This window comes from Camelus bactrianus, chromosome 20 (genome assembly GCF_048773025.1).
Source record: "Camelus bactrianus isolate YW-2024 breed Bactrian camel chromosome 20, ASM4877302v1, whole genome shotgun sequence".
NCBI classification, from domain to species: Eukaryota; Metazoa; Chordata; class Mammalia; order Artiodactyla; family Camelidae; genus Camelus; species Camelus bactrianus.
Window position 1 is genome coordinate 33,355,771 of NC_133558.1, and position 72,089 is coordinate 33,427,859.

The 72,089-nt window shown below is 41.8% G+C and overlaps 1 protein-coding gene across 1 annotated transcript; it reads left to right on the plus strand.

Moving 5' to 3' along the window:
- The first annotated feature begins 2,842 nt into the window (after positions 1-2,842).
- On the plus strand, positions 2,843-52,010 carry TFAP2D (transcription factor AP-2 delta). The gene is made up of 8 exons (XM_010973874.3): positions 2,843-2,881; positions 3,926-4,423; positions 7,937-7,997; positions 17,075-17,240; positions 17,387-17,505; positions 28,692-28,833; positions 34,027-34,140; positions 51,791-52,010. Exons 1-8 carry the CDS (start codon positions 2,843-2,845, stop codon positions 52,008-52,010), a joined length of 1,359 nt encoding a protein of 452 aa, XP_010972176.1.
- The last annotated feature ends 20,079 nt before the right edge of the window (positions 52,011-72,089 follow it).

A 72,089-nucleotide genomic window follows, 5' to 3' on the forward strand; every position in this document is an offset into this window, starting at 1 on the left:
GCTGACCAGTATGTGCATATGGCGCGGATGATTTCCCAAACTTCTCTTTCAGGGACAAACAGCTTTTTTTTTTTTTTTTTTTTTTTTTTTTTTTTTTATGTTGGGATGAGGCGAGAGGGAGCAGTTGGCCAAATGGGGGTTTCCCTACAGTTTAGACGCTGGTGTGGGAAGCTGGGCACTGGGGTGGGAGGAACACTTTCCAAAGGAGACCCCTAAGCTGAAAGAGATACACTTTACCCTTCCCGCTTCATCTCCTTTGAACACAAGTTTTTGCTCATCTTGCGTGATCTTCAGTTTCCTTTAGCACCACGGGGGCGGGGCAGCGGCGGCCAAGAAGCTCAGTAGATGAAGCTCTGGACGCCTTTTGTCTGGGTACCTCGAAGTCACTCGGGAAAACCGGGTGGGGTTAGGGAGCGGAAAGAAGGAGTCCATCTGCCAGTTCTTCAGTGCTGTCCTGAAGGATTCAGAAGGCCGAGACAACCAGAGGTCATTCTGTGGATGCACTCAGCTCGAGGCCAGAGCTCACTACCGAGAGCGTCAGAAGTGCAGGGGCTGCGTGTGGCCCTTCTCCCCAAAAGGGCCACACACAGGGGCCAAACGAGCGGGGACAGCAGGCAGAGCAGGCGGCCACGACGTCCTGAGCCTCCTGGTTGTTCCCGAGGGAGAGGGTTTTGTGTCTGCTGCCTGGACCTAAGCCGGGGGACGAAGGTCCCTTCGCCTTCAATGAAGATGTATCTGACAGTAGGGGAGTTGGGGGAGGGGTTTGCAGCCTGTCTGAGGATGGACCGTGCTTCCTCTTTTGAGTTGGGACTTACTGGGAAACACACATCAGCCACCAGGAAAAGAGGGTCTGGCCATTCCCCAGATAACCATTCTTCTAGGGGGAGGTTTGCACCTTTGCAGGAGTTGGGGGCCCTTGGGGTAAGGTCGTGGGGGCAGGCCCCCGCTCCCACGGACGCATGTTTCATCTGTGGGTGGAATATAGAAGCCTCTCTGAGTTCTGGCAAACAAAAGACCCCACTGCGAGCATTTGGGGAGTCAGCCCCTCAGTGTCAAAGGCACTCATCTTACCCCTCCTACTTTAAGATCAGTTTGGGCGTTCTTCCTTTTCATCTCCTTTGGGCTCTCAGACTACTGACTTCATTAGACCAACATAGGGAATTTCAAGAAGCGGTGGGGGGGGGGACGGGACCCTTGCGCACCTTGAAAAGGGGAGCAAGTGTTGGCTGCTGACCCTCGTGCAGGACTGAAGCATCATGGAGCTCCATTTCAGACAGTGCATTTCAATTCTGGTCGTGTGCCTTTGTCCATTTATATAAAGCAAAGAGCGCTGAGTGACAGCCCCAGTTAGACTGCATGAGCAGATCCTAATAAACCCTCCTAAACCCCGACCTAAAAAAAAAAAAAAGCCACATGCCTGTTTGCCTGCGGCTTATTATTAAGACACCTTCTCAGCTTAAACCCTTAAAAGCTAACCAAATGAAATGGCAATTAAGACTAAATTACCCTTTCTATCTCTGAGATGAGTCTATGGGACCAGTCAGTTGTTAGGAGATGGGCAGGGCTGGAGAGCGGACCTGGCTGAGCCTCAGTATTGCGAGCCCATAGCCACAGCTACCCGCTCCAGGCGCTAGACAGCTTGGTGTGGGAAGCCTAGGTTCCAGCGAAGTACAGCTCAAACACTGCAAGTCAAGAAACCCACCGAAGAGGCAGACATCGGTGTGCACTGCCTCCTTCCTGCCCTCTCTTTGTGAAATGTTACTTTCAAACATTTAAGGGTTATTCCGAGGTAATGGTGTTCAAATACCTGGTGCCACTGCTAAATGGTCCCCACCTCCCACCCCCCATTCAGCACTGTTTCCGAAAAGGAAGAAGGAAAACACAAAAGAGGGGAAAAATGGGTTGGCTTGAGGAGTGGAAGACAACATTTTACCTAAATGTAGAATCTTGCCACATGTCTTTATTTTCTTGTATTTTTCTTAAATATATTGCCAGTTACTCCATTTCTTTATGATGGAAACTTGGGGCTGTCCATCATGGTTATTTGTTTTAAAAGCTGCTGAAAGTGTAAGCGACTGCCGGGTGTTGCCTTTCAAAAAGGGGGAAAGAACCCAAATTCATGTAAATATGGAGAGAGGAGTATTGTTCCCACTTGGGCAAAGGCAGACACCCCAATCTGGGTGAAATTGATTTGGGTGCTCGTTGGAAAAAGCAGCTTTCAGCATCCAAGGAGTGGAACCAATAGGAATGAACACTTGTGTAAAAGGAAGCTTTAATTAATATATATTTCTATCTCTAATACACACTCATCGGGGCTAGAGCTTTATCTTCACAATAAAAATGTGTGCAAATGCTCTCTGCAGAGATGAGTCCTCACCTCAGTCGGTATAGAAAAGCATGATAAAGGTTGGAAAAAATGGATAAAAATGTTGAAAGAACCTCCAGTTCCTTATTAGGCGAAGATACAATATTTATTCCTTGTCTCCTGGGATAAATCTCTTCTGCCTATTGTCCTCCCAGTTCTCAGTGCTGATGCTTAATTTTCAAAACTTCTATATTACCAAGGGACCTACGACATCAGCCAAAGAAATACTCAGCAAGTACAAAATCTGTTCCAGGGAGCTGCTTTTGTGCAGAGGGAAAATTTTGTTCCTACAGGTTTTTAAGTGGGTACGAGGCAAGGAGCTATCTGATCCGGGCAAAGCCATTACAATTTAGATCTCTATCTATAGAACATTTTTTTTCCTTAAAAAAAATTGGAAAATACAAGAAGTTTGGATTTTTTTCCCGATTCTTTTTTTGGAGGGGGAAATTGCATCGTAAGCTTTCGGAGAAACCCAACATGTCAACTACCTTTCCGGGACTAGTCCACGATGCCGAGGTATTCCTTTTTTTTTTTTTTTTTTTTGAGCGCGCGCGTGTGTGTGTGTGGCGGCGGCGGCGGCGGTGGCGGCGGCGTGGCAGCTTCCTCCGTCTCTAATCTATATTGGACCGTTACGTTTAATTATAATCTGGCTTTCGGGGGAAGTTAAGGAAGGAAAGGGGAGAAAGTTCGTTATGACATCTGTCGCCAGGAAGGGCAACTCTCTGCCACGTTAAGAAACATTTGCCATAATGAGGGGGAAAACATAATCCTAATAATAAAGAAAGGGAGGAGGGGGTGAGGAGAAAGAGATTGAGATGGAAAAAAGATACTCGGAAAGGCAAAGTAAAGAGATTGATAGTGGGGGAGCGGTAGGTGGACAAGGGGGGGGGGCGGGTTGGGAACATGCACCCCTTTTGAAATGGGCTTATTCTAGGAAATTGAAGGAGAAAAGGGCGGGGGGGGGATTCTTTGCCCCAAATGGTTAAGAAAATGAGCGAGTTGGACTATTTGCACAGACTGGATTTTTTTTTTTTAATATTTGGATGATAATTTTGAGCAGCTCTGGCGGAGCATCCCGGCGTGGACTGCCGCGGCATCTCGGTGTCGGCAGCGGGTTGGAGTGGCCAGCAGCGGGCCCGCGCGCTGCGCGTGTGGACTGTCTGCTTCTGCTCCCCGCAGCCCCGGAGTCAGTGGCAAACCTGGCTCCCGGCGCCCGGCTCCCTGCGCAAGTTGGGCAGGGGCTGTGTGTGCGTGTGTGTGTGTGTGCGCGCGCGTGTATGTGTGTATGTGTGTGTGTGTGTCACCCGCACCTATATAGGGTGGGGGATTTTTTTTCCGCGCTCTCGACTGTGAGGACGAGGCCGCCCACCCCCCGCCTGCCTGCTCGCAGAGGCTCCCCGGCGAAGGCGCGGAGCCCGGCTGCGGCTCGGCCCGAGCCCTGCGCCCTCGCGCCCCTTGGAGAGCCGGAGGACGCTCCTGGCTCCGCGAGAGCCGCGCCTCGGTGGCAAAATGACAAACCTCAAGTTTTTCTGCTCTCCCTTTTCCCCCTCTTCCTTCCAGATACGTCACGACGGATCAAACAGCTACCGTTTGATGCAGCTTGGCTGTCTGGAGTCCGTAGCCAATTCCACTGTCGCCTATTCCTCCTCCTCCCCTTTAACTTACTCCACCACCGGCACCGAGTTTGCATCCCCCTACTTCTCCACTAACCACCAGTACACCCCGCTCCACCACCAGTCCTTCCATTACGAGTTTCAGCACAGCCACCCGGCCGTCACTCCCGACGCCTACTCTCTGAACTCGCTCCACCACTCGCAACAGTACTACCAGCAGATCCACCACGGGGAGCCCACCGACTTTATTAACCTGCACAATGCGCGGGCGCTCAAGTCGTCCTGCCTGGACGAGCAGAGGCGGGAGCTGGGCTGCCTCGATGCCTACCGCCGCCACGACCTGTCCCTCATGAGCCATGGCTCTCAGTATGGAATGCACCCAGATCAAAGACTCCTGCCAGGGCCCAGCCTGGGGCTGGCCGCCGCGGGAGCCGACGACTTGCAGGTAAATAAGCATGCAGCGAATTTGTCTGCGCCCTCCCCCCTTCGCCCTCCCCCTCCCGCGCCGTTACTACTCCGACTGCTAGCCGTCTCCTCTTTCTCCCTCTCTCTCCTTCTCTCTCTCTCTCTCTCTCACACACACACACACACACACACACACACACACACACACACCCCACTTATGGAAAGTTATCAAAACAATTAGAGGAGGCGTGTGCCACGCTGTCCCTCTCATTGGATAGGGCCTTTCACCTGGACGCTCAGGGGTCCGGCTAGCTGCGGGTCCTCTACTTTCGGCTGGTTTGTACTGAGGTCTTTTGTGAACCCAGGTTTCTGTCCCTGAGGGGATGCAGTGAGGGAGATCAAGGGGGCTGGAGTTGAGCCAACTGGACTCAGAGTAAGACCCGATAAGTTGATGACCAATCGCACCCTCAGTCTACGCGCTTTGCTGAGTCTACCCGCGTGTCCCAGGCGTTTGTCCCGGACTGAGCTTGTGGGGAACTTACTGTGATTTGGCGGCGGGGTTGTTTGTTCTCGGAACACTTAGGGGACCCTGAGCTCTTGCAAAAGTTTCACCGAATATCCTAGATTGCAGTGGAAAGTAAAGAATCGCAAAAAAAAAAAAAAGTCTCATAAATTTACCCCAAGAAAAGGATCCACACAATGCACTTGGCCAGGGTGTGGGTTTGTGCTTAACTGTCACTGCCTGAGGAGTGCCCAGTCCTGTCACCCAGCTGGACGATTCACAACTTTAGTTTTTCTCTCCAAGCCAGTAACGTCATATGCAACTCTTTAAAAAGAAGGAAATTTTTAAAAAGAAGGAAATGAAGAAATAAAGAAAGGGAGGGGGGAGAGAAAAGAAATAGGGAGGAAGAAAGGAGAAAGGGGGGAGAGGGAGAGAGAAAAATAAAGGGAGAAGGAGAGAAATGGAAGGATGGAAGGAAGAAGGAAGGAATTCACATACTGTGAAGGCCATCATTCAATCAGACAGATATCTCTCTCCCACTCTCTCTCTTCATGTATTTTTGTACATTGTTTGCCAACAATAGAATTTAAAATCATGCAGACATACTGTCATAGCCACATTTCAAACACATAAGTCCACAGATGTCCCAAACTGAGCCCAGAAGACATGAATTTGTGTCTTCCTTCAGCTGAAAGTGCGGCTCTCCCTGCGAGTCCCCACAAAGCTGGCCATCTCCTCCACCGGCTCCAAAACCAAAGGGGAGTTGCTGGAAGAACACAAGTTGGAGACATACGAGGTCCCTTGTTGCGCACAGAAAATCTTTCCCCCTCATTTACCTCTGAGCAAGGGATTATTTTAAAATTAAAGTGAGAGCCCTCACAGTGCCAACAAAGAGCCACAGCCACACGATCGGCTCACAAGAAAAAAGATTTGGCTCTCTAAACCTTGACTTTCTACATTCATATGCACGAAATGATTTTATACGCTCAAGGCAAGTTTTACATTTTTCACAAGGATCCCCTTGTGTCTCAAGAGGAAAAAAAATCTGACATTCAATGCTTAGCTCAACTAAAACCTATTTACTCCTTTTAATAGCCACGTCTGCTGCTGATTTTTTTGTATCTGTACAAATTTTTTTTCTGTGCTAGGCACAAAGCCGGGTATTTTTCAAAAGAGGGGATTAGAACATTTGCAAGCACCAGACAAAGAGCGAATCCCGTGCAAAAGAACACCGTAGTTTATCCAATTTTCGACTTAGTGCCATTCAACTGGTCATTTATGCAATGTCATCCGACCAAACAACATGTTTTACTTAGGAGGGGGAGAAGTTTGTTAAGTGAAGAGACCAAGATTCGTTTCTTCCAAGAAAATAAACATCTTAAACGGTGCGCCAGAGGCTGGGAGGGAAAGTGGTTCCCTCCCTTGGAGAGCTTCCGGGCCTTTTACCTTCTCCATTTCAGATATTTTGAAGCCTTTATTTTCACCCTCTGTCTTTTCGATAGTCTTAATCTCCTTTCCCCGTTTATTACTCATACTGAGAGAATGTTCATACTGGGAGCAACACTCCAAGAAACTAGGAGAAACAGAGGAGAATGGTGTATGATATATTCATGTATCTATGTCTAGAGATGTGTGTGAGTATATACATGTACCCACAGATATAGATAAATGAAGCAAGTTGGAAGTCTGGCAAGTTATTTTCTTCCACTCCTCCTGGACTTAGTTGTCAGAAGGGAAAAGAAAAAGAAAAAAAGTCATAGAGACTTTTAAAAAGAGAAATGGGGAGGGGATGTGTGGGAGCAACCCGTCTCTCTCCTTTTATTTCTTCCTTTTTAAAACATTCATCAGCATCTGCCTCATTTCAAATGCAACAAATGTAAATATACTTTTCCCTGCACAGAATTTTAAGTGAAAGTCCAATGGTTTGGAGGGCGGTCTAAGTCTGCCTAACAGATGCAAACAGTCTTGTGGCTTCAGTTCCATCTTTGAGTCCCCTAAAAAGATTTGCTATGGCCAACAAAGGAAACTGTCACACCTTTTCCCATCACTGCTTTAATTTATGCCCAGTCTCCAAGTTTTTTTTTTTTCATATTGATTTGATAATCACTTTAAGGCAGAACATTTAAAATAAGAAAGAGCCCGTGAGTAGGTTGAAAAGCGGGGTCTTACAGGCCTGCCTCAATATGGTGAAAATGGGGAAGCGAAAGGAAGCCTGGGCTGTAAAGGTTGTTTTGTAAAGTGGGTTTTTATTATGCACCGACTCTCTCCGCATTTACTTAACTCTTCACGGGCTGTTGGATAGGTTAACACCCTTCAAGGCCTCTTTCATGTCCAATACCTCGTTTGTTTGTAAAGGAAAATGAGCCTTTAACACATTTCGACTCAGGGAAAAAAAAAAAGACACAGAGAGAGAAATTTTTATTTTTTCTTAATCAAAAATCAGTAGACCTTTTCCTCCTTCCCAGCTCAAATGATCCCTCCAGCCATTAAGAGCCTGAAGATCTACTGTGAGTGATGCTGAAGGTGCTGCCTCTATAAGACACATTTTGGAGAGCATTATAGGATGCACCTACATCTGGGGTAAAACAGAACCCTCATAAGATATCTTGAATTCTGCACTTGAAATAGCTCCTCTGAGCTCCCAAGAAACCCACAGTGCCAGACTTGACACTTCTGGTGTAATTTGCTCCACGCAGAAAGTGCCGTGGAAACTGTCTATATATATGCTATGTGCCTTGATGGGGACTCAAAGGGCTTCTCATTCTCTTATGCCAAGATAAAAGGCACTCAGGCTCTTTGAAGTGTAATATTGTATGGTGCTGTAAAATGCATACCTTAAGATTTATACAACTTTTAGATTGTGGTTTTTCTGGCAATTTTTTTCCCCTTAAAATTGTGCGTGCTACCAAACTAGCTCCAGCTCAATGGTTGCATTTAAATGTCTACTGTGGGGTTATGAGGATATAGGGTTCAGGGTTGGGGCAGGTTAAGACTGTTGTCACACCTGTTAGTATCTATATGAGTGATTTTATTTCTTTCTCTTTTCTTAAGGGCTCAGTGGAAGCCCAGTGTGGGCTTGTTCTCAATGGCCAAGGTGGAGTGATAAGAAGAGGTAAGTAAAACATGTTAAAGCTAAACGTTCTTCTCTCACCTGTTACCTTGTTTTGAAGGTCTGGTGATGTTTTTAAACATCACATTCCCCCATCTGATGATAAAGAAAACAATTTCTTGATCAATTACTCTTGTCCCACACAGGCATACCCACATTAAAAACCTCCCTTCTTCCACTGAGGCTTGAACACAGATTGTGTCCAAAAGACTGTGACAGAAAAGATTTGCTGTTCCTCAATAGAACAGTGACACAATCAAAGTTAGAGGCAAAAAAGAAAAGGAAAAAGATAAAAAACCAAACCAAACCAAAACAAAAAAACCCTTCTCACACCCCCTTCCCCCATCACCACATCCTCGAGCAGAATTTCTAGTTTCTTTTAGCCCTAAATGTGCCAGCCACAGCCTGGGTGTTTGAGGTGATGGTGTTAGCTTGAGGCTTTGAAGGATTCTGTGAAAGGCTAAATTCACTGGGCTTCAGGGAAAGCTAATGAAACACCAATACCGCAGCGGCCCTTATATTTCCAAGTGTCCAGAACATTTCTTTCTTTAAGGGATGTTGGGAGGAGGAGGCGGTGTTAACTGTACTGGATAAAGCTTTCTTGTTCCCATCTGTTGAGGAAAACATCTGAATCCAGAGCTACCCATGGAACTGGAAGGTGGGGGGAAGGCCAGAATGGCGAGCTGTTGATTTCAGCTCAGACACTGAAGGGGGCTGCATCTCAAATGCTCCATTTTTGACAAAAGGTTTTGAACTATGACATTTTCAGGGCCTCAAGGCAGTGCCGATTTTGCTGGCCTCCCCATTTAACTGTACCCAGAGCCTCTGAAGCTTATTTTCCTAGCAAGCTGAGTAACCCGAGGAGCACACAAGGCAAGGGGGACCAGCTGTTATCCCAACTTCATACGAATTAATAAGATGTGGCCTATTCACCAGGACTAATTCCAGCTCCAGGGCCGCAGTTGTCTCTAGTAACTGAACCACTGAAACTGAGTCACTTCGTATGGCACCAAATAAAGGTCCTTCAGTTTCTCCTCATCCCTTTCAAGGTTTGTTGATAGATTTCAATGCTTTTCCAAAGAAAGAAATGCATCGATAGAAAGCAGTGGATTCTTTCATGTTTAAACTGCAGGCTTTACAACCTGATGTCCAATTTAAACTCCGTTTGAATTGAGACGGGAGGAAAACAGAATGTTCTCCTTTGGGAAACCATATATTGTCTAAGTCAATATTTGGAAACTCCATTAAATATAGAATGACTATTCAGCCCTGTAGTTTCAACCCATGATGATTTGAAAAAACAATTTTTTTTAACTGTTACTGTTGCTCGACAAAAAATTTTTACAATGAGCCGTATTAAGCTTGTCAGCCAGGCCAATGCACAGCCATAATGAAATGACATGAAATGGGCCCGACACTAGTGAAAACTGAAATAAAATATACATTTTGTTGGGGAGAGGGTTTAAAATACACAGTGAAAGAGGGACCAGGTGAGATTTGCTGATCCCAGTCTACTGGGGCGGTCACACCTAAGGTGAGGCCATGCGCTCAGGGCGCACGGAGATGTCGGTGGTGCTGAAGGACAGCGCCACTAAGTAGCGCCCGGAGCCGGCTGCTTCCAGAGCCCGGCTTGCGCTACTGCGCTCTTTGCGTTCAGTTCCGCACTTGCCCCAAGACCACCTTCTCAAATGCTTGGAAATTGCATCATATCGTACAATAGCTGCCGGGGGCGGAGGTGAGAATTATTCGAGGCCGAGCGCGGGAGCTGGAAGGGAGGCTGCTGTGCAAATCAGCTGAATTTCCGAAAAGAGATTTAGGGGACAGCCTCCGGAGAAAGGCCAAAACTCTCCGGTAACTACAAGATGGGAACTGCGTTTCTATGCTCTCCGAGTCACGGAAATGGTCTTCCTTAGGTGGTGTTTGATTGCTCAGGGAATTCGGTGCCACTTCCTTTCACCTAAAAATCGAGCCGAATTTATTTTAAACTAAATATTGATCTTTTAGAAGAACGGCGAGGCTCCAAGGAGAGAGGGAAGGTAACTTGAGATTTACGTTTGTGTTGTTTGACTAAACCCTAATCCTTCCCCTCTCCTCTGCGAAGGAATTCAGAGTTTAGCTGCTGAGGTTATTTCATTTCCACGTGTCTTAGAGAAAGGCCAATTAACTTGGTTGAGCCCCAGAGACCAGGGTGTGTGTCTGTTTACTCTGAAACGATCAATGTTCATGACAATTTCCAAATGGATAGCAAGGAAGTCTTGCCTTAAAAGGTGGTCTATATCCTAGCAGCCCACCCTGCTCCCTCGCCTCAGGACTCCTCGTTTTCGAAGAAACGCTAAGGAAGCCCCCTCTCTCTATTGTCGCGGTAGCTCACAGGACTTTCAGTCATATCAATAGCTCAAGTCACCTTTGTTCATCAAAAATTGAGAGGACTTTAACTCAAGCTCTCTTCCATACCACCGAATTGTGTTCAGACGGGGAGGTCTGTTTCTCTTCTCATTCAGGCTTTACAAGTGACTCTCCATATGAAATGTGATTTCTTGAAAGGCAAAACCTTTCGCCATTTTTCTCTCCTGCTGAGCTCTCAGATAAACTTACATTTCTAATGATTTCCAGAATTGACTGTGGGAGGGAAACAATAGATTTCACTTCCAAAGACTGCTGAATGCTTTTCTAGAAGGAAGACAGACCCCTAAGTGCCCTACCCGAGTTCACTAGGGAGAGGCTATCCTATTTGTAGTGGTGTTTGTGGGTTGGGGCTGGGGCGGGGTGGGTGCTGGGGGGAGGCCTCAGTTCATTAAATTTGGGCATTTCTGTTTGCAAAGAACAAAATACCATTTCCCTGACTCAATTTGGTAAGTGGCAGTTACATTGTTTTTGCCTATAATGAAGCCCGGTAGCCAAAGACAGAGGAAGAGGGGCAGAGGCGAGGTAATTACCACCTAGATAAAATATTTGCCACCGCCTCGGAGGTGCAGCTCCCCGCGCGCTCACTCCCGGTTAATGGTGTGCGCGATTTTGCCCGCAGCTCCGCCACTCCAACCATCAGAACCAATAATCTTTACTTTACCCTGTGCTTGCGTATCGATAGCTTCTCTCGCCTCCGGCATCGGCTTTGATATGTTAATATTTCTGAGTAGCAAATTCTGCAGAGATCATATTAATGTTGTACGTACAGAGTGGAGCTTTGCCTTCGTTGAATATTCAGATACTGGGTTTCAAAAGGCATCTCTTGAAGAAATGAGGCTTCTATTTACAGGAGTCGTCTGTGTTTTTAATCATTAAAAAAAAAAAAAAAGAAAGAAAGAAAGGAAAACTCACTCTTCTTTTCCCCATGAATCTTCTGAGGCTCCCTCATGGCCCCCTCCCCTTTGTCAGATGCTGGTCCCTTTCATTTCTTGCTCTGAGAATTTAGTAGTAGGAGAACAATGTTGATGACGATGACGATAATGAAGCTAATAATGGGTGAATCCAGATTGGAACCGCAGGGGTAGGGGTTCAATTGGGTAGGGGCCCGTGGCCTTCAGAAGAGGGTGGAGATGACATGAGAAGACCCAGCTCTTCCATATTTGGGTGGAAAGTGACATTTTGGCCCTGGTCTTTTTTTTTTTTTTTTTTTTCTTTGTGAAATCGGGATGGCAAACTCAAAAAAAAAAAAAAAAAAAGGAAGAAAGAAAAAAATGTAAAAAGTGAAGAGGGGAAGCTCCCTAGTTTCGCTTTGTGATCACTCTGCCTTGCAGCCCCAGGCTAATTTCAGAAGCTTAAATACCGCCATAGCCTCTGGGCCACGCGGAGAGGGAGCGGACCCGGCCACGGGCAGGCAGGAGTACTTACCGGATTGCCCGTGGCTACACAAAATACAAACTACTTTGAATCAAAACATTTTTGGGGAATTAATATGATCTGAACTCTGCACGTTTTAAGCGAGCTGGAGTTTGTCAGATCGCTTAGAGGTGACTGGCACGCCAGCGAAGGCATTTATGCTGCGGTACAAACATTGTCAGATCTGATTTAATTTCAAAAAAAAAAAAAAAAAAAGCTCCCGTGAAATGAAGCTTAGCATCAGTCGCCCGGTCTGCCAATAACAGGGTGGACGGACCTCTTCCTCTGCAGCCCTCACGGCTGCCCACAGGCAGCTCGGGCAGGAGGGTGAGCTCTCCTGTGCTTTTTTTGGGTTTCGCGAGAGCCGAGAGCTTTGGAACCGGAGTTAGAGAGAGCATTTGGCTCTTTCAGCAGCTCCTGGAAGGAGTAAGACTGAAGCGCGGTGAGAAGCCTTGTTCCTCTTTCCTTCAACCGCCAAGACGCGTCTCGGTGGCTCATGCATTGCGAAAATACTGTCAGAAATACACCTGGAGCGTCGCCTGCCTCGTTAGTCCCCCAATACAGATGCTGCAGATCCAGAATTCAGTCTCCTTTATATGAAGTTTAAAATTCACGTGCCCAAGGATCTAGAGGCACGGCTGGTTAGAAATCTTTTTTTTTCGGGGGAGGGGGAGCTACTTTTCCATAGCCTACTGCCTGCTCTCTACTTCTTAATTGCTTTAAACATCGCCAAAAGCCAAAGCACACTCTGCACCGGGAAATGGGGATTCACTTCAACCCCCATACACTATTACATATCCACAGCCAGCTTAAACCAGGAGGTCTCCCTGTGCAGACCTCCCTTTCTTTCGTAGTGCTTGGAATCTGCACCCAGAGAAGCGCATTCGGACCTGATAAGCCAGTCATACCTGTAACGACATATCCCCCAAACGGAGCAACTCGCTGCGGCTATAGCATCTGAGGCCTGCTTGATCGCAGTTAAGCCCTCATCCCTTCCGTTACTGTTTCATTACGATTCACACCTGCTTTAAGGAGGTGGGGGATGACTTGGACTGGGGTTGAGAAGGCCGAGAGGTTAGAGAGGAAGCTGCCGAGAATGATCCTACTCTGTTTACACGCGCACCTCGCAGAAATGCAGCCGTAGAACAAACGGGGACAGGAAAATCCTGTAATCGCTTACACATTTTTAATGTGTCAGAAAAAAAAAAAAAGCGATCACTGCAGATGAAGAAGGGGAGGGAAAAAAAATCCCTGCCGTCTGTATTTCTTTCATTTAAATTGTAAACATCTGTTTGGCTGTAAGGCGAACAGAACATTTATTTTGCTCTCAAGATTTGGTCTAATTATGTCAACACCGGAGCGGCGGCGAGCGGGGCGGCGCTGCGGCTTTGGAGAGGCTGCGCGCACGGGCCCGCGCCCGGAAGCCCGCCGGGGAGTATCGATCGCACCCGCGGAGCGCGCGGGGCCTCCAGCCATTACGCGCTCTGTTCCGGGAGGGGAGGGCACCCAGACGGAGCGAATAGCTTTGGAGGCAGCTTTTGGGGCGCCAGGGGAGCCGCAGTTCCTGGGAGAGAGTCCGTGCTGTTTCCTCTGCCCTAATTGCCTGGGAGGAGAAGAGGCAAAGCGTGCCCAGGCCTCGGCGCCTGGCTTTCCGATTCCGTGGCTGCGCAAAAAAGTAGGCGGGGTCTCGTCGCGCTCCGCACCCTGCAAGCGACGTCGCGGTTTAGCGACTCAACACAGTGCTCACCTTGAGCGGCCTTAACTCGTGTTGCTGAGCTCGCCTGTGCCCATTTCTAGTTTTACCTCCTCACAAGCTGCGGAAATAAGTAGGTGTGAGCATCCCCATTTTTCAGATGGACAGACTGAGGCCCAGAACTACTAGTTGGCCGGCCTCTTCCTTGCAGTACTCTTTCCATTTTCCACACCGTTTGCAGCCACGCGCAGAGGGCGCAGCTCCATCCTCGTGCTTCTTTCAGCAGCCTGGGATCTGCATCTTTGTATTTTGGGCTGGTTTTGTCCTCTACACTGCCTTTGGTTGACTTTTCACGGTAGCTATGGCAAAGTTATCCCTTTTACGTTAGCCGTGTCCTAGACCAGTGACCTTAAGTCGATGATTTCTTATGCTGTTACTGTAGCTACCATCTGAGTTTGCAGTATCACTAGAAGTAGGAAGTTCTCTCTCCAAATTTCAATTTTAAAAATAGTGACCTCCATGGAACTCTGTGCACTATGAATGGAAGAGATGTACTCTGGAGAAGTTCAGTCTGAGGACCCTGGATGTGGCACCAGAGACCACCCCCACCCCACAACCAGAGTGCTGGATCTAGAATGAATATTGCATGATTCCAATAAGAGCTGACAGGCAGCACAGACACCATGAGGAACTTCAGCTAGTGACACTGGGGAGGAACACTGTAAATGGCTTGGCATAGTTGACCCTTTCAAGGATTTCCTTCTTTGAAATCTCATCCTTGCCATCTGCAGTCTGGATCCCCTTGGAGAGGTCGCACCTTCTCAAAACCTTCATTCCAAATGCAAAACTCTGGTTCTGTTGACCTATTACTCTTTTCTTCCTCCTTAAAAAATTAACCACGGGGAAGAAAGATAGCAGGTTCCCCACGCGACTGTAAACTCTACAAGTTGCCAAACCTTTAGCCAGGACAAGAGAGTTCCCCAAGGCTGCAGCAATGCCAAGTATCAAAGCAACAGAAATTCCCTTTTAAGATGCTGTGACATAAAAAATAAAAGACTCTAAGAGTTGATGGCTAATCCTGAATACAAAATAAATCCTCCAGGCAATTTGTGTGTGCATAAAGCATATTCTTAATATGCAGCCTGAGTAACTTACCTAATAAATGCTTATTTGAGCATGAGCCAGAGGCCAACCTGGATGCAGGAGAGAAGTCCCAGGGCCCAGGGAGTTGGCCCTTGGCCAGGTAGCAGACCCAGTGACTTCCCTGAAAGCAGCTGGCTTTCCGCACAGGGGGTTGACTTTGCCAAAAGGGGGCAGTTTTCTAACTGGAGAAAACCCAATTTAACTGCTTCTTTTACAAAAATTATAATCTTCTACATCTCCCTAAATTTGATTTCTAATCTACATTAGATTAGTAAAGATAGGAAAGTTCCAAAATTGTGGTCTTCCCTTTCCTGGAAGACAACACACGCACAAAGGCCCCTCCCACTCGTGGTAAACTGGAGAGGGGCTGGATGAGATTCGTTGCGTCTTCCATTGTGTACTGGCTGTCATGCAAGGGAAGGGGATTTATGGAAGAATATAAACTTGCTTATGATTCATAGTGACTGTGGGTGAAGGGCCGTTTTCAGGAGAGGGCTGTGTGAATTTTGAATAAAAACATTACAATTTATGTTCTTAATATTTTGGCTTTGGATGACCTCACTATGACTAAATCCTAAAGCTCTCCAGGGCGCGATTCTCACAACACAGTGAAACCCAGATTTATTGGTATCTAGTTTATTCTCCTTGTTCATCTCCACTTCTGAAATGTCCATTGAGGTGATTTTTAAAATACATTTTGCATCTACAGGTACAAAGTGAGAGCATTGGTGAAAGTATGATGGTAGTTTTGAAACCAGAAATCTGGAGAAATTATTATTTTGTTGTTGTTGTTATTATTATTTGTTTTAAAGTTCTCTCTGAGGATGTCAAGTGGGGAAGCCCAGTTGAATTTGTGATTCTGCCTCCTGGGACAGGCATTTATGTTTCTTTACTATGTTGGCTACGAGTTTAACTGCCAAGAAAAAAATTTCAATTTGATAATTGAGACCATGACCGCTCAGAGTTTGAAGGGAGGGCAAGTTTCCTGGCTGTGCCTGGGGGAATTCGGCCGAGTGTACAGGACCTGGCTCCTCAGATGTTTTTTGTCGGGGGCATGTAGGGCGATCTTCAGCCTCAGAATGCCGAGGGAGAAAGATCTTGGTCCAGCAGTTTGCAGAGACTCTGGGATAACCGCAGGCCAGCAGGATGAATTCCAGGCGGCACAGGGGTAGAGATGCTTTGAGAGGGGACAAGGTTAGCCTGTTCTCTTCACCCAGATCCAGGGCCCCTTTGCCTTTTTACACCTCCTCCCAGATTTCTTAGCCACTGTGTCCAGAAAATACACATGAATCTGAATGCCAGAGACTTCCCAGACGTAATAACATCGCATCTAAGCTACTTAGTAAAAGAAGGGGAGGAGCTACGTGGGAGGCGAGCAGTGAGTCCCAAACCAGGGCATCTCAAAATTTAATGAACACATGAACCACCTGTTAAAATGCAGATTTCTGACTCAGAAGGTCTGAAGTTGGGCCTGAGATTCTGCATTTCTAACAGGCTCCCAGGAGATGCCAATGCTGCCAGTTGAGAACCACCCTTTGAGTGTAAAAAAAAAAAGAAAGAAAAAAAGACAACATTCTCCTGCCTGTTTTCATTCCTCCACCTACCTTCTTTTTCTTTTTTTTTTTCCATTTCCCTCATAGAACTTTACCCTCTTTTGGAGGTGGGTCATAAGATTGCCCATAACTGAACAGATCAAATGTATGCTCAGAAAAGCACACTGAATTTGAACGTGCCACTGAACCTCTCTCCGCCCACAGATTTCTCAGTACACGAGGAGGGTTGACATGGAGAGAGATTTGATCTCTTAACCATCCACACGGGTTGGAAGTTTCTGGCCACGAGCACATGATTTTTAATGGTACCTGGGGACTGAATGACTCTGGTGCCTAGACTTGGTAGATGGGTGAGAGAAAGGAGATGGCAGTTCTCAAACACTTTAGAAAAGAGCTTTCAAAACTTCTGTCTATATAGTAAGTTGTAGGTAAAAAATATCTACTCATTGCGTATCTGTGCATGCATGCACACACACACACACACAGAGCTGTGGATGAATAATACCTACCTTTTGTGGGGTTAACTGATAGAATTTGAGGTTTTTACCTAATTGAAGTGTTTCTTGGTGTAGATGATGTCAAAGTGAACACTGGTGGGTCAGCCAACACTCCATCAGATGCTAATTTTCACTAAAATTAAAATCATCCCCTCCTAAGAATTTTCTGTACGATATCTGAAAGACAAAACCTTGGGTGTTATTTGAAAGGACATCCTCAGAGCAGCTCTCCGAGGTGATCCGGGTGATGTATGTGTAAGGACCATCGCACCACGTGTTTCCCAGTCCTGAGACATGTCACAATAGTAACTGCGTTTCATGAAGTTAGCATCTCTTCGGTCACTGACACATAATAAAATACTTTTCCCTCCAAAGGTGGCACCTGTGTGGTCAACCCCACAGACTTGTTTTGCTCTGTCCCCGGTCGTTTGTCCCTCCTCAGTTCTACTTCCAAATACAAGGTGACCATCGCTGAGGTGAAGAGGCGCCTCTCGCCACCGGAATGCCTCAACGCGTCGCTCCTGGGAGGCATACTGAGAAGGTAAGATGAAGGTGTTTCCCGGCACAGTGGGTCCTCTCACTGCCCTGCTGCCACGACCCTCCGCCCTCAGCCCTGTGTCTTCTGCCCCCATCGTCTTCCTTAGAATGTGAACTTTCAGAACCGAGCTTTTGCTTGTTTTTGGACAGAGCAAAGTCGAAGAATGGGGGCCGCTGCCTGAGGGAGAAGCTGGATAGGCTGGGCCTGAACTTGCCCGCAGGAAGACGGAAAGCAGCCAACGTGACCCTCCTCACGTCACTAGTCGAAGGTAAGACTTTTCAGCTCCGCAAAGTAATGATGGAAGGTTAGCTAGTCTTTGAAATTTGGCTTTGTTAGATTACGCCATGTCATTTTTGTCTCTACTGCTAAGGCAGTTAGTTACAGGTGAACTTCCCAGTCGATCATGACGATGACGATTACATTAGACATAATATAAGGCTTAAGTATTGCTTCATAAACTATCACTTAATCTGGGCAGTAGTGGAATATTTATTTTTATTCCCACACTTCATGTGGGTTGGTGGCAACAATGGATGACTCCTTTCCAGCCAGCAAGATGCCATGTATTGCTATAGGCTCCTTGGATGATGCTGGCTGCATACAGATATTATTCTGCACACAACTGAATAATAGCCCAACTCTGCCTTATCACCTTCTTGGGAGATTAAAACAGGTGATGCTTCTCTTTGGCACTTCCGTGACCTTGGTCCTTTTTGTGCTAACATGGGTTTGATTCAGTTATTTTATTTTGCTTGTACAATTTTAATGGTAAACTAAAACTTTATCATAATTGCCAATTTGTGTTCATAGATCTCGAATCAAGCCTGACTTTGGGTAATATTTTTGCCTCTCCAGCAAACTTTTTTTTAGTAAGATTCAGTGACATTTTAGATTGACTTTTCCCCAGAAATACTAAAACTAGATTTCTAATCGTCAAAAGTGGTCCATCCACTTTCTTATAAACCTATGGTTTTGTGAGAAAAAATACTATTTTTTTTTCACTATTTAAAAATGTTTTTATTTTCCTGATGGCCCAGTACACTGCTGGGGTTCAGCCACACCCCCTTCCCCATTTTGGTGCAGTGCTCGAGAACAAGATAAATAATATCTGATTGGCTGTATTCCTCACTGACCACACTTGGAAGTAAATTTCATGAAAGTCAACCTTCTAGGACTTTACAGTACTTGTCTCTGCCGCTTTCTGGGGATGATTTGAATACAGCCTTGCCATTGTCCCTATTTTGACACAAAATCTCAAACAGTAGCGTGTGGGGGCCTTGCTAGGCTTGGGTTTTCAATTATTTTGTTTTTGATTATTTTATAATCATTTCTCCTTGTATTTCTTTTAAGTGGAGTCACTCTGCTAATTGCTTTACCACAACGTCATTCTCAAGTCAACATATTTGAGTTACTATTTCAGGGATTTTTTTTTAGGAATTTATAAGAGAGGGCTATATCTTGCAAATTTATAATATGTTTAAATGATTCACAGCATTTCTGTTACAAATGTCATTGCACTGAGAAACCAATGGAATGAAAAACTCAAGGCTGCATAACTTCTTTCCATCTGACAAAGTTGTTAGAAAAGTGAATATTTTAGTAAGGTACACATTTAGATTGGGGATTCTTTTGGTCCACTTAGCACAGATATATTTGACCTAGAATGCAATATTGAATTTATTATTTATGTATATATATATGTATGTATGTATATATATATATATATATATATATATATATATATATATATATATATATATATATATATATATATATAAAATATGTTATTTGAATCCAGATTTCCCTGAATGTAGTATTAGGTCATATCCCCCTTTTACCCATATGTCTTCATTTAATGGGGTTTAAATATGTGCCTAATGGTTAGTACATCTGCTTGTACCCACTTTTTCATAAGCCTGGAGTTCTTTTTATTTCCCCTTGTTAACCACATTGCTACGACTTCTCCTTTGCCCACTCTGGTATCTGTAATATCAGAGAGCTGTCATTCTCTGGAAATCTCAGTAGATTGGAATTGCTTAGCCCATCCCACTGACCTTCCTGAAATCTTGGGATAATCCCAGAAGCTTCTAGAGTGGGACAAATTCCCTCTCTGGAAAAACGTCCAAGAATCCAATCATATGATGTTTCTGGTCCTCATACTATTGCTACGTATTTATTATTTACAAGACACCAGTTAGCTACCTCCCCTCTATTTTACTCCAGAACAATCTTTGCAGAGTTGTTGACTGTTAAAACAAATATGAGAAGTCAAGTCTGTAGTCATTCTTGCTTATCCCTCCCACCTCACTTGAGGTTTTCCAAGATGGCCAAAGCTGCAGGGTATAGCCAGAGGGAAGTTTAGTTCACTTAGGTTGGGGGCTTTCCTGAGACCATTCTGCTGAATTTGCAAAAGCTCTGATAGCATTCTCAGGCAACACCAGGCGTTCTAAAAGCACAGTTTAAGTCCTTAAACATGAATGCCTCGGCTTTTAGTTTGTCATGACCGGAGGTCAAACTCTGTTTATACGTATATTTAAAAAACAGTGTGGGGCACTGAAGGGTGGAAATAAACCTTAGCAAAAGAAAGGGGACCATTCACCCATATTGTGTAGATCTCTGTTCACTCTCTTCAAGTCTAAATCCTTTGCCACTATTGCTTCCTTTTCTAGTTTTTTTTTTTTTTTAATGTTAGCTCCCAGATTCTCTCCTGCATATCTCACCTAAATTCTGAAAAACTGAAATTCTACAAAAGACACAGAACTAAATACATGCTCTCAATTAAGCCCTTGGCACCATGTGGCACAGATGCACTTAATAAAAATTAGTATCTGTCCTCTAGTTTCTTTCTCCCTAAACAAGTGTTACTTAATAGCAGAATTTACTCAGAATTACTGAGTAATTACTTCATTTCCCTGGAGGGCAGTGGAAGACTGAGTCGTCTAAGGCACTAGGTCATAGCGCACATAGAAGAGGGTGATTCTGGAGTCAGATTGTCTTGTTTGAACCGTCTTCCATCACTTGCTGGCCGTGTGCTGTAGGGAAGGATGCACAACCTCTCTGAGCATCAGCGTCCTTCTCTATGAAGGAGTGTTAATAATAGTACCCTCCTAGTAAGGTTGTTGTGGGAGTTAAATCAGAATGTCTGTAAAGCACTTAATGGGATGCCCGACACAAAAGTTGATGTCAATAGATTTTAGTTATCATGAATCTCAAATGAGAAAACTAAGGTGCAGTGAGATTAACCATTTTGCACAGGATCATAAAATTGGGAGCAGCAAGGAGGAGAAGCCAGGTCCTCTGGTTTGCAGCACCACTGTGTATTTTCCACTCTGAGTTATGTTAGTGGCTTGGACCATGAACAGTTGCATTGAAACTGTTTCTGAATTTAACTGTATATTCAGGGTTATAGTTATAACAAGATAACTGAGGAATAGAAGGAAGTGACCAATACTGCTGCTTTTCACCATGGATTGCGTATTCTTGCTGCTTGGAATCCTGGGAAAGTTTGTTGAACTTTTTTGCATCCTTTAGTACAAGGTTATTAACATCCTGATACACCTCTGCTGTCACTTAATCCCCCAAAGTTAAGATGACATTAAATCTTGGTTCTTTCGTTTTTTTTTTTTTTTGTTTTTGTTTTTTTGGTGTGCAATAACTATCGGTAGTGTTTCTAGTACTTTCAAAAAGGTGCCATGTTAGTCAGTTAGTTGGTTAGTTAGTTAGTTAGTTGTAAGACTCTCCTACAGCCATTTCTTTCCACTTCAGCCAAACCAACCAAAGGTAGGAGAAAGGAATGCTCTCCCCTGATACTGTTTCCCGTTTGTCTTTAGTTCTGAGCCTACATGATTGCATTTTCAGGGAACAAGGGAAAAGATCAAGCAGCTTGACAGCGAACTCCTTCCTATACATGAGATATGGGGAGCAAGTTTCCAGGATGTGATCAGTCCATGGCTTTTTCATTTAGGAAGAGGGGTTGTTCACCGCTTGAGGATTGTAGGATTCAAACACCAAAATCCTTTTGCCAAGTGTCAGTGATGTTACACGCCCAGGACGTGCTCTGCCTTATTTGCTCTTCTCACGGAATTTAGGACAAAGCTGATATTCCCACTGTCTTCACACAGGTACCACACTGGGTTTCTGTGGGCAAGGGGAGCTTAAGGTTAACCTCCAGGGACTCATGGCATCATCCCAGCATCACTCCTCCACTGGCCATTCCAGACATCCCATTTCCACATTAGTCCCTCCTTTGGGATAAAGATTTCCAACTTCCTTCTGAACCTGTATGATATAAAAAGGGTCATAAATTGACCCCTTGTCATAATAGTTCTAATTGGTGCTCACTCGATCACCTGGAAGAGGCCGATTACTCGGGGACCCTGGGGTTCCCTTTTGCACACAGACACTCCGGCACTGACAATGTCTTCTCAGGCACAGTTTGCATCTCAGAGCTGCAGTGCAATCGGACTCCATAAGCAAATGCTAGTGCAGTCCGTGTCATTCAGTCACTACAAGGTCTCTTTTGGAAAATAGCTTTTTTTTTTTTTTTTACGGACTCATAGGTCTTGTCTTATCTGTAAATTTCTCATTCTAAGACATGGAATAGTTTCTATGTGAGAGACTGCTTTGATCATTGATCATTAGATAATGATTTAATATTCTTGTCTAATATCTGAGAATGAATGTTTATCAGAATTTTCAATAATTGGTCTCAGTGAACCTGAGGTTGTATCTTACAATATTCTGGACAAGTAGACACCATCTCAGAGGACATCGTATTAAATCATTTGCTTACCTCCTACTAGTCCTCCTCTGACCTGCATCTTGTGATTTCTTTCATGTCCAGGCGGAAAGGTGTTTGCTTAGAGGGGTGGAGGAGGCGGGCTCTGGCTCACATGCCTTAGTGTCTGACTGTGTGCTGGTGGCAGCCTTACATTCCTGCGCCTATTCTGGCCCCAAAAGGCCGGTGTACCCAAGCCCGTTTGGCTCAGCCTGGCCCTTGCCCCTTTGATCCAGCCCGTTACTCACTCTCGCAAATCTCGTTGCTCCCTTGAAAGCATGTCTCTGCATGACTTTCCTGGGTTTTTTCTTTTCTTCTATCATGCTCTCTTTCCAAGTTCATGCCAACTCATGGGCTTTTCAAACACTCAATTTCTGCTTTTTTCCATGGTTTACATTTGTCAAAATTCATCGGTATTCTAATAAAACTGTAGACTGTAGTCAATCCTAGTGGTGTCTAACCCCTACTGAATAGCCGTGGAAGTTTGGGAATCCCCCAGATTTTAATTTACAGCAAATATTTGAGTTTAGAATAGAATCTTCCTGAGAACTGGGTCAGAGAGTAGTTTTGCTTTTTAATTAATATAATTTTAAATAATCTATATAGACGGTAGAAATTCAGAAGTTACAAAAGGGTATACAGTGAAATGCCTCCTTTCCACTTTACTTCCCACTCAGTTCCCCTCTTGGAAGAAACAAATGTTACCGGGTCCTCTGGTTCTTTCCAAGGGTACATATTTGGGTGCATAGTTTTTGTTTTCATTTAAAAGTTATAGCGTACTGCACACATTCTTCTACAGGCTTTTTTCACACCTTATCTTAGCGTTCTTTTTTATTTTCAGTTCTTACAAGTTGTTTATTATTTATTTATTTATTTATTTATTTATTTATTTATTTACAGGGAGTAGGTAATTAGGTTTATTTATTTACTTACTTATTTATTTTAAGGGAGGTACTGGGGATTGAACCCAGGACCTGGTGCATGCTAAGCATGTGCTCTACCCTCCCCCTGCTCACCCTTTCAAATGCTCACAGTATTCCATTGTTTGAGTGCATCATAATTCATTTAACCAGTGCCCTCCTAAATATTGTATAGGAGTTTTTAATCTTTGGCAGTTACAAATAGAGCTACAATGAGCAACTGCACACGTACACAGATAATTCTGCAGATATGCAGGTACATCCATTCAATACACTCCTAAGAAAGCATTACAGGGTCAAAAGACATTTGGAAATTGTTCTCCGTAATGGTTGTAAATGTTTGATTCTATCAGTAGCAGGGTTTAATATGAGAGTACTTCCCTATGCTCTAGCCCAAGCCAGGGTGCTATCAACTTTTTGATCTTTGCTAATTTGATTGGGAAAAAAAAAAGACTATCTCTATTATGAAGGAGTTGAGTATATTCTTAGGAAAATTCTATGAGCTCTTCTGTCTCTTCACTACTTTGTACTGATGGGGTAATTTTTGACATTTTTCTCATTGATTGGTAAGTGCTCATTGTATATAAGGAAAACAGGTTCTATGTCTCTGGTCTGAGTTGCAAAGCCTCTCCACCCCTGGCTTTGGTTTGTCTGTTTGCTATTGTGAGTTTTTTGTTTGGTTTCTTATTTGTTCAGATCTATGTCATGTAGAACTTTTCCACATTGATATAATCATGTTTCTGGTATATTTTATTTCATGGTTTTTAGATTTTTATTCTAATACTTTAAAAGTTCTGTTTTTATTCCAAGATTATGAAATATTTCTCCCATGTTGTCTTCTAATTACTTTGTGGATCTATATTTTATGTTTAACTCTTTGCTCCATCTGGACAATTTTTGTTGTTGGATGTATGGTATAGATCCAATTTTATTGTTCATTTATTTTTTTTTTTGGATGACCAGCCAGTTGTCCCAACAACTTTTATTGTTAATCCATTTTCCCCTACTAGTATAAAAAGCAAATTGCATCTTACTCTAAATCTCCTTATAGAAATATACTTTCTAAAAAATTTTTTAATTGATGTGTAGTCAATTTACAATGTTGTGTTAGTTTCTGGTGTACAGCATAGTGATTCAATTATACATATATATATTCCTTTTCAGATTCTTTTTCATTATAGGCCATTGCAAGGTATTGAATTATAGAATATAGTCCCCTGTGCTATACAGTAGGACCTTGTTGTCAAATATATTTTTTTAATAGACTGATGACTATTCCCTAACAATGCTGTCCCTTCTTCCACCACCACATAGCCATTGTTTTTTCTCGAGTGTACACTGTTTCAGCCAAACAAGGCAGAACTCATTACACAAGAACCCAGACAGGCAGAGGTCTTTGCAGTTGCGTCTTAAGTCTTAGTGGCTGCTTGCCTTTGCAGAGCCACAGAGTCCTTGTCTGGGGGGAAGATGCGTGATTCATCCCCACTTACTGCTCTCCCTTCGCCTTAAGACAGTGGTTCTCAACCCCAACTTGAGGTTACTTCTGGCGCTTTCAAAAAATGCCAGAGATTAATTGACACGGGATGAAACCCTGATGTGTGCGTGTGTGTGTGTGTGTGTGTGTGTATCTCCCAGATTATGGGAAGAGCAAGGCATTGAGAAACACTGCCTTCAAGTATAACCTATTTTATTAAATGGCTCCATTAATCTAATGATATACTCTATGGGTTTTCTACATAGTTCATTCTTTCTAGTGATTCTCATTTGTTCTAGTTTTTCACTATACTCTCTGGAAGGGGTGCCTCCCAAGACTATTGTTATAATCAGCCAATAACATATTCTAAAGCATTTCCATTTAACAAATGTTTTCTGAGTACCTGTTACGAATCAGGTGTTGTACAAAGTACAGGGTATGGAGTGGGGGACAAAATGATCGCCTTGAAGAACAGAGTGTCGGTATTTGCTTGTGCCGACTTTTTGGGAGGGTTACTCAATATGAGGCAACTGCTGCTGTTACTGTGGAAAATCGGAACATCCCTTAGTGGTTTGCCCTTCTTTGGAAGGGGGCGGGGGTGTGGGCGGCACCACTTGGCCGAGGGAGCCTGAAGCCTTGCACTTAGAATTCTCTGTCCAAGCACTCACACTGTCCCCCGAGCATCCATGAATCTACTTCTAAAATATTAATTCCAGAAATGATATGAAATACAATGGACGGACTTGCCAAAGTTAGCGTGTTGTCTAAAAAAGCGAGGGAGGGGTGGTACTGGTTTGTCAGGTGGCACAATGCATTGAAATAAAGGAAGAGCTTAAATCTATCCTGGAAAACAACCACCAGCCCAGGGCATCCTACCTCACTGTGGGCAGAAGGGAGGGGACAGCAGCCATGTTTGCCAGACGTGGTCCAGCCCTTCCTGGGTCACTCATCCATCATCACAGGCTACTGCACCTGCTGCTGTTCACGTGGGCACTTGGCTCCCCGCCCCCAACAGAGACAGAGAAGCGCGTAGGTCTTTATTTTCAAAAATCAGTCAAATCCCAGAGAGTCTGATTCACACGTGTTCTGATCCAAAAATTCCTATTTTTCTTAAACCTGTTGATGCTAAGATATCTGCTGTCCCAGATTTAACTGTAGATTTGTCGTTGTTCCTGAATACCGTGTGTTCTTTGAATTCATGACTCCATTTGTTCATTCATTCTTGGGTCCTCACACAGGATGCTTTTGTGGCCCAGTATACACATTTTAACTACATATCAGAGTGTCTTCACTTGCCACTTCTTTTGATGTAGCATCGCTATACATCCAGTAACAATGTTACATCGCAAGCAGGAGAAAGCAGTAAACAGAGCGAAGGGAAGGAAGGATCTGGCTGTCAGTGTAAGTGTAAATAGCAGCTGTTCCATTCAAACTGTTTTTAAAACTACCCCACGGTGAGAGCTTTGCATAAAATGGGCCAGATCCTCAAGGATCAGGTTTTAGCACAAAATTTAAGAGGCGTGCTGCCATCCTTCTACTCTTGTGCAAACAGTGAGGAAAAGCAATATATATGTACATACATATGTGTGTGTGTATCATATTAATAGTCTCTTAAAATTTTACTTAAATATCTATTTCTGCATGAATAATATTGCAATAGAAAGATATACAAGTATACATAACTCGACTTGCTGTACAAAGATGACATTATGAACAGTGTTATTGTGTTAGTCGCAAGATATTTCTGAACCCTAAGGTCACACGTGTTTATCCTCTGGTCAGGGACTGTAGCCACTCTTTGATGGGTTAAGCTTTAAGACTTTTTACCTCGAATTTGAAATTTCTTGAATTCTCTCCCTTCTGTCATTTTTGTAGCAGAAGTGACCGTCCTAGTATGTTACAATGTGCCTTAAAAAAAATCTTGGTGCCATTGCTTCTGCCAGATAAGCACACATTTTCTTTCCTAATTGTTTAGGGCAGTAAACTGCTGGTAATAAGCACTTAAAAAATATTGCTTGGACGTTGCAGCTTTATCCAGAACTGTGACCCTCCAACAGCTAGCACTACCCAGACTGATGAATAGAGACCCTTTTCACCCAGTTTTGTCATTGTAATATTTTTATATTAAACTAGACCCTTCCAAGGCCTAGAACAGGGCTTCTCACATTTTGGGAATGAAAAATGTTGTTAAAGACTTTAAAAAAAAAAAGACTCAGGAAATGGATGGGAAAAAAAAAAAGATGAGTTACAACGTTAGTGTCTCCTAGTAACATAAATAAAAATGAAACACACTGACTGGTGTAGATGCAAGTCTAATTTTGATGCTTGGTTAGTATTCGTACATATTGAAACATCACATCAGGTTATTAACTAATATCGGCATAGTCACAGAGGAGATTTCCGTAGCCTCAGTGTGCCTTTCTGAACAAGGGTGAAAACCCCACCAGTTCCTATAGCTCAGCGAGCATAAATCCCATAAATAAATCATAATTAAAAAGTCTTAGTTTTGATCCTTAATACATATTAAGGAGAACTTTGAAAATAAAAGCTTTTAGGAAAAGGAAAGTATAAACAAATATTGAACCCCCATTATTTACATGTTTTCCTTAGAATTTTTAGTTGTAAGAAAGACAAGGTATTCAAGAAAAATTTAAAGCAAAATTACTCTCAGAATTTTTGCTTTTTCAACTCTGTACCATCTTAAAATGTTATCCTGTATTCTATGGTTGGTAATTTGGGGGCTTTTTTTTTTTTTTAATAAATATGACTTTCCCGATCTGAATGATTAATTTTTGTTTCTAGCGAAAAAAGGAAACTAAGGAACTAAGGAACGTTTCGTTGATAATAATGAGCCTATTTTATATATTTATCTATAAACTTTTCCTCCTTCTCCAGAGTAACAGTAACCATTTTTATATCTTACTGGTATTAATTCATTGACTACTCTGTTTTTCTGTGAGTATAAAGCCAGATTAAATCCATTACTTTGGCCATCACCAAACAAGTGTCCTATGGTTTGGTCATCACTCCTAGTTTTTAAACTTCTTCATGGCAAAATCTGACTGACCATGGCGCTGTTGGATCCCTTCTCCACGAGTACCACCTTTTCCTCCTTGGAACCTGTGTGAAACATTTTATCTCTAACATTCATTTGATACTTGTTATACAAGACCTTGTATTATGTAATATTAATATAATGTCAATGAACATGTACAGATTGTAGATAATACTTACATGGATACAGTATAAACTATAAAGTGCTCCTAAGGTGTTTCTGGGTTCGTTGCTCTTGTTGCTACCATTACTGAGATGGTTGTCATCTTCCTAGAAACAAGGACGATTCTTGGTGTCCTTTCACAGCCCCCTTTACTCCTACCCAGCTCTGCACCTCGAACACAGCCTGTGCTCAAAATACATCTAGTGAGAACTTACTTTCTCAAAGTTTTAATGGTCAAGTAAGATTTGGCTTGATTGAGCTTTAAAAACACTGTTGTTTTCCAAACTGAAGTCCATGGCCAAATCTTACTTTGCCAACAGGTCATTTTTACCCCCTTTCTTAAAAGTTTACTCGGGTTTCAGATTTTGTAAAAGAGCAAAAGTTATCTATCATCTCAGAGAATGTAAGAAGCATTGCGTTTTTTAATAATGAACCCGAGAAGCATTGTACGTGGTGCTGAAGGTGGACACCCACCATAACGGCAGATAATGCTGGCACTATGATTCTGTACTGTAGTCTCTTTGGCAACATAACATTGTGAAATTGATACCAGTCAATTATCTCCCATTCCAAAGGATTCCAAAGGCTTTGAAAAAGTATTTGGTATACATACCTTTTGCCACTGTTTTGATAGGTCTCGTGGAAAAGCTACCTGACTATTTGAGATACACGGAGAATAGGTTGTAGGTTGACAAACACAATGACCTGCCCACGGAGCTGTCTCCCCAGGGCATCTATGTGTAGGATCTCAGGTGTCAGTCTGGTCTCACGGTCAGAGCCACGAGGGGAGTCAAAACTTGTAGCCTGTGGTTCTGGTTTTTCCCTCTCAGTTTTCCACACCCTCCCTGCCTGGTAAGTAGCTTCTGTTTCTGCATATTTCTTCATACCACCCCACTCCACCCTTCCCTACCCCCAAAGCTCCTTTCCTTTGCTTGAATTGTTTAGAATGAATAGGAAAAATGACCCATCTAACCACAACCAGGAATGAGGCTGGAGGAAGTAGAAGATGTTCCTCTTGTTGAGTCTGGACATTCGTGAGAGACTGACTTTCATTGTCTGTCAACAGGGGAGGCGCTACACTTGGCTCGGGATTTTGGCTACACTTGTGAAACAGAGTTTCCAGCCAAAGCAGTAGGAGAACATCTTGCCAGACAACACATGGAACAGAAAGAACAGACAGCAAGAAAAAAGATGATCCTAGCAACCAAGTAAGCAGAATGGGGAAGCCTCTCTGTGCCTTCGTCCTTCAGGTCTTCCATTTTCTTTGAATGAGGGAAATAGTCTTGAAAGCATCCTTTCTTTAAAGCAAGCGGTCTCACACCCTGGCAGCTAGCTGTGTTAAACAAGGATCACCCTCAACACTGGGCTGCAGCAAGATCTGCAAACTGTGTTAGTGGTGGAGCTACCATGGACATTGAGGAAAGTTCTTAGAAAACCTGTTCAGAATAGCAGGAACTCCTGGGAGATGTAGATTCTAGGCAAACAGGCTGGTTGGCTTCTGTGTAATTTGGTCTAAGCCAGGGTAAAGATCTTAAAATACTGTGAGTGTTTGGGGGAATGTGGCAAAAACTGACGGCCCCAGATGCATGAGAGGTAAGAGGGAGACCTCTGGGATCAAGGATTGTCATCGGTGCTACCATTTTTTCTTGTATAGAAATAAGCAAAGAAGCCCTGGGCTGCCCCACGCCCTGTGGTGATATTGTCAAAAAGAAAAAGGTAGAATGTATGAGAAAGCTTTTGAAAATTGTAAGAAGTTCCATGAAAATGTGAATTAAAATAATGAGGGAAATGATGCCGGGAAGGGGAAGCTTGCATCAGAGGCCTTCAGAGCCCCTCCGACTTGGAAGTCCTTTGATAATTCTGGAAGAGCTACCATATACTGTGTGAAAACCCAGCAGGACCGGAAGTACTGCTGCAAGTCACGCTCAAAGCTTTAGACGAAAACCTTTCAGGGGTAGCTAATTCTTGCTCTCTTTACCAAAATTAGTTATTGCTACACATAGACCATTAATAACCCTGTTGAATTTCCTAACTCTATATTCAGATTTTTGGAGCTCATAGTCCTAGGTGATTAAATTGTCATTTATACATTAATTTCTTATTTGAGATAAACTTTTGAAAGAGAAAGTACAAGGTAGAGAGTGTTAGAAATATTGCTTCTTAGAAACTGGTGAAAAAAAAATGACCTTACCGTGTGTTGGCTGAAGTGTAAATCGTCTCAAAATGCAAAACCAAAAGTAAATATTCCTCTTTTCTACCATGTCTAATGTAACAGAGGTTTTTTTACCTTTACAAGTTTAAGGTTTTATATGGAACATCTGCCACCCAGGAGGCACGTGACTCCCTTACTTGGGGTTTGTGCTGCCTGCGGCTGTCACTGTTTGGGTTTTGGATATATTTATATGTTGCCCTTCTGAGAGTAATAGACAATTCTTTCATCTTGCCCCTAAACAGAAGGAAAGCGAAAGGTGGTGGCAAAACGAGAAGAGAAAGACAAAATAAGGAGATCAAGGGAAAGGAATAGCAGAGAGAATTAAGACCAAGAAAGAGCACAATAAGGCAGAGATAACACTTGAATTTAAAATTCTGAGATGAACTTTATGCTGGGAAAGGTGCTGGGGATTTGCTAGTGGAAAGATTTAAACCTGAATGTTTTGCGCACTCTCTCCCCTGGGGTCGGGGGAGGGGGGATCTGCACTTCTACGTTGCTTCTACTTTTTCCCTCTTCCAAGTAGCTTTTGACCCAGAACAGTCTTTGCCCGCCATATTTCAGTTTTTCCAGAAGGAACTTAGAGTTCACGCAGTTCGTTAGTTTGTATCCTTAACATAATCTCAGGAGACTAGAAGGACTTGTTATAGACTGAGAGACAAGCACAGGGCTGGGGTTAGGTAGAATCTCCCAGGTGATCCCAAAGTATCATTCGAGCCTGCAGGATCATACGATTGCCCAATAGGCACACCCATGCGGTGCCTCTGAATGACACTGTTACCCCCAAATACAAATGATCCAGGAGAATACCCCTTCATGTCCTCTGCCTCCAGATTACTTGGCTGAGGTCTCATTATGCATGTTCTAAGACTTTCACCTCCTGCTCCAGAGAACAGACCTCCTCCTTGTCCTCCCTCCTCCAGGGATGGCTGTGCGACTCTTCACCGCCATCACCCACTGCAGTGCCACCATTCACGTTCCAGATACAAGTTCCCATTTTGGGGGTGAGGGGAGCTTCCATCCCTGTTTGGGAGTCCGTGCATTCATGCTGATGGAGAGATTTTGTTTTCATAGAAGAACTCGGGGGAAGTAAGAGAAGTACTTCCACGTTGGTCAGAGTCATCCTGAGACGTCTATTTTGTAGTAGTGGATTCAACTGGGGAGTGGTATTTCCCTTTTACCTGGGACCTCAGGAATGCTTATTATTTTAGGTGATATTCTGAACTTTCACTTCATAAAATATTTCCAGAACATGTGATTATCTTTGGTCCTGCTGTCCCGAGATGGATATTTGCAGATCATTAAATGTCAAACAAGAATTCACTAATTCCAATTACCTTATTTTATATATGAGTAAATAGGCCATAAACATACAGAAATTGGGAAAGACGAAATGTTTTGTCTTTGTGGTTGTATATATCCACCCCATCTTTACAGTAGACAACCAGAATTGAGGAATCAGACGCTATGCAGCCATGGCAAACGTACTCCATACACACGGTCATCAATATAGGTAGATAAATTAAGGGGTGTGTGGGAATAACATAACTTTCTGCAACATATTAATGGATCCAACACGGATTCTGAATAATTTCTAATTTTTCCAATGGTAAAGCATTGGTAATTTTCAATTAAAATGCTCAGAGTTGAAATCAAGTAGCCTATATGGATATTCATAACATTCTAATCAGCTCACTTTTGTTCTTAAGACTGTGACAATTGTATCAAAAATATATAGGAAATCCAAAAGTCTTTGGATGAGAGACCCAGATGCTGACCTGCATTGGCAGATTGCCTTAACATATATCTTTTTTATCTCTATGAACAATAGATTCAGTTGAATTTTATTATCAATTATACAACTATATGAAGGGCTCATTGATTAAGGACTTGTAGCCTCCTAATTGCTCTTTAACTTGAGTCCTTTGTTGATTAACCAAATATTTTGGTGTAATGAGACAGTTCTTTGAAGAGGGATACAAACTGAGTCAGTTTTTGAAATCTAAAAATGTACCAGACAAAACATTTATTTGATTTATGAAAAACACATTTAAACTTCTTCCTTGAAGTTGGAACTAAATGTAATTAACGTTTGATCTACACGAGGGTAAAACAGAATAGTCAACGAGTTTTAATTATTACCGTAACATTCATTGTCAGAGGGAGAAATAGAACTTTAGATTCAGACATCAGCTAAAAAATTGTCCCCAAGGACAATGACGTAAGTGATAAAGTTAGAGTCTATGATTCATCAAAGATCATCTTGTGTTACATAATTCATAATGTGACATTTTGTGTGGAGAAATAAAGAGTGTTTCTCATGGTAGCTTCGAAAATAAAAATTTAAATAAGAAGGAAAGTGAGCATGAAGATAACAACTCCGTATCTGTCATAATGAGGTGATGCTGATGACTGCCTAAGGGAAATCGACAGAATTGTCATCTGTTTTTAAGTCTGGAGCCTGTCCTAAGTCAGTGAGTTACGCAGAAGAATCAAATATCAAAGGTTGAAAATTCTGCAACTTCTCCCAGCCCTGTGTGGTGTGTTGAATTGCTTCGTTTAAATGAAATTTTTCCACACTTTGCCTTGTCCTCATTTCTTCCTCAACTTTAAGTCTCTTGTAACTTGCTCTTTTGTTTGTACAGGAAGCAAGTTGATTTGCCAACGCGCAGATTCGTTTGTTCAATTATCTGAATAATTCCTGTATCACAGTGCAAGAAGTAAAGCAATGCTTCAACTTTCATTTTAATTTTAATGTAGTCTATTAATTTATTTTTGTTACTTTATTTTCTTTATCACTTTAATATATTTTTACTGAAGTACAGTTTACAATGCTGTATCAATTTCTGGTGTACAGCACAATACTTCAGTCACACAGGAACATACCTACATTTGTTCTCATATTTTTCTTCACCATAGGTTACTACAAGATATTGAATATAGTTCCCTAGGCTATACAGTAAAAACTTGTTGTTTATCTATTTTATATATATTAGTCAGTATCTGTGAACCTGGAGATCGTCATTCTAAGTGAAGTAAGCCAGAAAGAGAAAGAAAAATACCATATGATATCACTTATATGTGGAATCTTAAAAAAACAAACAAACAAACTAATTTACAGAACAGAAACAGACTCACAGACATAGAAAACAAACTTATGGTTACCCAGGTGGGGAAGAGGGTAGGAAGGGATAAATTGGGAGTTCGAGATTTGCAGATACTAACTAATACATTTTAATCTGATAGAAAATCAAAAGACTAGTCTTTAAACACCTCCAGTATTTCTTTGTAATAATATTGTATTCATACTGATGACTGAATTGTAATCATATTGACGACCACCACATAGTAATTCACTTTGCTAATCTGAAAACTGAAAGCAAGAGCCTGCATTTTACAATCTAGTAAGACATTTTTCTAAAAACAAAGATAGCAGAATGTCTAACTCTATTGAATAGTGTTAACTGCAATGGATTACGATGCCCCACCAAATACCATTTGATGTCACCAAATGGCATCAACGTTTAGTTTAAGTTGCTGCTCTTTAATTAAACATAGGAACACGCCTGAAAGTCAGCCAACTGAGTCTAACTCAGTGGTACTTTTTTTTTTTTTTTTTGCAATAAACTCTTTTACATGGAGCAGAGTCATTTTTGAGGTGATTAAATTGTGGGTAAGTGGTTATCTACCTCAAATACTAAAGGTCAAATTTAGTCTGAATTATAATGAAATATTGGGAAAAGGGATTTCCCAAAGGCTACTTGAATCATGGTTCTGAAATAAGCCTGTAACTTGACTAAAACTTGTGTACAAATATGATATATCCCCCCCCAAAAAAGTCACATTTTAATTTTTTTCAAAAGGAATTGTTAGTTGTGATCCTCTCATATAGATTTTCCCTTATACTCAGGTTAATCTGTGAATATTCACCTTAAAAATGCACACTGGTTTTGTCAATGCTGACGGACTGTTATCCCCTTGAAACATTTCACGGTCGTCCTGTGGTACTCGAGAGCAAAGCTGCCACCGTGAACGTCACCTGTACGTTGCAGACGGAACTTTGCAGGTTGCTTTATGAAATTTTATCTAGTCCTCTTTTAAAAGAGGAAACAAGCCTGTGGTAAAATATCCTTCGATGAAACTAAAGCCCTGTTTCAAGAGCTCGGCTTTAATCTTGGATCTTTTATTTTAGACAAATTTGTAAGGAATTCCAAGACCTCTTGAGCCAAGATAGATCGCCGCTGGGCTCCTCCAGACCCACTCCGATCCTGGACCTTGACATCCAGAGACACTTAACACATTTCAGGTAAGACCGCTTTTCCAATTTGTTCGGACTCTCTTTTAAATTGTGGAAACTGCCTTTGCCAATTTGGACATTTTTATATTCTCATCGCAGTTCCATTTAGAGATAACACATTTATGTTTGTATGGTGACCGCCAGGCATTTAAGATCGATTGTGAAAAAAATAACTAATGCATGAAGCACTCTGGACCAGAAAATTTAATATCTTTGTGTAATGATCGAGAATTTGTGACTTAAAGTGAGTGCTCTTCTTTCAAGTAATAGCACTTTTAGACCGGGATTCTGAAATCCTTTCAGCAGTTCTTTATCTTGATTGGGTAAATTGTTGAATGGATAGATAATAGGATAGAAATTAATGGGCTATCATAGACTGATTTTCCAGGAGTATGTTAATTTCTGTGCAGTTAGAAACTGCACATGGTTCTTAAGCTGGATCACAGAAGCATATTTTAAAGAACTCAGGAAGTATTATTGAAAACATATCTTAAATTTCTTTTTCTGAGATGCTCTAGGAAAGGATAGACTAGCTTCCCTGGTTAATTTATGCCCTGGATGCAATGTGGAAAAGAACACAATAATTTTCAGGTGCCTTCCAGTTTTAAAACTCTAGAATTCTAACACCTACATGATGTTTCTCATCAATAAAAATATTTATTCTCTTTTTACTATTATCATTTAGTTTAAAAAACAATGCTAAGGAAAGACTAATGTACATTAAATTTTAAGTTGTTTTCAGTACCTCTCAATGTTTATAGTGCTTTTGAGGAGGGCATTCCCTTATATAAAATAATGGGTATTTAAGGAAATTGGAGCTTTATCTGCAACATCAGAGACTTTTAAACAGAATATTTAATTTTTCATAATGTCACAGTTCTCCTCAGGGTGTGAGAGACACAGCTCTGAATACTAAGCTTAGGATTTGTTTTCTCAAAATGTACCAAATGTAGGAGGTGTTTCCAGGACTTTCCTCCAACTGGGTTAGGGAAGGTGAGTGTATTAAGACTGGGAGAAAACTTAGTGCCCAGAAGTTAAAAGCAAAGGGCTTTGGAGAACCGTCTTCAAATCCAGACCCTTTAAACAACTGAGCTGGGTTGTTTGCTGGTAATGTATGCATTCTTGTTAAGCTTCTGTTTCCCAGCTTTAAATGGAATAGGAACCCGTTTATTACTCAGTGGTAGTGAGCTAAAATGAGAACAACGAATACAGAGTAAGCAGTCAATAAGTGATGCATTGTTTACTGCATCACCGATCCAAGTTTTAAAAGTGTGGGTGGTTCCACGATCACATCTGTACAAGTATTTTCCATATTTTTATTTCTAAACACACTAAAGAGATTTATAATTTTTACAGAAGTTCAATTCAGAACTTAGTAATTTTTATACAGGCTCAATTCTGGATTTGAGGAAGTTTGTTGAGTTACAAATTTACTCTAAGAAAGAAATTACTGTTCAAATAAAGAGAACTGGGACTGTGTCATGTCTACTGGGACGTTGTAATCACAGATGAACTAACCTTTATTGGACAGTGAGCTCTCCTTTGCCAGGCTCAAAGCAGAGTACAGCATCAGTATGTGAATTGGTTATTAACTACAGTGTCAAATACATAGGCAAACCATTGTTTGCTCGGTGTAGGAGCCATCTGCTGATTGGCTGATACTTTAGTCACTGGCCAACTGAATGCCATAGAACTCTTTAGAGAAAACTTCCATTTCTAAACTTGAGCTGAATGTTCCCTACGTTTGCTTCATATGCTCTTAGGTACCTCCTCATGTAGACTATGGTACCAGGCTAGTCTGGAATTACCCAGAGAAGCTAGTCTACTGTTTCCCAGAGAATAGCTAAATATATGGTAAATTGTCCCTGTCCATTGTTGGTAAATCAAGAGAGATTATACTTTGAGTATAAAACTCTCAAGATCATATATGGCTTCAGATTCTCAGCCACAACAATTTGGAAAATACAGCTATACCTTAAGACATTGAACACTACATGGTGTATCTACTTATAAAAGTATCATGTATAAAATTTTGGTAGTATTATTTATATGTTGAGTAGTTAAAATGTTGAGTAGTTTATTGTGCTTTTTAATATTTGCCACTTTTTTTCATTTAATTTTGCTCTAGCTACAGTAGAGATTGTTTATGTAGATGAAATCTGGATTTCATAATGGAAGGTGTTATGATGATAGAAATCATTTAACCAAAATTCACTTTATAGCAAACTTCCTAAATTTTATCTTTCTAAAATTGTGATTAAAAAGAAACACATAACATAAAATTTATCATCTTAACCATTTCTAAATGTACAGTTCAGTAGCGTCAAGTATATTCACATTGTTGGGCAATCAATCTCCAGGATTTTTTTCGCTTTGCAAATCTGAAACTCTGTAGTCATTCGACAATAAATTTCCACTTCCCCCCAGCCCTTGGCAACCACCATTCTACTTTCTGTCCCTATGAATGTGACGACTTTAGATACTTCACAGAAGTAGGCTCATACAGTTTTTTTTTTTTTTGTAACTGGTTTAATTCGCTTAGCATAATTTCCTCAAAGTTCATCTACGTGGTAGTACATATTATATTTCCTTTCCTTCAGGACTGAGTGATATTCTGTTGTATGCATATCCCACATTTTGCTTACCCATTCATCCAGTAGTGTGTGCTTGGATCGCTTCCACCTCTGGCCATTGTGAATAGTGCAACTCTGAACGTGGGTGTGCAAATATCTTTTGGAGATCCTACTCTCAATTTTTTTCAATGTCTACTCAGAAGTAGAATCACAATGTCATATTTTTTTATGTAGTTCTGTTTTTAATTTTTGAGAAACTGTCATATTGTTTTTCCGTGTGGCTGCACCCTTTCACATTCCCACCAACAGTGCACAAGGGTTCTAACACCCCCACCTCCTTGTCACCGCTTGTTATAAACTGTTGTGATTTTTTTTTATCCTGTGAGTGTGAGGTGATATCTCATTGTAGTTTTGATTTGCATTTCCTTAATGATCATAATGTTAAGCACCTTTTAATATGTTTGATGGCCATTTCTATTTTATCTTTGGAGGGCTGTCTATTCACATCCTTTGCCATTTAAAACATCTGGTTATTTGCTTCTTGCTGTTGAGTTGTAGGAGTTCTTTATATATTCTGGATATTATACTCCCCGTATGAGACATGTGGTTCGTAAATATTTTCTCCCATCTGTAGGTTGCCTTTTTATTTTGTCGATTGTGTTCTTCAATGCACAGAAGTTTTTGGCATAGTTCAGTTTGCCTATGTTGACTTTTGTTCCCTGTTTTTTGTGTCATATCCAGGAAATCCTTATCATATCCAGTGTCATGAACTTTTCCCCCTACTGTGTTTTCTTCTAAGAGTTTTATAGTTTCAGGTCTTGTGTTTAGGTCTTAGATCCATCTAGAGTTAATTTTTGTATATGGTATAACATAAATGTCCAACTTCGTTTTTTTTACATGTCTTAAACTATATTCTTTTAAACAAAAGGTTTAAACATGCCTGACATTTCCCATTAAAACTCAAATTAAAGTCTCCTAATGTAGACCGAATTTAAATGTGTGTATTTTGGGTTTTACTGTGCATTTATTAAAAAATGGCCTCAATAAAATATCTTAATAGGACTGTAAAAGTCAGCTTGTTACCTGACCTTGAAAAACTCACTTTATCTTTACAAGTATAACCTTTAAACCTGGCTTCACAGTGGAATCTCCCATGAAGCTTTTTAAAAATCTTGAGGACTAGAGTACACTTTTAAAGATCTGAGTTGATGGGTCAGGTCTGGGGTTGGTCTCAGGTGTCTGTATTACTTGCAAAATCTGAAGTTGATTCTGCTAGTTAGACCACTTTAAGAACTAGCATGTTTCTAGAGTATTTGCTATTTTTCCCCTTTGAAGAAAAACAATTCTGATTTGTTTTTAAAGTGACACTGAGAATTATGTAATGTTCTGTCTTGGACACTAACGAATTAAAAAGATTCTACATCTATTATTCTGCTAATAATCTGGGTAACAATGTGTTAGCATAGAGGGTGTATCTTTCATAATTTCCCACTGACAGTGGTAACTTTAATTTTGACAGAAGCATAAGCTCAGGAGAAAAATCAGCTACAAAGGAAGCAAATCACATCTGACATTGAAAACAGTCCACTGGCAGAGTCTGATTTCCCCCTGTTTTTGCTGAGTGCTGGCTGGGAGAGAGGACGATTGCTAGATGTGGAGAGAACTCTCATTAGTAACGTCAGCTTGCAGTGCTCTTTTATTTGGTCAAAATCTCCTTCCCAATGCAAATCACTCGAATGGCACCTTCAAGGGTGGCTGGTTTGGTACCTGGAGAACTGTGGCTAACTTTCAGCAGATTGCATATGTCCAGGTAGAGCTAGGGAATGATCTGGCCCTCGCAAAGCCCGGATGACTCCCTGCAGTTTTCCGTGGTAGCTGACATATCAGCGTGCTCTGGGAACCTGTGTGCATAACAGTGACCATTCTCACGACTGATTCACAGCCTGGAAAGCTGCTCATTTCCATCAGAATGACAGGAGGCAGGTTTCTTCATTATTTACAACTTACTGAGTACCATCCAAAGTGTGTATTGCTTTAGAGAACGTAGCAGACACCACATCATCTCCTGGAAAGGGGAAGACAGTTGATTGGAATCTGCAGAAGATTCCACGGCCACGGTTCCCAGGCATGGTGATGGCATTTCAACCGAGGTAGCCCGGGGCTCCGTGGGCAGAACAGACTCAGCTCAGACAGAAACCAGAGCCCTCAATTTCTGCAATGGCAGGGATTCTTTCTGTTGAGATCTTGAGAAATCTTAACAACTTTTCCCTTCTTCGCCTCTTCGGTTCTCATAACATCCTTGACTCTGAAATCAAGCCAGAGCACATCTAACAACATAAATGAGGGGAGGAAGTTAGACTGTTTTTATTGCTCAGTTCAGAGAAAACAGCCTATGAGAAAAATGAGGAAGTTTTCTTCTCAACACCCACCTTGGGAGAGTGAAATTTTATTTTCTCTTCTCTTTTACTGTGCCAGTGGCAGGTAGTGCAAGGGTGACTAAAGGATTGTCCCTCTCGTTAAGAATGTCTAGTGTGGAGGACAGTTACATACACAGATTTAAAATATAAGAGAGAGATTTTATAGTAAAGGATTGAGCTGAGTACAGGTGATCATCTGGGGAAATTAGGAAATGCTTTCATCTTTCTACCCACAGTACTTAGTACCTGTTACTAAACGTGGTTTGTGATACTAACTCTATTAGACCTTGGCTATATTTTCTTCTGGCTCATTCCCAGGGCCATGGTGTTTTAATTGGACCACAGGCTGCAGAAGTGAATGGATCAATGTGCTTGCATTCTTCTATTTGAGCCCAAAAGTCTACCGACACCACATCTTCCTAGAAATAGACCCTCCTAAGACTCCCGTAACACTTTGGAAATAAGAAGCACACAGGCTGTCCCAGATACCTGTGTTTGCTGGTGATTAACTCCCATCACTGGTTCTCCGTGTTGGAAGGCCCCTTGCATTTCCCCCTCTCCTTCAGCCTTGAGATTATCCCTTCAACATCCCTGTCAAGGTGTCACCCACTCCAGGCTTGGAAACTTTCCATGATAGACCACTCTCTTCTGGCCTCGGCATCTCTTGTCCCTCTGACAACTCTATCAGGAATGCCTTCCTTCCGCTGAGGCAACATCTGTCTCCCTAACGTCCCACTCCTTGGGGGCCTTACCGAGTCAGCTGAATCCTGTTTCCTTCCAAGTTTCTAAAGGCAGCTCTCGGGTCTTTGAGTTTTCTCTTCCTGGGCTGTCCGTCCCCCTTCTCTTTGCGTTCCACGTATGGCAGGCACCCCAGTCATCTCATCAAGGGTCTTCCGAGTGCCCTGTGCTCGGCAACACGCTGAACACAGGATGCGTGTCTCCACTTAAATGGGAACACCTTTGGGCTTCTTCTCCAGGGCGCCGAAGATCTGTATCATTTTTTCTTTTTCTTTTTCTTTTTTTCTCCCTTTTCTTAGCATGGGAGCATGGTGGGACAGGTAATCAAGAGTGGATGATTTTATTAATTCTGTGAAAGCATTTTTGAACACTTCAGAATGTGACAGAAGAGATATGAAGGAATTTCAATTAAATCTCTAATCCCAAAGGAAAACATCATAAAATAAATGACATTACGAGGCTTAGCAGTTAGGAAATGGAATCATTAAGCGTTCCACGACTGTTCCGCCAGCTCAAGGGGACTTTTAAGACCATTTTATTTAAGAATATTGGAAATAATAGGCCTGAATTGTGAAGGAACAAGAAAATCCTATGTTTCCCAGACTTAAGCTCCCATGTAAGGTTGAAATTAAACTTTAACTTAAACTCCAAAAGTGCACTTGCATTCCCAACTGCAAAGAAAAACATACGTGTAAGTGGTCAGGTCTTACTCACTAGTTAAATAAAAAATGACAGTGTATGTCTGGTTCTTTTCCAATGGAAGTACATATGGTCAGTTACAATGTGTCTGTTTCTGGTGTACAGCAGTGTCCCAGTTATGTATATGCATGCATATATTTGTTTTCATTTTCTTTTTCATTAAAGGTTATTACAAGATATTGAATGTGGTTCCCTGTGCTCTACAGAAGAATTTTTTTTTGTCTATTTTTATATATAGTGGTTAATATTTGCAAATCTCGAACTCCCAAATTTATCCCTTCCCACCCCCTTCCCCCCAGTAACCATATCTGTTTCTGTTTTGTAGATGAGTTCATTAGTGTCTTCTTTTTTTCCTTTTCTGAGATTCCATATATGAGTGATATCCTATGGTATTTTTCTTTCTCTTTCGGGCTTACTTCACTTAGAATGACGTCTGTATTTACAAAAGAGTTAAAAATCAGTTTCCCTTGAAATAAAATTTTCAATAGCAAAAGCGTAGACCAGAAAATAAAGCAGGCAACAGTTTTCAGTTCCTTAGCAGACAGATGGAACCACAATGCCCTTCTCGTCTGAATCTACATTGTTACTTGTGTTTGTTTAACATGAAGCAGGAAATTAAAGAGTTAAATCAGTGGCCAGTGTTTACTGTACTTCACAAGGTGTGTGGCCCCAAACCAAATACTGCACAGGAGATACCTACATTAAAAAGCATCTATTGCAGATCACTTGATGACATTTTAAATGGAATTTTAGATTCAGCACATGGGAGGCTGGTAGTTCAAACAAGGGAAACCAGAGGCAACTGTTTCCAATTAACAATTTGCAGACATTGTCCCGAAGCAACTATAGGTGTGAGTAATTTGGTAAATTTGTGTTTAGATGATCTCTATCTTTGTTGACCTGTGGATGGAGGGAGAGTCTGTGGGGTCGTGGGGAGCCCTCAGGATGGATGTCAGGGGGTCTCACGCAATATCTTGGTTGCCAGCTGGGAGTGGGGATTCAGAGTAGACATTTACCAGTCTGGCCTCTGCAGGCTTATCTATAAATTGACAGTTAATCTGGATGATCTCTGAGGCTCCTTCTAAAGCAATGATAATTTACTCCATTCTCCATTTATTGCTAAATCATCATTTATGCTGTGTTTCCATGTGATCTCATTCCTTCTCTTTATGGTTTAGCAACAGGTCATTTAAAAAAGTCAACAGTTGATGGAAACTCAACTTGTGGTGGTGAGGACACTGCTGTGTATACAGAAGTAGAAATATAATGTACACTTGAAACTTCCATAAGGTTATAAACCAATGTTACATCAATTAAAAAAAATTCCCCCCAAAGTTAACAGTTGAAAAAAATTCATCTAAGAAAGCACAAGCATCCTCAGCTGAGCATTTTCAGTCCCCTGTTCTAAACGAAAAATACGAATTGTCTGATAGGGAGAAATATAAAGAGATGGTTAATATATCTCTAAAAGCTCTATCCCCATGTGTAAAAAAATAGGGTGTAGATGTCAAAAAAAAGTCTCGACCTTTGAAAAGTTAAGTTGGATGTGATTGATTTTGGTCTCTCCCAAAAACAAACAAGCAAAAACCAAGAACTTAAAAAACAAACAAACAAACAAACAAACAACAAACTCCCAGAACTGTTTCTGAATGGAAGGATGCTTAACCTCCTGTCTCCAAAACTCGATCCCAGAGACTGTTTTTTGTCTCAGGGTACCTACTGACAGTCCATGGAACTAAGGTCCTGCAGAAGTTCTTGGGGGAAATGCAGAAGTGCATCATTTTCTCTCCCCCAGGGAGGGTCACCGACCTGGTATTTTAGGTGTCATTTCTTGGCTCTAAGGGAACACGCCCAACTCCCTAGCTACCTTTAAACAGTATTAAAAATATTGATGTTTTGGACCTATGCCAAGCCCATTAAATCAGGATCTCTGGGGTGGGACCCACATGTTGGCTTGTGTTTTTAAATAGGCTCCCTGGGTGATTCTTGCCTGCAGATAGGGTTGAGAACCACCTGCTGAAGGAACCACAGAACATTGGTGAGTGCTGACAGGGACTTGCTAATGAGTGGATTGCAAGGAGTCCCCACCACCAGAGAGCTCTATACCTTAATTAAGCACCTTGATGAAACTCCATTTTAAAAGCCCCAGGGGCAATGGGATAATCTAACCTAGGTAGAGAATTAGCCATTGTCCCTTGTCTCTACTTCCTCAACTAATTAGGCTACAAAGGACAGATGCCACCAAGTTCTGGGAGCAGAAGCCCCAGCTGAGGTCCCTCTCCATGGTCTAGATTCAGGGGTCGTGCTGTTTCAGAGAGACGCATAGCTCGGAAAAGAACTAAGGTTCTGCAGAGAAGCCCCACGATCCTTTGCGGGCGTTCTCCAGGGTCTGTTTCCCAGCCTCCTGAGTGCAAGAAAGCGTTTTTCTGGCTGCCACCTACAACTGTCGCAGGGAGTACAGACGAAGCCTCAGGCTAGAGTTGGACCTAAACCTGCAACCGCTGAATAATCCAGGAGAGAAGGAAAAGGGGGCTTGTCTTCCCTTTAAATCTTGCCACCTGCATGCCTCCTGGGGGCCAAAAAGCAGAACTGAGGTTGGTGACAGTGGCATCTATGTGCTGTTCAGGAAATCAAAGATACGTGAGCGCAAACATCCATGGGAGTGATGCAGCCTAACAAAATAACAGGAAAAATAGCCCAAACTATCTCAGCCTTCACGTACACCAAGGGAAGTGGGGGAAGAGAAGTTCGCTTGTCAAAGATTTTCCAGGCAGAAAGTTAAAATTTGACAAAATAAAATTAGCGTTTACTCTGATGATCTAAACGACAACAGCGGGGTATTTTTCTCTCGATTTTCAGTCTTCTAGTTCGTACCAGAGTAGTACCTACTACTTCCAGCTTTTTGCATCTTGCAAGAAAGCTAGAAAAATCCGCCTGTGGTCATCAGATGCAGCTGAGTGAGGCAGTCTTCAGTGGCAAATACTAATGCGATTTTCTGTACCGTTAAATCAGTCTTTGCTTGGTAGGTGGAAAGGATGTGTTGGATTCCCAGGCCCAACTTTTTCTTTTTAATTGAAGTATAATTGACTTACAATATTATATTTGTTTCAGGTGTACAGCACAGTGACTCAGTATTTTTTATGGATTATACTTTATTAAATCTTATTACAAGATAATGGCTGTAACTCCCTGTGCTAGACAGTGTATCCTTGTTGCTTCTCTGTGTCATACATATGTTAACCCCAGACCCCCAACCTGCCCCCACCTCTTCCCTCTGCTCTCTAGTAACTACTAGTTTGTTTTCCATGCGTCAGTCTGTTTCTGTTTTGTCACATGAATTCATTTGTATTATTTGTTTAGACGCCACATAGAAGTGGTATCATATGGTATTTGCCTGTCTGACTTGTTTCACTAAGCATAGTATTCTCTAGGCCCATCCACATTGCTGCAAAAGGCAGAATTTCGGTTTTTGTATGTGGCTGAATAATACATACTGTGTCTTCTTTATCCATTTGTCTGTGCATAGACACTTGGGTTGCTTCCATATGTTGGCTATTGTAACTAGTGCTGCTATGAACATTGGGGTACATGTATCTCTTTGCATTATTTTTGTTTTTTTCCTGGATATCTATCCAGGAGGGGAATTGCTGTATCAATTGGTAGCTCTGTGTTTGGTTTCTGGAAAAACCTCCATATTCTTTTCCATCAACTTACACTCACACCAGCAGTGTACAAGGGTTTCCTTGTCTCCACATCCTCACCAACACTTGTTATTTGTAGACTTTTTGATGGCCGCCATCCTGACAGATGCGAGGTGATGTCTCATTGTTTTGATGTGCATTTCTCTAATAATCAGCAATGTTGAGCATCTTTTCTTGTGCCAGGCCCAGCTCTTGCCAAGATAGGAAGGATTCAGGGGAAGATTCCATAGGAGTTTGCTGTAGGCTATGTTTTAGAAAATTGCCTTAATGGTTTAATTTAAATTAGTTTAGGCAAATCAATTAAAGTAATGATAAAGCATTTCATATTGAAGGACAATGAGAGCAATATGGAAACAGCTTTGTGACATTTCTCCTACATCCAGCAAAGCCAGTGAAAGGTAAACCATATTAACTCAGATTAAGGAAAGTTAAATAGCTCTTGTTCCTCTGGTAGGTGTTCATTCAGAATCCTTTATTAACTTATATTCCAAGTAAGCAATGATGCTTTCAAGATTTTAAACATGTAAGGCCTTGGCCACAAGCAAAAAAGAAAAAAAGTTATTTAACCAGAGATCACAAGGTTAAGAAGAGAAGTTGGTGAAATTTCTATCACATGGCAGTCTCCTGATATAGGTCCTCATCATTCATGTCAAGTAGTTTATAAGTATAAACACTGTTTGAATTAAAGATGGGTTGTTAATAACATCTTTAGCGAAATATCACAGGGAAAAAGAAGAAATTATAATTTCTTCTTTTTCAAATAACAATCTCTATTATCTTCTGTTACCGCTTTCATTTCTGTCTCAGTTTTTCACTTTTAATCCCACTGAGAGAGAATACATTTTGCACTGTTACAACATATTTTCCTTTAAAAAATTAAAGTCTGTTTCCATAGAATTTATTCAGGCCAAGTCCATTGGCCAAGAAGAGATGCTACGTTATAAAAAGAGAAACATGGTCGTAAGTCCATAGCTGTGCACAGACACGCACACACACACAATCTCCCTAGAAAGGGTGGTTCTGCCCTGTGGTATCCCTCCAATTGCTGAAATGTGAACACACTTTAACACTAAGGGGGAAAATCAAAAGTCGAGCTGCACCCCTGAATCCAGCAAACAGTAACTACCTTCCCGAACTGAGCCAGTTTGAAGAGATAGTTTATGTTGCAGAAAGATGTGCTAAAAAAGTGTTAATCAGGAGGTCTAGCAAAACAGGAGTTTTTAAAACCATGAATAAAATTAAGATGACTGTTAAATATAAGTTACATTTTCTTGAACACCAGGTGCCGTCAACTGCAACAGTCTGTATTTTCTCAGCAGGTGACCGTCAAAACCTTCCTACTCCTCAGTGTGAAATTAGTGATAGGAAAATGAAATCAGTGAGCTGGAATCTAGTTAGACAGAAAATAGTTCAAGGTAAATATGGCTTCTAAGCCTGAGTAGCTATGATTCAAGCCTCACATTTTTTTTTTTTAATTGAGGTGCAGTTGATTGACCATGTTGTGTTAGTTTGTGGTGTATGAGCAGATACAAACGTCACATCTTGACCCTCGCTTTTTAGCTTAGATTTACTGATTCGGTGAGCTTTCTCCCTAAGAACTGCTCTTGAGTCAGCTCTCTCTTCCTCTCTCAAGATACTGCAAGTGGATATGTTTTCCTTAATCTCCCTTAAATTTCACATCGTTGGTCTAGCCCACCAGCTAAGCTTTTGACCATGTTAAGGTATTTCAGAACTTTGGTTCTGCTCTCCGATGCAGGAATTTCCCTCTCAGTTTTAATGCCAGCCACTAAGTTACAAATCCACGACACTGTCAATCACCCTGTCAGTTAAGAGGTGGGGCCAGAATGGGATTATGCGAAGGTCCTGCAACACTCCCCTGCAAACTCAGGAAGCTTCAGCCTTTGTTCACTCAGTTTTGATTACTGAACCCACACACCACTTCCGTGATCACTTCTGTTTTTTTGAATATTAGCAGTTTAGATTTGTAATAACCCACGACATGAACAAGTTGCAGTTAATCCATTCAGTGGAATCCTTTATTAACTATAAAGAGAAATAATCTACCGATAAACACCATGGATGCATCTCAAAATTATGCAAGGTGAAAAGAGCCAGTCATAAAAGTTTATAGAGTTTACAATTCAGTTTATAGGACATTTGGGGAAAAAGTAAGAACTATAGAGATAGAAGTTAGAGCACTGATTCCCAATACCTGGGGCTGGGAAAGGGTTTGGGGAAAATGTTTTGGGTGGTGGTGGTCATTATGCAACTGCATGGGTTTGTCAAAATTCAATGAGCTGTATGCTTAAAAAGGATTAGTATTACCATCTGGAAATTCAAACTCGATATACCTGATTTTTTAAAATAAGCCATTACAAGAAATTTGTTAAGGGATTAGTTAAATGTAATTCAACAACCTTAATGTCCCTTTTCCCCCTGCTTTGATGATTAAGTTATTTACTCTGTTCCATTTCATTACTTCCTCTACCACTTCCCATGATTTTTCAACGATTACCTAACAACTCCAGAGTCTCAGAAGCAGTTTCTTGTGTTTTCTTTCTCCTGAAATAGGAGTTTCCTATACTTAAAAAAATTTTGTGGGGGGAGGGTATAGCTCAGTGGTAGAGCGCTTGCCTAGCATACCTGAGGTCCTGGGTTCGATCCCCGGCACTTCCTCTAAAAATAAATAGGTAAACCTAATTACCTCCTCCCGCCAAAAAAAAAAAAAAAAAAAAAAAGAAGACAAAAAACTACTGAAACTACCGTAGGAACAAATAGAAAAACTGAACAAGTTGTTGAAGTAACAGCTTAAAAAAAAAGTTGCAATTCCATTAATACCATTGTCAGTTTTAAAGATTAAACTCTTTGAAAATAAAGCAAAGTATCTTAATTACCATTTAATCTTTCACTTTGCTAACGTAGCACTGTCTCCCCCAAGCCTACCTCTGTATTGTTCCTCTTCTTTATTCTTGGAACGTAACTTTACATCCTACAGGCCTGGCATCGGAGGCTCCCAGGTGAAACTCAGACCCTTTAGCCTTTGTTCGCTCAATTATTGCATACATGGGAGTCTTCTCCACCAGGGCTGCTGCCTCCCGGAGGCACCCGGCGCCCAGGTGCTGGCAGCAGACAAGGTCAGGTAGGCTGTAGGTTGACAATATTCGTGCCCCATCTCAGTCCTGCTTATTTTAGTTGCTGATTCTGTGGGCTTGTGGTTTGGTTTGGTTTTAACAACCCTTTGTATTTCTTTTTTAAGATTACACCCTAACTTTTGATGACCAATTTATGCTAAGAGCTCAAGCCACAAACTGTCGGGGAGACCTAGAACATCTTCTTTGCCACTTACCGTAAAATCTAGTGCACTCTGATGGTCACTTATGCGCTAAGTCACATGGCTTCGTTTGGCTCCCACTTTGATGCCTGAGATCCTGCCCCCTGTCTTGTCTGGGCTTGAGGTTTACATTTTTTGTTGGGGGGGGGGGATGTTGCTCCTTTCTCCTCAGAATTCTATTTAAGCTCCATCGTCACTGGGGCAAGTTTCTACCCTTTGGCAGGAGCACATACTTTTCAATATTGTAATCAAGGGACCAGGAAGCTAACACCTTTTTCTCAGTATCATCCAAGGAGCTCTGAAGGGTGATTGGACTTTAGATTGGCTGAAAAAAAGAAGAGGGAGGACACACAAAAGTATACAATAGGAATGACCATCATTGGTTGGAGGGTTGAAAAGGTAAATCTTTCAAAAATAAAGTGATAGAACATTTGGTTACAAAAGGTGAAGGAAGGTGAGCTGGAACGTGCCAATACATTAAGAAATATGATTCAACATTCGTATTGTCTGCTACTGTTCAGCAAAATGTACATGTGGCAGGAGGAGGATACACCTAGCACGATGCTCGTTGCCCCCTCTCACTTGTCTGCTTGAGGACAAACTTTTAGATAAATTGAACTTAGAAGGACTTACTTCTCTATTTTGACAGCCTTCTTCAAACCATCATGACTGCTACTTAGCCCAGGTAATATTTGCTTGTGAAATGCTGTCTGATATTAACCTGATGGAAATGTATGCAGAGAGAACTTAAAGTGAAACCTGTGGCTAAAAAATATTTTCTGAGGGCAAAAAAAGATCACCCTTATCAAAGATTTTGGAGATTTGACTCTAGTGTGTTACCTGACAGATTGCTTTAATTTATTTTCTGTCTAGGACTGAAAGCCAGCTTCATTTTTCTGGTTTTCTCTGATGTCTTTGTAAACTCTACATTGTCCCTTTTCTCCTTTTGTATATTGCTGTGAATGAGATATACACCTATTTTTCTGGAATGGATGGGACTAACAGGAAAACATGTTCCCAGAAATTCTTTTAATCTGCCTATGATTTCACACTTTCTTCTGTGTTATGCTCGTACAATATTAGATGACTTTAATTACTTGGGTTCATAAACCTCACTGAAAGCTGCTAGAACAGACGCTATACCTTGCATTTAGCATCAGCTTCTGTGGTGTACCGTGCATATATTTTGAGATGCAGATAATGTTAAATCAAGGAAATTAACAACATTTGCATGATGTTATTTATGTTGAAAGATAACACTTCAAGGTGGAGGTGGGGGTGGGGTGTACAGCTCAGAGGTAGAGTGTGTGCCTGGCGTGCATGAGGTCCTGGGTTCAATCCCCAGTGCCTGCACTTAATGGGGAAAAAAAAGAAAGACAGATAACACTCCAAGTCATTAGTTTTCTTAGGTTGTGTATGTCACATTTTTTAACTTCTCTGTTGAGCTAAGTGGTTTTTCAACTTTCATAACCTTCTGTCCACGTCCTTGGTTTTAAAAAGTGCACCATAAGCATTAAACCAGTGAATTGAAGCTTAGAGCTGGAAAGAGCCTTGCAGCTGTTCTAGTCAGACTGTTTACAAGGCTGAATAACTTCCTGCAAATCACAGAAATGCCTAAGGTTGAAGCCGGTGTGAGACTCTGTACACCTGGTTCACAATCCTCCTACTAAAGACCAGATACCTATTTTAGAAGCAAGGAAGGCAGCCAGCCGAGAGGGTATGCCAGCCTGAGACTCTTCCATTAGGGAACTACTCCTGTCAACCTGGAGAAGTAAAGCATTTACGTAGACCCGTCTACTTTGGTCTCAACCTTTTAGAGCTCTTGTCTTAAATAGGGAAATTATCTCCCAGGCCTACAAGTCTGCCCCCAGAACAAAGTTAAGTTGGAGAAGCTGAGTTATAACTGCCCACAGAATGTGATTTCTCAAGGTGAACGTGTAAAACATGCCCACAGCCTGAGAGGAACATGAGCCACGGAGGTGGTTCAGAATATCAGATCTCTCAGACAAATGACTTACCTTTTCTGGGTATCAGTTCCTTCATCTGTAAAATGGAAGAAGTAGAGGACGTGGCATTATAGAGGAAAATAAAATTCACCTAATGGTGCAAGGAGCCCTGAACAGGAAGCAAGCATGAGAAAAGAGGCAGTTTGTGCCCAGAGCCAAGCATTTGGACATTAATCGATGGCTTCATTTAGTTCTTTTCGTGGGTGCTGCCATGATGCTTTCATCGCCCACTGCAGTCAGTTCCATTGGTGTCCTGTCTTCCTGGTAGATCCTAAAACATTTGATTCCCTGCTAGTTATATCATCGTAGAAACGGAATCGAAGTCAGTTTTCCTGCTCAGCAATGCGAGATGTGCATAAGCTTGAACTACAAAGATGCCTTATATTACGAGTTTTGGTGTCCTTAGCTGCCCAGGCACTGACCATTCTTGTTTTCTAAATGACTGTAGACTGAAGTCTTTTTTTTTTTTCTCTTTTTAATGTATGTTGATTATGACTTAAGCATGGGGAAGGGTTTGTAAAATGTTTGGGTGAAAGGTGGTGGCAACCCACAGAGTATAATGGACACGTGCAAGATTTTACCCTCACCGTGAGCAGCCCACAGCCAACGATGTCTGCCGCTTACTGGAACACTTCCTAAAAGCCTGATCATCCTGAGTCCTGCGCATGTATTAAGAGAAACAACAATTCCATGTGCTGGATTTTATCATTATCACCACAGAGGCTTATCAGTAGGCTGCCTTAGAGCCTAAATCCCTTGTTTGAATTTTTTAAAAAACTTGTAATTTTTGCCCCTGAAGATAACATGCCCTAAGAGGGATAACTAGCGAGTTAACATACTGTGAATGGTACTGTCTGATTTTAAAACTGCTAGTGTCACAACAACTGTGACAACCTAGGGCTTGTAAGCAGTTGATTGCATCATTTATTGAATATACAATTTATATGCCATGTTCTTTATAGATAGATAGATAGATAGATAGATAGATAGATATACAGGATGGATGGATGGATGGATGGATAGATAGGTAGATGGACAGATAGATAGACAAGATGGATGGATGGATGGATGGATAGATAGGTAGATAGATAGATATACAGGATGGATGGATGGATAGATAGATATAGTAATGTATGCAGGATATATGTCAAGTATACTTTTCCATATTTTGCAAAATAGGAGTGATGGGGAGCAACCTGGGAGTGTCACTTCCGAAACAGTTGACACAAATGAACAACCGGGGTGGGTTCAGTTCACAGGAAGAGTTGGATCTACGCTTAGTCATTTGTTCAACTAGAGATGCTATGTGTTATGTTTGGGAGGCTCGCCTATGCTGAGGTGGCCACAGCACTCCCTACGCTGGCTCAGGAGTTATGATTATTAGTGAATTAGTTAGCTGCTGAAACCCAGAAAAGAGTGGCTTCCATTGGGTAGAATTTGATTTTTCTCTCACTTGGGAGACTGGAGGTGAGTAGGTTCCTGCCGTCCTGTTCTGTCCCCACCACCAAGGCCCCTGCCCTCATCTGCGCAACTGCAGAGCTATTTTGAGGGGAAAGAGAAGGGATCCCTTTCCTTTTAAGCAGGTGGGAGCGGCACGCATCATTCCTCTTGTGGTCTGTTGTGGAAGGGTTAGTCCCACATCCCAACTTAGCTGCAAGGGAAGCTTGGGACTGTAGTCTCCAGTGGGATGTCCCTGTGCCCAGGTCAGTCTCCAGACTCTGAAGAAGAGAAGATTGAAGTTAGAGGAGCAGGTAACCATGAGGCACACTCGGCCAGTTTTGATCTCTTCCTGTGTGATCTATGCCTGTACAAGCGTATGTGCTGTTCTTAAAAATGAGATGATTCTCACCCATAGAAAGTTATATTTTCTGGCTTTCTTGAGGGGCAGCAACTCAGAGTTAAGTCATGTGTAAAACACTCAGGCTCACTAATCATTAGTGCCTGTCAAGTCTACCAGTGACGTCTTCTTCCAAGTCTACCTACCAAGTCTTCTTCCAGAGGGGCCCTGAATTTCTTACGGTTCAGAGCAGTCCATTGACTTGCAGCTGCCTTCTGCAATGCTTGGCACTGTCGAGGGACACAGCAAATGCCTGTTTCATGGAAGATTCTGGATGAAATGGGGGTTGGGGGCGGTGTTGTCCCGTATCATACTGCAAACTGCTCATCGCTTTTTCCTACCGTTTCTCATTTCCAGTTTGATCACTCATGGCTTTGGGACCCCGGCAATATGTGCAGCTCTAAGCACTTTCCAAACAGTCCTCAGTGAAATGCTGAACTACTTGGAAAAACACACGACTCACAAAAACGGTGGAGCGGCGGATTCTGGCCAAGGACATGGCACCTCGGAGAAAGCCCCCCTGCGGAAAACTTCAGAGGCTGCCGTGAAAGAGGGCAAAACGGAAAAGACAGACTAGCTACATCAAACAGAATCTATTTCCAGAGAGTCTTGCTGCTGATATTTTTGCTAATATATATGTCATTGAGGGTGATTAATCTTCAGTGGACCAAATCTCTATCCTCCCCCACTAACCCTCCATAAAAAAACAAAAATGGAAATGAAAAATGAAAACAAAAAAGGACAAAACCAAAAAAAAAAAAAAAAAAAAAAGACAACCCCCCCCAGGAAAACAGCAGTGTAACCGTGTGATGAAATTGTCACTTTTTAATTTTATGTTATGATAAAACTCCTTTTGTGCACGTAATTTATTGTTCCGAATTATATACATCACCGTTTTTAAGCACTTCCGGACTCTGAAGAGGCAGCACATGCTTTTTTCACATCTAACTGATGCACTTTCTTATCCAGCTCTGTAGGTAGGGATCAGAAAGCATGACCAAACAGGGACCCACCACCAGTGCTCATAGCCCCGGTCCTTCTCGACTTAATTCCTGAGAACAAGAGTGCCTCTTTCCATTAAATAGACCAAACTGGCAATCAACCCGTCAATAAACGCTCTGGGAACTGAAAAGGGCAGTCATGAATCTTTGTCCTGTGAGTTGACAGCAGTTTTAAAATTTTGGTCACTGCTAGCCCGCTTAACTACCAATGCCTTGGCGGTCTTTAAAAATTCCAGATGACTCTGTCCCCTTTATGTACAAGTCTTCCCACCCCACCCTGAGTCCATTTTTTTTTTTTTAAGAAGAGACTCAGCAGAATATTGAAGAGATGAGAGATGACCTCTTCTCACCAGTCTCCTCCAGTCCCCAACCCAACAGTTCAAGGAAGCAGACTTACATAGTGGGTCAGGGCAGGCAGGATATGGGACAGGGTACCTTTGTCACTCTTGGGCTCCTGATGGAAAGCAGTGATATTGTCTTGCCTGGAAACGTGTGGGGATAGGAACAGCCATCGTCCCAGGAAGCTCTGCCCCTCAGAGACAGAGGAGGAGCCCAGGGAACTCGCGGAGGTCTCTCGAGGTGTTGGTGGCCAACGATTGTGTGGTTAAAGCGACAGCCGTTCTTCATCTACCTTTGTGACTCTTGTACCTGCCCGATGGCTGTGTTCTAAACCTTCAGAGGCACAGAAGCATTCAGGTCTGTGTTCAATAAAGGAAACAAAACCAGAATGATCAGAGAAGACTTTGGCTTTTAAGATGCTTCCTTTTTTCATAGCTTGTTCTTAGAGCTTTACTGTCGTTTAGTTAAGACACTGAAAACAAGAGGTTCCTGGCTGCCGAGGCCAGGGGCTAACTGAATGACAGTTCTGTCCATTAAAACCTGAATGTATCAAGACCCTTGGTTGGTACCACATAGTACTAACCTTTCTACTGTTAACAATTTTCAAACATCTAGGTAAATAAAGATCATCATCCATGAAAAAGAAATCATTTTAATATGTGGACTCCTGACACTGATTAGCGTGAAAATATTCTCTTCTTATTAACATACATCAACTCCTTTCAAAAAAATCTCTGCTACATAATAACCCCACGGAAGATATTATTTTTTAATTGAGAGGAAATCGCTCAAGAGTTTTCATGTGGAGATCACACACAAAAAATATTTTTACCGAACCATAATTCTTAAAACCATTTGACTTTTATCTTCAATCTTGTACAGAAAAGATTTGAGCATACCTAGTGAGTATCTAAATTTTCTAGACTGAATTCAATTAACAAAAGACACTAGTAAGGAATTCTATAAGAAAGGGGTTTTCTAGTTACACAGTAGAAGAGTTTAAAATAATTGTGATAATAATATTAATAATTGTGATTTCATGTGTTTATCTAGTTCCATTTTTAAAAATTTACCATTATTCATGGCTTTAAATTTTTTTTGGAAATAAAATAGAATAAAGCCGAGATTCTGCTGCAGTTCCAAATTTTATCGCCAAATAAATTGTACTCCATTTTACACGAAAATTCCCGTATTGTAAAATATACACGTGAAGCAAAAGTGATGAATATTTCAGTTTAATAAGTAGTAAGAAAGCTATATAACAGATAATGTTGGCTACTAATATTTCCTTAATGAAATTTCCACACTGACTTTTATTCCTTTTTATTATTAATAATGCATATGTACTTACTATGGCATTTGGATATGCATATCTGCTAGGCACTTAATGTAGTTATATTACAATGTCAAATGTTCACCCCTACAGGTTAAAATTACATCTGGCTTATTCTCCAGCTTCCTTCTCCACCCTTAGTTATGACTAGTTGGGGTTCTTATCACCTCAATGGGATGTTATTATTTACTAGCCTTGGAAACAGAAGTATAACTCCAACTACAGTGCATATTATTTACCAGGATTTCGGGTGTCTTCAGAGCCTTAAATGGACCACACCCATCACTTAACTTAACCAGCCATTGGGACATAAACGAATGAATGGACTGGTCATGTTTAGAGTAATAATTTATTATCATATTTAATAGACATTGTTAACCTGCCGAATTTTGCCTTGTATATAATAGGTACTCAACACTTTTTAAATAAATGAATAAATGAATGTGTGTGTGTTCTTTGTCCAAAATGGGCCAAAGGACCTTTTACTTTTGATTTTCTTTTTTTTTTTTTTTTTTCGATGCTCACTGCTTCATTCTGGCTGGCTTCTTCTATGGTAGTTTATAGAAAACACTTTTTATTTGAATAAGGCAATATTTCCACTCCATCGCATTAGTTACAAGTAGATGCATTTAATATAAAACAATAAAGAAAACTAGGTAGGTATCAGAATTTCAACAAGAGTAAAGTTATAATCATTATCAATATCAAGTTTATAGTAAAGGAGGGTAGCTCCCCAAGATCTACGTGACTTTCAGTGGTATAATAAGTAATAAAACAATAACAGAGCTTTCCAGGTTATGACTGGCCCAGAAAGTGTGTCCAAACCTCTCCTACTTACTCAAAATTAATAATGACAATTAATGTAAAGTTTTTGTACTTAAACTTATGAAAGATTGAGTCAAATGCCTATAAAAAGAAATGTTTGTTTTAAGGCTGTTTCCATAACCCATGTAAATGCCACTTTCATGGCTATTTCACTAGAATTACCCTTTGACTTAAGTTTGGTGGTTCTCAAAAAATAAATGAAAACTCTGAATTAGTCTATATTTTCTTCTCTGGGAAGATCAGAGTCCTGAAAAGATGTCTAGTCTATCCTTCTGCACCCTTCTTTTCAGGTGCTTTAAAAATCGGTGACATTCTTCCTGGCTTTGCAGTTCCTTTTCCCTTTCCCTTCTTTGAGGACATATTCTCTTCAATGTCTAAGACAGAACGTGACCCTTGAGCACCTATGAGCATCCTGACCCTAGTGTGACAGTGATAAGAATTGGACCTTTTGAGCTTTTAAAGTAAATGTGTCAATAAATTATCCTTGTCAAAATGAGTAAAACAGTGTAATTCCATTACCCGATATTTTCTCCCTTTCGGGCTTCTTTGGGGGCATTTTAGACCAGTGCAACTTTTTTAATGTATCAGCATCCTTTACACTATGAATATGCTGTCTCCCTGCAAAAGCATAGACTTTGAATGCAAATTACCTTGGTTCAAATCATGGCTCTGTCACTTGCTACTGTGTGACCTTGGACAAGTTGCTGAACCTCTCTGTGTCTCCACTTCCTTCATCTGTAAAATAAGGATAGTAATAGATACCTACTCACAGAATTACTGTCAGAATCAAAGAATTAATGTATCTAAACTGCCCAGAGCAGAACAGGGGCATGGTTAGTGCTCTGTGAGTTGTTAGCCATTGTCACTAATGCTTAGAGTTGGGACAAACCATATGTTTTTAATCTAGATATCAGTTTCTCCTTAGTTTATTGACTCCTTTCTATATGTCAGGCTCTGTCTTGGAGATTGAAGATGCAGAGTGGAATGAAGTGTTTTCCTTGTGAATTTCTTGAAGTTTCCTGTGAGGATCCCAGCTATTAGACTATGGTAAATGCCCCGATGGAAGTGTGCACAAGTTACCCCACCACGAAGGAGACCTGGGTCCACGGAATTACAGAGGAGGGGAGGGGTGGGGGGAAGTCACCGAAAGGGGTTGTAGGATGGAGGGAAGGAAAAGGTGGAGCCCAGGAGCAAAGGGACTTTATGGTTCTGGGTGAATTAAAGACATCGGGGCTGGATGTGATTTTGAAAACTCACCGATGCCCTTTGCATTTCTGGTTATTCCTACACCACCCCGCCACCTCCATTTCTGGGCACCTAAGATTTTGTACCACCTCGGGGCGGAAGGTGACCCAAGGGAACGCAGGCAACAAAGGAGTTGAACTTTTACACAAGTTTTCAGTTTCAAAATCCTAGACCCTAAGAAGGACTTCAGATTTAAAAGTGTATCAGTCAGGACCTTTTTCCTTCTTCCCCACAGACACAGACACACACAGATACATACACAAAGACACACGCAGACACACACACACAGAAACACACAGAGACACACCAAGACACAGCCAGGCTCACACACAGTGGAGCCCAAACAACAGTCCCCAGGCTGGGGAAAGGAGGAGAGGATAAAAGAAGAAAGCGTAGCCATCATTGCCTCTCTGCATGAAGGGGGCCATGTCCTGGGGGTGCAGGTGGGGACAGAAGCAACTAGGTCCTCACCCCAGAGAAGGGCCCAGGGAGGAAGAACGTCCAGCATATGCAGAAGCAGAGGCGCCGCCCCTGTGGGTGTGACGAGGCAGGTGGTTCTCAGCCTTACGAGGCTTCTCCCAGGCAGTCTCTCTAACATGGCCTGGAGGGACCAGGGGGATGTGAATGCCAGTGAGAAATAAACAAGCAGTTATTCCTGCAAGCCAGAGGGACGCATCCACAACGGAGGATTCAGGTGCACCCAGGAGCAGCCCACTAGCTGGCAAGCATGCAGGGTGTTCGCAGGGTGAACCCACGTACACACAGGAGAAAGTTGCAACACGTGTCAATCAAAGACCAGATAGGAAGTCAGGTGTACCACTTGGAGTCCAGTCAGAAGAACAGAAACTTCTCCAGGGATTTCAAAGAGAGAGAGGATTTAATAAAGGAAACAGGTTGAACAAGCATTAGAAAGTTTGAAAGAGCAAAAAAATATGAGGCATTACTGAATCTGAACTACCCAAATACTGCTAATCTGAAAAACTAGTGAGCACCCTTTATAGATGGGAGAACAACAGGAAAGGGGTGAGGTTACCTGAATCTGGGAGCTGGGAGGAGGGCATCCTCCTCCTCGTGGTTGTTGCTTGAATATCTGAAATTAATGCTGATGGTACCGCTGAGGGGGTACAGCATGGCGAAAGCTGGGATTGCAAAGAAGCTGGAGGCTGAAGCCATAACCACCCTCTTCTGCTTAAGAGATGGGGACAGGAATTGGAAATATATTGAACATCTCTCCCCTTCCACTTCGTTCGAATTCCCACCAGTCTCTCCCATTGTCAGAACCTAATTAGAAGCTTGCTGGCTGAGGGCTTTGAGGAAAATAGCTTGCAGACTTCCGGCTCCAGCATCACACAATGCAGAAGGGTGGGCATCTTTGCAGATACCAGCATCCACAGATGGTGATCCAGGCCACGTGTTCCCCCAAACAACTTGGTTATACAAAAGCCTTCCCCGCCCAATTCCGGAACACAGATGCAAACCAAGAGGGCCCTGAATGGACTACGATCAAATTTCTCCACATTTAAAATGAAGGCTCAAATATAAAAATTACGTCACGTTACAGAAAACAAAGGGGCATTGCTCGTACATCCAAATTGACACGGAGGCGTTCATACCTACTACCTTTAAAAACTGTATTTCAGCTGCTTCCCATCTGCATGGCAGAGGATTCAAAAGACCAACACACTTAAGAAAACGTGGAAGAGCTCAATAACCCACTCCCCACGAAAGGCCACAGAAGGCAGAAAAAAATTTTTTAAATGGACCCATGAGTTTTTCCCAGTTAAAGTCTAATGGAAGTCTTCAAAGCTATTCTTTCTTTCCCGTTGTATTTCCTTAATTATTTCCTTCGTGTTAAAAGCTATTTGGAGAAACAGCACTAAGATGGCATTTAAGTTTATGTTTAGTCTTTCTTGCAAGTTCAGTCATGGCGTTCTTGCAGTCAATAAAAGCTAACTGCGTGCAGAAATCTTAGGATCTTTTATCTTCTCACCAGACACACTCTCCCTGGGCAGTGTCATCTTCTATCATTTTAATTATCATTTAATGTGTTTTCTTGTGGCAAAGACCAGTGGCCATCAAATAAAGTCCATTGTACATGTGTCCTGGGTGTATACCTGTTCCAGGGGTTGGCAAACTTTCTCTGTCAGGGGCCAGATAGCAAATATTTTAGGTGATACAGGCCATGCAATCTCTGTTGCAATGACTCAGCTGTCTTTGTAGCAGGGAAGTACCATAGACAATATGTAAACAAATGGCCATGGCTACTCCAATAAATCTTTATTTATCAAAAAAAAAAAAAATAGGTATTGGGCTGGATGGGTGCACGCGTTCTTGTCATTTGCTGACCTCTGACCTAGATTAAAGTTCTCAGCATTTCTTGCTGTTTGTAGCTATGTGATTAAATTCTCTCCAGTGGAGGAACAGAAATGATATTTGCCACTCCTAAGTTTTACAAAGACAAACCAGCCCTGCAGTTTCCTTCATGTGATGTCCTTTCCTACCAGCTGCATGAGGTGACTATGAGGCCAGAGGGCAAGAATTCTCAACCTTGGCACTATTGACAATTTGGCCTTTCCGAGGGGCTGTCCTGTGTGTTGTAGGATGTTGAGCAGATAGATTCTTGGCTTTTATGTACTGGATGCCAGTAGCATCTCTCCTAATTGTGACAACAAAAATTGTCTCCAGACATTCCCAAATGTCTCCTGGTTAAGAACCACTGTCTTCGAGATGCCAGAAACACAACATAGAAAGTACCTGGATCCCTGAATGGCCGTATGGAAGAGAAGCTCACATTACTCCAGCCCAAGCGTCTACGAGGTAAACCACTGAACCTGGGGGTTGGGGAGAGGGCAGGAGGGTCTGTTTGTTAGCCTAGCCTAACCTAATACTGATTAAGTCCAAATCCATCTCTTAACTGGTTTTCCAGCCTCTGGTCCCACTCTTCCTTATTCCATTCTCCACACTGCAGAGAATCATTCTAAAAAAGTAAATCTGATTTGCACATCCCAAATAAAACTTCATGGTTGACTGTTGTCCTTACCATAAAGTCAGACTCTTCTAGAGGATTTACAGTGTCCTTCTGACCTGGCCTTTGTTCTCTTCTCCAGCCTCCTCCAGCTTTATCTCTCATGTATCTCTGTTTCCCCTGTCATAGTCCCTCCTCCCCCCAACCACACTCCCACTCCATGGTCCAGCCACATAACTCCAGCTGGACACATGGTCCAGCTTCTTTGAATTCCTGAAACTGTCCATGATCTAAGACTTTGCTTATTACTCCTCTTAGCCTGAGACATTATGTTCTATCTAACCTCCTTCACCAAGCCAGCTCCTGTTTCTCTTTCAGGTATCAGCTCAGGAGTCACTGCTGTGGTGCAGCTCTATGAGTTTGCTATTGCTATGTAACATATTGCCACAAACTTAGTGGCTTAAGTCAACATCCATTTATTTGTGCACATTTCTATAGATCATAAGTCCAGCCCGGCAAAACTGGATTCTCCGCTGAGACTCCCGTAAGGCTGAACTTAAGAAATCAGCCAGGCTGGGCCCTTGTCTGGACCCTCTAGGGAGGAATCCACCTCCAAGCTCAGGCAGGTGGCTGGCTAAGTTCATTTCCTTGTGGTTATAAAACTAAGGTCCCCATTTCTTTGAGGGTCAGCCAGGGGTCACTAAGAGCTCCCAGAATCTGCTCTCAGGTCTTTACCACACAGCCCCCTCCACGTTCAAAGCCAGTGTCAGTGCATCAAATCACAAGTTTCTCTCTAACTGTCTCCTTTGCTACCAGCTGGAGAAAAATCTCTGCTTTTAAAGGGCTCATGTGGTTAGATGGTACCCACCCAGGTGACCTCTCTTTTGATTAACTCAAAGTCAACTGCTTAGTGACATTAATCACTTCTGTAAAATTCCTTGATCACCAAGATAATACACTGATGCATGTGACATCAGAGTTCCAGAGGTTAGGGTGGGAAATCCTGGGAGTTTATTTTTTTAAAATTCATCCTACCACGAGGGCTTCTCAGATTCCCTGAACCAGGTTGCTTTTGTCTCCTGTGTGCCCCCATGTCATCATTTATCCCTGTTACGTCACTGATTAAAGACTTTTTAACATACATTTGCTTAATGATCTTTCCTATCAGACAGACAATCCCCAGTTTCCAAAATTGTAAAAGGAGGTTTTAGCATTTACATCATTAGATTGTTATCAGGATTAAATGAAATTTTCCATGTAAAACAGTAACAGTGCCTGAGACACAGGAAGGGCCCAAATGATGTTAGCTGTTAATATTATTGCAAATATTGGAATTGTTAGTATAAAATGTCATTAGGTTTTGAAGAGGGAATCCGTGTATCTTGTCTACCTTTGTACTCCGAGCTACTAGCCCAGTGCTTACCTGGTTTATGGTCGGTAGGATGTGAATGGTGGACAAATGAATGAACGTGTAATTCAAGGACTCATCCAAGGTCTGCAGCAAAAAAAAAAAAAAAAAAAAAAAAGTAAGGTCCTCTCTAAGGAAAGGGACAATCATAAATTGCTGGGAGCCCAGAAGTGTTTTCAGATCCACAGTGCCAGAACCAAAAGTGGTAAGTGCGAAATATTTCATGCATGAACACAGAAAGTCAATATCACATTCAGCCTCCAATGTGTAGACCCTGCAAGCACACTGCTAAAACCAACATTTAAAATAAAAGAGTAACGGGAAATAAAACTGCCAACTTATTGTCTCATCGACAGCAAAGCATTCTTGGTACAAATTGTTGTATCGTCAAACGGCGCTGAAGTGTGTATGAATGCTTATTGTTCCTAATTATCCTAATTATCTACTTACAGCCTACTTACTAGCAGTTGAGACATTTCCTTTTTTCTTGGGGTAATGGAGAGGGTATGGAAAAGCTGCCTTTCCTTTCTGGCTTCTTTAAATGTTTTCTCTAATTAGTTAACTTCCATTTTATAGTGGATAAGTTTTGTTTTCTTAATGAATGACAGAGTTCCCCTGAAAAGTATAGTCTTTTATCCTAGAGGTTATAAAGCTATTATAATGACTGTGAGACAGAAGACTGTTATAATGGTTTTGTTGAAAGGGTTTTGGAGGAGATGGCCTGTGACTTCCTTGGAACACAGAGGAAAAAGCCACTGCCTGGCTACCCGTGAAAGCATGTATTTAACTACTATAGGGATGTAGTATTCCTAGAACACATGATGGTAATTTTTGAAATTCCAGATTTCTTTACAGATTGGTCAAGCTAAAATTCAAATGGTCAGTAAAAAATCATATTTAATAGCAAACACTTTTTTGAATCCAGAAATTTTTTCTATAAATCCTCTCACGGTCATTGTCAGAATGGAGACTAATTAAATTCATTCATCTATTTATTCATTCAACAAAAATATTTATTGAAGAAGTGTAATAATTAAAAGATTATTTAGATGATTGAAAATCACTTAGAAGCGCTGGCAGAGTGAGGCAACCATCATAAAGAATGTACAAGGGGAGGGTACAGCTCAGGTGGCAGAGTGCATGCTTAGCAAGCACAGGGTCCTGGGTTCAATCCCCAGTACCTCCTCTAAAAATAAATAAGTAAACCTATCTGCTGCCCACCAAAAAAAAAAAAAAAGTTAAAAAAAAAAAAAAGAATGCCTAAATTCTAGCTTCCCCTTCATCATGGCTAAGGAGCAGCTGAGTGTCTCCAGCACCAGGAAGCCTCGAGGAGTAATGATCTGGGGGACATTTGCAGTTTCTTACTCCCTGTGTTTTGTCTTCCTAATCAAAAACTGGTACCGACAGTGATGACCACAGTGGCCGAAGAGATTAGTGGGTGTGGATGTTTGTGGCTCGTAGAGGTGCGTCCGTGAGAGTGACATGGGATGAAAATGTGATCAGACAGGAAGTGATCTCAAAGGATGAGGGCTGAAGGAACTTCCTGCGAATCCTCACACACTTACCAGAGTGTCATGAACCCACAAGTTTGGGGATAAAATCATATATAGTGGTGGGGCTCTGGACAAGGATGTCTGCCCCCAAACACGTTTAAGTTACCTTTTAAATATTTCTTGAATAACTAGTAAGTAAGTGCATAATTACAGGGCACAAGTTTATCATATGACTAAATATTTTAACGGCTATAAGGCATAGATTTACCTTACTAAATAAACTAGTAGCCACGGGGGTTATTTTTATGTTTATATCCCCTATACTCCATTTCACAAGGAACTACAAAAGGGGATGAAATATTATTTAAACATAGAAGCTCATTAGCAAAAGACACAGGGAAAGTACCGGGTTGTGTGGTGATGAATGCTTCTGAGTCATGCACCAATTACCATTCCCCGAAGAAGAACAAAGTTACAATGAAAAATAAAAGGCAGAGTTGGCTTCACACAATCCTCGTGTCTGGGAACTAGAAAGCTATTTTCTGGCTGGGAGGAAGAGAGCTTAATTTTATGAAGTTTAATGCTACTTATAAGAGTCTTTGAGCTACCTCTCTTCTGTGCCTGCTCTAATAACCGAGGGTCAAAGCAGCAGGTCTAGCAAACACTGCCACTAAACGAGGCTACTTTGTCTTTTGACAAAGAGGCTCAACTTGTAAAAATCTTGTTAGAGTCAATAAATTTTGCAATATTGGAGGTGTGCCTGGCTAATGAAGTCGTGCAAACATTTCAAAAAAAATAATAACTGTTTTTCATTCTTGTAACAGGAATTAATGTAACCCTCACTTTCCCTCCAAGTCTTTTTTTTCACATGATTCTCTCTTCAAAAGTATACACTCCCTTTCAAAGTATCAGCGGGCGCTCCCGAGACCTTGATAAGCAAGAGAGCGTATTCTACTGCCCTCTGCTGGCGGATGGAGTTATCACCATCAACCGGACTTTTGGAGCAGAGATGGGGGCGCTCAGTGATTCCCTCCACAGCTAGTTACCACCTGCCAGCTAATGTATCATCTAACACAGATGATGGACACAGAAGCAGAGAGACCATAGATGAATGGATGGATGGATGGATAGACAGATGATAGATGGTTAGAGAGACTACTATTATTCAGAGACAAGACTGAGTATTTTTGTTCTCAAACTATATTAGATCTATTTTCAGCACTAAGTCAAACTTATATAAACCTGCAAAATAAAACTAGGGTAACAGTTTTAGAACGACAGCCATTTGACAACTGCGCAGCGTGGAAGGAGATGATTCTAACCAATTATACGGATAACTGATAAACTGAAGCTGCTCAGGAGAGGGGAAAAATCTAGGTGAGAAACTGGAAAATTGTTGTCAAAGAAATAAACGAAGAATAAAAGGGTGGATAAAGAAGACGTAATCACAACATCGTAATTCTTTGTTACGTGTCTCTGTTCACGTATATGAAGTCCACGAAAGCGCTTCATACAACACTTAACAAATCGTTGCATGGCTTTGTGCCTTAGATCACCCCACCTTCAAAGTTTTCAGCCCAACATTACAAGCGCACAGTGAGTGTGACAGATAAACTGTGTTGCGTTTGTGTGTCTATTTTCTTAAAATATGGTTGTTATATTTAATCTCACAATTCATTTGCACCATAGATTTCACTGAAAGTTTCCAGAAGGTTGATGTGAAATATAATGGCTTAAAAATTTAATCAATCCTGGTTGAGGAACCTGCTGTATCCTCCCTGGCCAGGAACTGGTGACACTCACTTCTACGTCTGAATGAAGCATCGTGACTCACTGGGGTCGTGTCTGGGCTGGAAAACTGGCTCAGCAATGTTATTCCCATCCTTGGGCAGGGAACAGACATGCGTGTCCAACTCAAACTTGGATTGTCAGCACGAACAAAGCATTGAGCACATTTTGCTTTGTTCCTTAGGATCTAGCCTGGCCTCAAGTCATTACTCAGTAAATACTGATCAATTGATTCAAAAAGTTTGTTAAATAAAAAAATCTTGGAAAATATGAGAACTGTATTCAGACTGGAATACAAACAAATGATTAAAGAAACCTTTCTAACTGATTATTAAATTCTTAAACTTAGAAATAAAACTTACGGAAATAATGACTAATAAGATAAATGCGAGAACCCTTCATCAGATGGTTGTAGGATTTGGGCAGAAGGTCACGGGCCATGCTGAGTAACAGAAGTATTGTACATAAGTCGTTCCTTCTAAGCTTCTCTATGAAAGTATCCAAGGAAATTGCACTTTCTTTTTTCATCATTTTCATTTTCCAATTTGTTTCACTTTTAATTCATTAAATTGGAGTAAAAAAATACCACATTAAGCATAACAGCCCACAATACCAACATCACAATCAATTGAGAAGTGTTTGCTTCGTAAACCTACATTATACAATATTCAAATATGGAGGCCATGCTTGTAAAGGATGGGCCACCGTGGAAGAGATGACAAGAGTTTACCGAGCAAATTCAGTCACCTACTTTTTAGTAGCTGTTCTCGCTAAGATTTTAAAGTCTGTATCACCTCAAATACTGTGTCATTCTTATTTTTAGGGCTAAGAGACTGGACTGCATTACACATCTGGTTCATCCCAACTCCAAACTCTCTGAATAGCTCCTCTTACCTGCGTGTGTGTCTGAGTGATTTGATGTAACAGCTTCAACAACACCTTTCCCTGAGGCCCGAGGCACTGTAGGAACAGTGCAGATGAAGTCCCTGCTCTCTTACGACTTTACAGCCCAGTCGAGCTCATGAGTGAATAGACAAATCTAATAAAGGATAATAATGTTGCTCTCTCGTTTAGCCTTTATTCACCTGACCAACATGTTTTGATGTCCCACTCTGTGTCAGGTACCCCACTCCCATGGAGGCATGAAAAAAAATCAATAAATGAGACAATTTCAGAGAGTGGTTATGTGCTCTGAAAAACAGAACCAGAATAACACAATATGGAGTGGATGGGAGAAGCTTGTGCTCTGATCACATCTAGCCTTGATTTCGGTAGTAGTTTTTGGTGGTGGTAAGGGACGTCAGAGAATGCTTGCCAAAGGACGTGATATGCAAATGGAGACCCAAAGGATTCACTTCCTATTAAATAATTGTTTTTTTTTTTAAAATACCTTTTATCAGCCTCATTCAGGTGTTTTGAAATTTAAAAAGGCAAGGATACAGAAAGCCATGCACACACAAGACTAGAAGAGGCACTTATGGGGTGTACGAAGGGATAAGCTGTGCTGTCTCCCCTCAAGGAAGTGTGCATCTTCCCCGAGGAGGTGGCTGTGCCGTGAAACACAGAAGGATTAAATACTAAACGGTGCGCTGCTGACTTTAGCTGCAGTTGGAGAAATCAAGGGGCACTAGACTAACCGGGAAATGGTTTGAGGAGAAGGTGAAACTTGGACTGGTTCCTAAATAATATTAAAATTAGGCAGAGAGCAGCACAAGCCAGAGGTGGAAACTGGAGTGATGCAACGGATGGACAAGTATGGAAATTGCTTGAGCAGGACTGAGAGGAGAAATAAGCCAAACAAAGGGCATGGAGAAACATGCTGGAGGCCTGAGAACCCAGACAAAGGGTTTGATGCTTTAGGGTGAAAGTCTCAAGCATGAAGGAGACATGCCAACGGCGCTGTCTCTGGAGGGTCTGAGCTGGATACTGCGTTTATTTTAAGTTTCTCTCTAGAATAGGCATGTCCTGACGTTGTCACCCCCTCCCAGTGATCAGAAGCTTTCCCCTTCCATACCTAGTGAACTTCTGAAGTCTTGGAAGAAGAGGAGAAATATATGTCCCCTTTGTGCACCAGAAGAAAATGGTCATCCCTATGGCTCTGGGTCCTCCCCCTGTACCTGTCTGGGAGGATACTGGGGATTAAACCCAGGACCTCATGCATGCGGAAGAATTGAGCTATATCCACCTCGATGGCCACCTTGTAGATGGAACACTCACAAAACTTGGGAAGATCCACAGGTGAGGCAACAATCTGACTCAACCTTCCTGTATCAGACTAAAGTACAGTTTAGTCTTCAACCATGTTCTCATACCATAAGGGATGCCAATCTTGAAAGACTGGGGGAAATATAATGAACCTCGGTTTGATATCTTAATATAGTAAGTGCCTGGAGAAGATGTCTTATTGAGAATTTCAGAGTTATGTGGCCAATCAGGAAGGGGTTTAAAAGAAAATCTCAAATATCAATGCCTTAAGTGAGATAAAGGTTACTTCTCTTTTGGGAGAGGGTATAGCTTAAGTGGCAGAGAGCATGCTTAGCATGCAAGAGGTCCTGGGATCAGTCCCCAGGACCTCCTCTAAAAATAAAATGAAGCTAATCCCCTCTGCTGCCAAAATAATTAAATAAAATGATAATAAAAATATATTTAAAAAAAAAGATGAGAAAAGTTATTTCTCTCATATGTAAAAGGAATCCAGAGGCAGGCGGTGCAGGGTTGGTGTGGTGACCCCAGCCACCCTTGACTAGTGGTCCAAGATGACAACCACCACACCCACGTCGCAGGCAGGAGGGATGAGGATGAGAGAAAGGACGAAATGTACCTTTCCAGCTGAGTCTGCCTTCGCGCATCCTTCCTGAAGTCTCACTGCATCTATGGTTCCCTGGTCACATGACTCTACGACGCTCAGAGGCTGAGAAAGACAGCCTACCAGCAAGGTTTATTCCAAGTAAAACCAAGCTCACTGAGGCTGCGCTGCCTCATTGCATTGGAAATAACTGCACTGGAAAGTCCAAATGTGAAGTCTGTACACATGGGAACAGAAAATGAAAAATAGTGAGTGATGACTGAGGTAGTTTAAGAAGTCTGAGTCTTTTCCCCAGGGTTAGACAAGAACCCAGAACAAGGACCAGGTGCCCCGACTGGCCCTCTTCTTCTGACTTACTGGTTGAGGATGTGTGTGTTAATATACACTTAACTCAGATTCTCCAAATATTAATATTCCACCCCATTTGCTTTTTCTATTTCCATCTGAGAATAAACTGCAGACATAATGCTGCTTCATCGTGGAATACTTCAGGGTGTGTTTCCTAAATGCAGTGGTATTCTCTCACAGAGCCTCAGCACAACTTTCAAAATCAAGAACTTGATATTGATAAGATACAATTTATAATCTACAGCCACATTTAGATTTTGCCATTTATACCAGCAACGACTTTCATATAGCAAAAGAAAGTATCAGATTATGCACTGTATTCGGTTGTCATATCCCTTTAATCTCCTTTAATATGGAACCGTTTCTCAGTCTTTTATTATATCGGCAATTATTTTGTAATATATCTCTCAAATTGCCTGTGTCCAGTGTTCCCTCTTCATCAGGAGAAAAGTGGCTTTCCAGTGGAGACACCTGGTGGACGCCGTTAGTAGCACCAAACATGGCACAACGTTTATAGCACCATCCTTCCTTCTGATGGGATGCAGGGAGGGCACATAATTTCTGTGCCCTCCCTGCACTAAATTCACACCCTTGAATTTAATTTCATTCTTTTAGTTCTGGTACGACGCCAAAAACATTCAGGCAAAATGACTTCACTTGCATTGTACCCCCTTGTCTGTCTGTCTGTCCGAATTGCCTGACGAACCATGCGCCATTAGATCTCCAGGACTGAGTTTCTCCGCCTTGTTTACTTCACCGTCTAGTGAGTTTGCAAGACAGGGGTGAATGCTACAGAGACCAAGACCAAGGCCTTGCCTGGTGTATTTTTGTCACTTGTTATCATATCTGGGTTGCAAGGCTTCCATCATTTCCTCCACCCTTCGTATCTAACCAATTGTGTTCTCACTATTTCTTTGTAAATAAATATGTGGACCCCAAATCTGGAAAGCTGAAGGGAAAATTTACTTCCCATCCAATATTCCAGAATTTGAAAAAAAAAAGATGATTGCATGTTGTGTTATTTTCGATCCAATTCCTTGAAGTTGGTGTAGGCTTTCTCACTTGGATTAAAAGGCAAAAAAATTTTTTTAAGTATTGAAATGAATTTTGTCTCTTTTCCCACGAATGCTCAAAGTATAATATTGCTATTATCTGCCCAGAAAATGAAAGCTATATTTTTCCCACTATCCAAGAGCAAACTATGCCAATATTCTAATTTTCAGAGCCATATGAAGTTTCAGGCCTCATGAAACCCAAGCTACGTGCTAATGAAAAGAAATGTCTTGGGGGAGAGTGTAACTCAAGTGGTAGAGCCCATGCTTAGCATGCACGAGGTCCTGGGTTCAATCCCCAGTGCCTCCTCTAAAAATAAATCAATCAAATTACCTGCCCTCCCCTCAAAAGAGATGTTGTCTCTATCACAATTTGCTATTTATCTTCCTTCACTATGTCTTACTCATTTCACTTGTTTCATTTTGGGTCAGGGATTAATCTGGAGTGTCTAATTTTAATTTCAAAACCCTTTTATACAAAACTTTTAAAACATGGTTTTTAATATAATTTATTCCTAACTTAAAATCTTGTGAAAAGGGAATGTCACAGGCTTGTGACAACTTCCTTTTAAAGATTCCAGGAGTAATGATCCAGGGAATGGGCAAAGGAGAACCACTGGGGAAAAAAAAATCAAAGCGGTAAAAGCAAACATAAATCAGGAAGTAGAGACAGAGCCCGATGTGCTTTCCCAATGGAACAGGCTGCTCCCTGAGGACGCAAGTCGCTGCACGGACCCAGGAGCGTCCCTGAAACCTGTCGTTCTTCCTAACTTCCTTCCATAACAAAAGTGATAACCAGGCCTCTCTTGCATTAGTTCAACTAGAGGTAGCCTCCTTCCAAAAAAACAATATGGTAAATTAGTAGACTATATTTTTTAACCAAAAATACTCTTTTAAAATATATTTTTAATAAACCACAGAATAAAATTTCCTACCTGGGCTTTAGGATTCTGTTACAATTTCTCTAAAATATTATTTTAAGGTAATTAAGTAACATTATTAAACCAAAAGTGGTATTAGTGCTGCTTTTAAAAAATCAACTCATATGTATACTGTGTGAGTGAGTTACACCTCTGATCAAAAATATTTGACTGCACCAGTGAGCCAGTTAGCCACCATCCTATGCACATTTCCGGGTCACCCAGGAAAATAAATAATTTTTTTTTCTTTTCTCCCCCCACTGAGGGAGAGTGTTAGCTGGATGAAGAAACAAACTACTGAATGCACTTGGCAGGGGTGGCCATTTATCTCTGCATCCTTGCAAAAGCCCCGTCCCTCTGTTGAAGCCCCTCCCAGCTCTGGCTGGCCTCCCTCTTCAGGTCCCAAGTTCGGGAGGGTCAAGTTGAATTCCGTTCATCCTGAGCTGTTTCACTAGCTTTAGCACTCCGCCTTCAAACATAACCGTGGAAAAATACCGATCAGGCATTTGCACGTTCCAGTCTCATTGACAGGATTTCTCAGTTGCAGCTGGAAGGGGGTGTCTTTATATGGTCACAATGCCTGGCACCATTCCCCCTGTGCCTCTCTCTGTGTTTTTCCTTCTCTGCTTCCCTTACATTTTAGCCACATATCCAATCCACCTCCTCCTAGAAACCCTTTTGGATTAAAACCATGTTTTAATAGCACTGGCTCTCCCTCCCATCCATTTCCCTTCTAGACTGGGCATTTCCATATACAAGTGCCTGTTCATGGTTTAAAATTATTGTATATTTAATATATCTTTCTCTGAGTTAACTGACAGAGTACCACCGTCGTATTGGGAACAAAAAGATTGGTTTATACAAAAGAACCAGAAATAAAAGTTACTGTTCCTCGTTCAGAGCAACCAAGCTCTAACAGCATAATAAGTTTCGAAACTGGCTCAGAGAGAGTCTGGCTTAGACAGTGATCACTGAGTAAATCCTCAGCAAAGGATTTAATTCTTTCAAGGATCAGACAAATTGTGTAGCAAAAACGATTGCAAATGAAGACCTACGAGGCCTTTCATCCATACCTTAAGTAAATATATTTCCTTTTTAAATTCTATAAAGCCAACCACAGAAATCCAATTAAATATAGGAAAAAAAAAGTGAACATGACAAAAACAGAGACTGAGAGACCAATAAGGCTATGGAGTCTAATTACTGTGATGTTATTTCTGCTAATAGAGATCAGATAACGTCCGCAGTACATGGAAACATGGGCTCAGTGAACGTGTACAATTCCCCAATCAGATAATAAAAATGGGAGCTTCCACGTATATCTCTCAATGCCATTTACAATGACTCACCTGCTAAGCTTGCAATATCATATCAAACTGAGCACGTGGAGCAGAATTACAGTGTCTTGGCGTCATTAGGGACCTCCCGCCCAGCTCCATGCGGGCAGTGTCACCCCACCCTGGACAGAGGTCCTCCAGCCCCTGCTTGTGTCCTGCAGGGACAGGCAGTTCAGCACCGTCAAAGCTGCCTTGTCTAGTACCTTACATTTTTTGAAAAATTATTTCCTCACACTGAGTTTAATCGGCCTCCTGGTAACATCTCTCTACTGATCTTTAACCCGTATCTTTCAGGAAAAGAGAATTATTTCACCTAAAATGCTTTGAGCTCATGTGGGCCGGCCACTTTGCTATATGCTGGCAATATAGCAGTGAATGGGATGGATGCCTGCTTCTTCCCCTGATTCCCCTAGATCAGCCCTGAATACGGGGAGACAGAGTTCACGCCCCTAAGTTTCCTCTGTTCTAGGATGGCTACCCATGGCCTCTCAACCCTTTTTCCTTTGACATGGTGTCCAGGACTTTCCCTGAATCTGGTTTCTTTCTTTTACAGACGTTTGGCTTTATCAGCGACGTCTTGAGCAAGTCACCCCTGACCTTTACTAACGCAGCCTGGGACTTCGCTCGCTCTCTGTGCCTATCAGTCTCAGGGAGCTGCTGGCTGCGCTGCTGGTGTGATCACCAGGAGCCACAGGGACGGTCCGCGGCGGAAACCTGTATGCATTTTCATGTCTTCCTTTGTCAGTCTCTGATCCTCGCCTTCACACTTATCTTTTTGTTACTTTTATCTTTGTTAACTTAGAGCTTTGAGGATTTCTTCCAGGGAATTAGCCTGTCTAAATATTCCTGAATCCTCATCCAGTCCCCCAAAGAACTGACATTCCCCTCAATGTTGAGCACCTGAAAAAGTACTGAGCACATCTAAGTCTTCTGAGTCACCAATATCTTTTTTTTTTTTTAAGTTTTTTTCTCTTAGAGAGGAAGCTGAGTAGGTTTATCCTTTTATTTATTTATAGAGGAGGCACTGGGGATTGAACCTAGGACCTTGTGCATGCTAGGCAAGCCCTCTACCACTTGAGCTATGCCGTCCCCTTGAGTCACCAGTAGCTTTTAATGTTAGAAAGAATAAGAATGAGGGCAAGAGTCCCATAGCAAACTATTGAAACAGTTGCCTCAAACTGGGTTTCATGAATCGATCAACCTCTTTGGGAGCGAATTATTCAAATAGTTGTGGATCTGTGATGGTAACAGTAGATACGACGCACTGAGTGGTTGCCTTATGCTGAAGGCTGTGATAAGCATTTCATGTGCATTATCTCACGTAATCCTCATGACCATGCGTGGTTATTGCTATGCACGTATTTCGTATAATAACTGTCTCATATACGGAAATATGTGTCTAAGGTTCCATGTGGGAGAATTATGGCTCAGGGAGGTTAAGTAATTTTCTAATATCAAGAGTAAGAGGCAGATCTGCATTTCACACATGTCTGTCCCACTCCGAAACTCATGTCCTTAGTCAAAAGGCAGGCTGCCTCCAAATACCGTGGCCGCCCTCAATGCAGACTGGAGAGCCACTGAGAAAGTTTTTGAAACATCTCCATGAGCTCCAGACCTATTCTGTCCCTGACATTCAGTCTAGTAAACCTATAGCAAAGGGAATGAGAACACGTGGAATGATCTGCTCTTCCTGAATCCATGCTGGTGACTTGAGGTCCCTCTCTCTTCCAGAGTGCATGACTAACCACTTTGACAACCTAAACTATCATTTTTCTGGGGGAACAAGGCTGTGATTC

Excerpts from the sequence above, each read along its gene's own strand:
- TFAP2D (XM_010973874.3), top strand. The coding sequence starts at position 2,843 with ATGTCAACTACCTTTCCGGGACTAGTCCACGATGCCGAG. Across the intron at positions 28,834-34,026 it reads AAGATGATCCTAGCAACCAA|ACAAATTTGTAAGGAATTCC; the intron begins GTAAGCAGAATG and ends CTTTTATTTTAG. Across the intron at positions 34,141-51,790 it reads AGACACTTAACACATTTCAG|TTTGATCACTCATGGCTTTG; the intron begins GTAAGACCGCTT and ends TCTCATTTCCAG.